The sequence below is a fragment of the Primulina eburnea genome, chromosome 16 (assembly GCF_022965805.1).
Source record: "Primulina eburnea isolate SZY01 chromosome 16, ASM2296580v1, whole genome shotgun sequence".
NCBI classification, from domain to species: domain Eukaryota; kingdom Viridiplantae; phylum Streptophyta; class Magnoliopsida; order Lamiales; family Gesneriaceae; genus Primulina; species Primulina eburnea.
In genome coordinates, this window is record NC_133116.1 from 9257697 (window position 1) to 9328761 (window position 71065).

General features: G+C 35.0%; 8 protein-coding genes and 1 long non-coding RNA gene across 12 annotated transcripts; 4 read left to right on the plus strand and 5 right to left on the minus strand.

Moving 5' to 3' along the window:
• Positions 1–2252: 2252 nt before the first annotated feature.
• On the minus strand, positions 2253–4541 carry LOC140817314 (uncharacterized). Its single transcript, XR_012114747.1, has 2 exons — positions 4444–4541; positions 2253–2717 (listed from the first exon to the last, which is right to left on the minus strand). It is a non-coding gene; the product is annotated as an uncharacterized lncRNA (long non-coding RNA).
• Positions 4542–5198: 657 nt separating this feature from the next.
• Positions 5199–5777, minus strand: LOC140815996 (uncharacterized). Its single transcript, XM_073175062.1, has one exon. It carries the CDS (start codon positions 5775–5777, stop codon positions 5199–5201), a length of 579 nt encoding a protein of 192 aa, XP_073031163.1.
• Positions 5778–7862: 2085 nt separating this feature from the next.
• LOC140816823 (2-succinylbenzoate--CoA ligase, chloroplastic/peroxisomal-like) lies at positions 7863–12109 on the plus strand. 2 transcript variants are annotated; one of them, XM_073176296.1, is made up of 10 exons: positions 7863–8152; positions 8648–8720; positions 8792–8960; positions 9068–9163; positions 9827–9924; positions 10136–10329; positions 10554–10681; positions 11103–11482; positions 11602–11816; positions 11916–12109. In XM_073176296.1, the coding sequence occupies exons 1-10, from the start codon at positions 7953–7955 to the stop codon at positions 12043–12045; spliced, it is 1683 nt and encodes a 560-aa protein (XP_073032397.1). In that variant the 5' UTR covers positions 7863–7952; the 3' UTR covers positions 12046–12109. The 2 variants fall into 2 exon arrangements, with proteins under 2 accessions (XP_073032397.1, XP_073032398.1); XM_073176297.1 differs by lacking the exon at positions 7863–8152 and having other exon boundaries at positions 8792–8842.
• A 2593-nt stretch (positions 12110–14702) lies between these two features.
• Positions 14703–16731, plus strand: LOC140815962 (sugar transport protein 10-like). The gene is made up of 2 exons (XM_073175021.1): positions 14703–15061; positions 15181–16731. The coding sequence occupies exons 1-2, from the start codon at positions 14932–14934 to the stop codon at positions 16596–16598; spliced, it is 1548 nt and encodes a 515-aa protein (XP_073031122.1). The 5' UTR covers positions 14703–14931; the 3' UTR covers positions 16599–16731.
• LOC140815963 (thioredoxin X, chloroplastic) lies at positions 16224–19212 on the minus strand. The gene is made up of 2 exons (XM_073175023.1): positions 18819–19212; positions 16224–17797 (listed from the first exon to the last, which is right to left on the minus strand). Exons 1-2 carry the CDS (start codon positions 19152–19154, stop codon positions 17591–17593), a joined length of 543 nt encoding a protein of 180 aa, XP_073031124.1. The 5' UTR covers positions 19155–19212; the 3' UTR covers positions 16224–17590.
• Positions 19213–21722: 2510 nt separating this feature from the next.
• Positions 21723–23174, plus strand: LOC140815920 (protein C2-DOMAIN ABA-RELATED 7-like). Its single transcript, XM_073174961.1, has 3 exons — positions 21723–21926; positions 22441–22536; positions 22702–23174. The coding sequence occupies exons 1-3, from the start codon at positions 21819–21821 to the stop codon at positions 23014–23016; spliced, it is 519 nt and encodes a 172-aa protein (XP_073031062.1). The 5' UTR covers positions 21723–21818; the 3' UTR covers positions 23017–23174.
• Positions 22975–30247, minus strand: LOC140815919 (protein CHROMATIN REMODELING 19). 2 transcript variants are annotated; one of them, XM_073174960.1, is made up of 12 exons: positions 29573–30247; positions 29288–29405; positions 28875–28901; positions 28514–28694; positions 28247–28427; positions 27116–27301; positions 26852–27025; positions 26598–26756; positions 25526–25603; positions 25262–25398; positions 23668–23886; positions 22975–23529 (listed from the first exon to the last, which is right to left on the minus strand). In XM_073174960.1, exons 1-12 carry the CDS (start codon positions 30104–30106, stop codon positions 23370–23372), a joined length of 2154 nt encoding a protein of 717 aa, XP_073031061.1. In that variant the 5' UTR covers positions 30107–30247; the 3' UTR covers positions 22975–23369. The 2 variants fall into 2 exon arrangements, with proteins under 2 accessions (XP_073031061.1, XP_073031060.1); XM_073174959.1 differs by having other exon boundaries at positions 28514–28764; positions 28861–28901.
• A 15011-nt stretch (positions 30248–45258) lies between these two features.
• LOC140816830 (NADH dehydrogenase [ubiquinone] 1 beta subcomplex subunit 7) lies at positions 45259–52269 on the plus strand. Its single transcript, XM_073176305.1, has 2 exons — positions 45259–45640; positions 52085–52269. Exon 1 carries the CDS (start codon positions 45328–45330, stop codon positions 45619–45621), a length of 294 nt encoding a protein of 97 aa, XP_073032406.1. The 5' UTR covers positions 45259–45327; the 3' UTR covers positions 45622–45640; positions 52085–52269.
• Positions 52270–52857: 588 nt separating this feature from the next.
• On the minus strand, positions 52858–57201 carry LOC140816681 (uncharacterized protein At2g02148). Of its 2 annotated transcripts, XM_073176077.1 has the most exons (8): positions 56828–57201; positions 56323–56446; positions 55882–56226; positions 55283–55445; positions 54804–54927; positions 54679–54729; positions 53581–53832; positions 52858–53086 (listed from the first exon to the last, which is right to left on the minus strand). In XM_073176077.1, the coding sequence occupies exons 1-8, from the start codon at positions 56963–56965 to the stop codon at positions 52985–52987; spliced, it is 1299 nt and encodes a 432-aa protein (XP_073032178.1). In that variant the 5' UTR covers positions 56966–57201; the 3' UTR covers positions 52858–52984. The 2 variants fall into 2 exon arrangements, with proteins under 2 accessions (XP_073032178.1, XP_073032179.1); XM_073176078.1 differs by lacking the exon at positions 54679–54729 and having other exon boundaries at positions 56828–57200.
• Positions 57202–71065: the final 13864 nt, after the last annotated feature.

A 71065-nucleotide genomic window follows, 5' to 3' on the forward strand; every position in this document is an offset into this window, starting at 1 on the left:
ATCTGAATTCAACAAACACGAAAATGGATATGAATATGAATATGAATACGAAAATGGATATGAATATGAATATGTTTATATGATTATGTTTATGAAAATGTTTAGGTTTAAAGTTTATGTATTATTACGAAAATGATATTTTATGTACAAATATTTTTCACGGTTGTATGTGAAATGTATTACGTATTACTTGTTATCAAGGATATGATGTGTTGAGTCTTTAGACTCACTAGGTGTGTTTGATGCAAGTGAGTTTGACAGAGGTCTTGATGGTTGACCTGACTGGATTGAAGGTGCACACAACCCGAGGACCAGCGCTTCTATTTTCCACATTTAAGTTTAGATTATGCAAAAAAAACTTTTACGACTTTTTATTTAGACTTTTGAGTAGTTTTTGAGAGGATGATACTTTTCAAATTTATTGCGTTTATGTTGGTTAAACATTTGAGATTTTATGCTAAACTATTTTCTTTGATTTTTAAATCTTAGTTAATTGTTTTTTTTTAAATGGTGCAAGGTATTTTCAAAGTATTTATATATATGTAAGAGAAAAAAAATTTTCTAGCACCTTTTAAAGAAAACGATTAAGCAGACATTTCAGATTACGTAGAGAATTAGGAGGTAGATTATCAGAAGAAATAATTGTCTCTACTGTGTAAAATAATCAAAAAATAGTTTTTGTCCTGTTGTACGATTTGAAATATTTGATTTACACAATTACTATCACTTATAATTTTTTATAAAACAATAAGGTAACGTTTGGTAGGCCTGATAAAGTAGGTTTGTTTACTTTTTTTCCATCCTAATCCAATGTTTGGTTCTTTTTTAACTAAACCTACCCAATCCCCTATCCAATGGACTCTATTGTATTAGGTTGGTTTAAATAAACCCATACCCCAACCCATTATTATTAGTCATTCTTTTTATCAGACGTATGTTTACCTATTTTACCCTTTTATTCAACCCAAAAGCTGAACAAGACTGTCTTCGCCCAACTCAGAAGCAACGTACGAAGGAAGCAAGGAGTTTCGCATACGTATTTCGTGTATGCGTTGAAAGCTTCGGAAATCAGGTGATTTTAGTTTTTAAATTCTTTGTTTCAAAGATTAATTTGCAGAAACTGTTATCGAATTTAAGTTGTGTAATGTTAAATTCTCGGATTTGCTTTGCCCTAGTTCGCATAACTCTGAGGAGGCTGTCACTCTCTCGTTAACTAACCTGTCTTCACTGTTTATGTTTTCTTGCTAAAATCTGTTCTTTCCTACTTTGTTGACAAAGTTTAACGCAAGCTTCTTTTGTTTTGTGCTTGTGTTATATGTGTTTGACTTTAGCGTTGTATATTTCCTTTGTGATATTAATTTTCTGCCGACCTTCTTATGCGATTTCATCAATAATATTTAATCACACTGGAAAACCAAAATCGTATAATAATTTGTCATCTGATTACTTTAGACGTGGTTGTAGATGTGCGTGTATTATCCATATTTAAACAGCGAGGATTTGGTTAATACTAAAGAAAGATTTGCGTTTCATATTTACTGTAAATTTTACTTTGTGTTATATTAGTATTTATTATGAAATATAAGCATATAGAAGAATCCTTTTTTGTCCAACTTCCGGTACTGTGTATATGAAATTGTATTGGGTATTTGTAATTGCTTGTTTAAACAAATTTAAAAATGTAATATCTTTTCAAGTATCTGCAATAGATGACCATTATGCGTAGACGCATTCTGCTTTGTGTGATGCTTCACCAAATCAGGTGTCGATCCTTCTTGATTATGTTACTCTTGAGACGACAACTACTGAAGTTACGTTTGAAACGACGGTGCCACTCGCGTACAACAACAGTCACCTACAGCATTACACAAAGAATAAATTTCCAATTGAACCACTTGCACCGTATTATTGAAATAAGAGATTTGCAATGTGTGGTGAACTTGCGAATGACATATGTTTCAAACCGGCAGGACATATGAAGTAATATTGCCCCGGCCGGGTCGAGTATTGACCAGCTTCACGTAAAAGCATATACCCATTCTTGCACTCGCATTGTGGTGTTGTCTTTACATCCATCAAAACTATTGAAAAGATGAATTGGAAGATTTTCGAATTAGTTACGTAGCTCCAGTCATGCCATTGAAAAAATGTTTTTGAAACTCCAACTTATTTCGTATAAGAAAGAGCAAGTACTATATTTTTGAAAATCGACAGAGAAAATGGAAAATATTTCCTAAACGAAAGCAAAGCTATATTTAATCAACTTTCTTGTACATAACGGAACCAAAATGATAACATATTTCTGAAAAACATAAACACTAATATTCACCCATAAATACTCACATAAACGGCCGCTGAAAAGGTTGGAGATCGAATTTCCTTACCCACAATAATATTTCGGTCAACGATTTGCTTTCATTCTTCACGGAATACGAACGTGCAGAAGCATAATTTTAACCCACGGATGTTTGATTCAATTGGAACGCATCACGATCCACAAATTTTGGGGAAGATTTCGTAGATCTATGGGGAGCTGTTTACGGTGATGTATGCTAGGGTTGTCTTGGAAGATATTTTGTGAAGGAATGTGTTCGAAGGAAATGTGAGGTAATGGGACAAACGTGGGTCTGATTTTAGTAATTTGAAAACTATGTGAAAGGGTATTTTTGGTACTGGAAAGTTAATTGATTAGTTTATCCCACCTTTCAAAATCACACCTGTAATAGCCAAGCTTGGTGAACGGTACGATTTAAGATTTCGTATGTTTGTTGAATATTTGGTTAAGTTTAAGTATAGTTTTGATGTTAAGAGTTGTGATTTATGGTGTATAGTATTGTTGGTTATATTTGTTATGTGGTTTTATTGTAGCATTGTTGCGATTTAATTCATAGTGATTAGCATGTTGAGCCAATTGGTATGATGCCAATTGGGGTGGTTAGATAAGATATAGAGGTGCAACTTTCTTGTTGAGGGTGTTGTTAGATTGTGAAGAGAAGTGACGTTGTGATTCGATTTTATTTGAAAAGTTGATTGTTGGCTACAGAGGTGACCGCACCCGCGGTGTTTGGGCAGAGACCAGACCACACCCGCGGTCAGATAGGTACCGCACCCGCGGTCGATGCTTCCAGATTTGTGATGTTTTCCAGTAAGCTCACCGCACCCGCGGTAAGAACGCAGCGCACCCGCGGTCGTCGCCTTCGGATTTTTGGAAGTGTTGCAGAATGCCTAGCGCACCCGCGGTATTAATGTTAGCACACCTGCGGTCGTGAACAGTGAAAGCGTGTTTTCGAGATTTAAGTGATATATTACATGAGTTGGCTTCATTTTCCTCATTTCTTTCCCATTCTTCTCGGTTTGCAGCTCTTGGGAGACTAGGGTTTCTACATTTCTTTCTTTCCTTTCTTTGATTCTAGCTTGTGGTTGGATTGTTGGAGTGTGAGCAAGGTTATTGTGGGTTCAAGAAGCTAAGGTAAGCTTGTGGCTTTGTTTATTCTTGGATTCTGATGTTGGGAAATCATGGGTTTGTTGGTTATGTTGGTTTTATGGATTTAATGTTATGGGTTTGTGATTATAGAGTTGTTGATGGTGCAATATATGATTTGTTGTTGTAGGAAGTGTACCAAGATAATAGAATCAAGCTTCTTGTTGGTTGTAAGTGGAATTCATTTTCTTGTGCTCACATGATAATATATGTATTGTGTTTCAATGGTTTTAACATGTTATTCACCTTCCATTTGATTCATGCTATGTATTAATACACTTTTTTATATATTAGAGGCATTTTATGTCTCAATTATGTCAAATGGAATACAAAAGAAAAGAGTATGCAAAGTGTTTGATTTAATGTCCAAAAAAGAGTTCAAATGATTTACTGGATTGATAGATACATAGTCAGAGATTGCATGCAATTAGTTGATCAACGACCATAGGCTTATATCCCAATAGAGTATCGATTTATATCGATGGGATATAGGTACAGAGACAGAGATACTATCTAGATATCAATCCATCAGAGAAAACAGTAATAACATCGTTATTGTTATTCATGCTATGATATTTATGTTTCAGAGTTGATGGTATTCAATGTTTTCAAAGTTATGTTTTTCAGAGTACGCTATGTATCCATTGCTATGTAAGAGTTCCACTTGCTGAGTTTTATACTCATTTAAGTTATTTCATGTGATGCAGATAAGAGCGACGAGCCGGAATGTTGATTGGGGCCGGAGTCATATGCATAAGAGAAGGAAGGAAGATGATATTTTGATAGCATTTTGGACATGATCACAAAAATGATATTTTGTATTTTGTTGCATCATTTTATTGATCGTGTGTATACTTTTGATTATATATATTGAAATGCATTTTGAATCCTTCTTCCCTTCAAGTAAAATTTTTAAATTTCGCTGCTATTTTATTTAAACCGGTCAGAGGGTGTTACAAAACCAAACAAGACAATGTTTTGAGCACACCATACAAACCTATAAATAATCATTTTTCTTATCATTTACGTGTTAATCATTCAATAATCCTATCACTTGAACCAAACACAGCCTAAGTGATATGTCATATACAAAAGTTTTGGCATGAAATCTATTCTTGAAAGGAAATGGATTTAGAAATTTCTAAGTGTTGGAATAGTGTTTTCTCGCACCCAAGGCGTGATGAAAGTTTAATTTTTGGCAAAAAATTGTGTGAGATGGTCTCACGTGTCGTATTTTGTGAGTCAGATCTCTTATTTGGGTCTTTAATGAAAAAATATTACTTTTTATGCTAAGAATATTACTTTTTATTGTGAACATCGGTATTTAGATCATCAATGAAAAAATATAACTTTTTATGCTAAGAGTATTACTTCTTATTGTGAATATTGGTAGAGCTGATCCGTCTCACAGATAAAGATTCACGAGACCGTCTCACAGATAAAGATTCACGAGACCGTCTCACAAGAGACCTACTCTAAAATTAGTAGTTGAGATCAACTTGCCAGAATTTCAGAACTCTAGGTGGCGACGGCGGCGGCTATGCGCGGTGGTGGAAGGGTGGCTCGACCGTGAGCATTGTTTATCAAGTTGGTCGAAATATTTGAGGATAGAAGAGAGACGGATGGAGAAATCTGAGTGAATATTTTTTTTTCGTGGTGTGTTAACAACTTTTGATAATATATATTTAATATCTCTCAATGACACAATCTAATCATACTAAAAAAACCCCCCTCTTTTTTTTTGTTCCTTAACAAAAGGTGAAGGAGAAGAAAAAGAAAAACGAGCAAGATTATGAGCAACTTTATTCGCCGAGCTACGAACATGTATGATCTCTGATATCACAGGGGTCTTCAATCGCTCTCTAATATCTGCTGCACAAATTCCATTATATCCAAGATCATCCTGATTAGTAGTGACTGCCAGCACTGCCAATTGGGAATCGGTAGCTACTTGAACATCCGAAAATCCTCTGTCATATAAGAGAATAATGCTTTCCCGGATCGCCAGAAGTTCACCATGTACTACTGATATGGGCTGATTAATCTGTTTACCAAACGCTAGCAACAAACGGCCTTGGTTATCTCGAACTGCTCCACCAATGCCAAATTGATGTCTATCCTCGTTCATAGCCGCATCCACATTAAGTTTTAAAGTACATGATACCGGTGGTTTCCATACCTTTTCCGATTTATTCCTCGGTGTAGCTTCCACTATCTTCTCCTTGGCCCGAGCTTTTTGGAAGTTAGGAAGTATCACTGAACTCCAGGAGACATTCTCTGCTAACGGTTTCTTCATATCGCTATGAAGGTAATTCTGCTTTTCTCTCCAAACTGCCCACGTGTGTATTGCAAATCCCTCAAATTCTGTCGTAGATAGTTGTGTTTTCAGCCATAAACAAAACTCCAATGTGCACGATTGTGATTCTCCCCGTAGAACGAAAGAGAACGGTGTATTCTTCCATAAATGTTTTATTGCCGCACAAGAGAATAATGCATGGCAAGTTGAATCCATGGGGAAGTTGCACAGGCTGCAAGATTCAGTAACCGGAACATGATGCCAAAATAGGTTCTGGTTAGTCGGAATACAATCATGGGTAATATGCCACCAGAATAGGCGTATCTTTGGGGGAACAGAAAGACTCCAAATAAAGAACCACCATTCTTCATTAGGATGGTGGTCCTAGTTGTATTTTTAACTACTAAAAACACATGGTATAGTTAAGTATTTTTAACTACTCAATGACACAATCTTAATCATACTAAAACTCTTCTAAAATCATCATTCATCTAGGACTAGTTGAATTCTCTTTATCAAAACCCCTACATTGTATTTTTAACTACTAAAAACACATGGTATAATTAAGTAATTATTATTCAACTAGCATACTCTAAATCTTAATTTTCTCACGAATTATTTCTAACTTTTGAAAATACTTAATATAATTAAATAACAATTATTTAGATAATTAATTTTTTTAGATTCCTGTAGAATATTCAATTTGTGTTTTGACTTGTTGAATTGGTTTGAACATTTAAGTGGGTGGACTAAAATGCTCCAGCTCCCGATTTTACTAATTAAAATTTTAAGAAAAAAAAATAGAAGAAGGATAAAAAAATTTGTTCAATTTCCACTACCCCATTTTCTCACACTTCCCCCCACTTTTCTTTTTTTTTTTTTTAATTTCATCTCATTCTTTTATTATTTACTAAAAATAATTCATTTTTTATTTTAATATTATTTTAAGAATAAAACAATAAATAAAATTGAAACGATAAAAACATGATACAAATCCTAAATCAATTTACCCCAATTTTCATACTTCTATTTCTCTATTTCTCAAATATCTTCCCTTCTGCCCGCGATAATATCTTTAATTTATTTCTTCCAAATTTTTAGGTGCTAATGTTTCAAAAAACTTTTTAAAAAAAGCAAAAACTTATGTGAGACGATTTCACGGGTCGTATTTGTGAGACAGATCTCTTATTTGGGTCACCCATTAAAAAGTATTACTTTTTATGCTAAAATAATTACTTTTTATTGTGAATATGGTTAAGGTTGGCCCGTCTCACAGATTATGATCCGTGAGACGGTCTCGCATGAGACTCGCTCCTAAAAAAAGCAATAACTCGCCTCTCCTTTTTTTAGATTAATAACATAGAAAGTATTTAATTACTAATATATATTGAGAAAGAGATTGATTAACTTTCATATTGACTTTAAAAAAATCTCTCAAAACTTAAAAACGTTGATATTATAAATAAGTTAAAAAAACTATACCAATATATTTAAATATTTATATAAAAGTTTTATACACTAATTAAAAAGTTAACTTTACATATATATTACTATTTAATTAAAAATTTACACCATTTTACTAATTTTATAATAGGTCTCTTGTGAGATGATCTCACGAATCTTTATCTATGAAACGGGTCAACCCTACCGATATTTACAATAAAATTAATATTATTAGCATAAAAAGTAATATTTTTTTTCATGAATGACTCTAATAAGAGATATGTCTCATAAATTACGACTTATGAGACCGTCTCACCCAAGTTTTTGTCAATTTTGTAATCAATTTCGTAAAATATTAATTAATTTTACAAAAATACCCTCAAATCATGTTTTTCTTGCAACTTCCACAAATTTATCTTCAGTAATATCTCATAATTTATTTATCGTGGTTTATAAGCCATTAAATCTTTGATAATTTATCTGAATTCTTGATTTTTGAATATTTTATTTTAATCAAAATTGTTGTAATTATTATTATTTTAATTCAATCGAAATTTTATAGAATAAAAAATTATTACATTATATATAATATTATTATAAATAAATAAAAGGTGATATGATAAAAGCGTGGATTGCACAATCCGATTCTGTGCCTCAGCGTCTTCCTCCCTATCCAACGTGTCTATCTCTGAGCCTACATCACACGCTCACGAAGCTCACTACTCCACACCCATGGCTAACTACAAGGAGGCTCACATTTGCCAGTGCTTGAGCCGCCTGGCCACCGCGCGCTGCGACGCCATTGTCACCATCTACGGCCACCGCCGCAAGACGGGGATGCAGTTCGTCGAAGGAGTTTTGAGCATCGCACGAGGTCTGCTTCTGCTCGGTATCAATCCTGGTGACGTCGTCTCCATTTCTGCTCTCAACAGGTGATTCTGAATTCTGAACAACATTTAACTTTTCGTCGTCTTTTTTTTAACCCATGGAAAAAGAAGTAGCGGTTGCAATGTTGCGAAACAAATCAATGGCCTTTTTAAGCCGTGGTTCTATTAATATGAGACATTTCAGTGCTTTGAATCCATGGTTTTATTGTGAACGGAGAGATTTGAAGTTGTGCGTCGATGGAGATTGTTAAATTCTACCATTTACGATGTCTCTAGCTGTAAATGAAGTCTTGAATGACTAGGAAAATGGTTGTTAACTTGAATTTTACTCTTTTTTTCGAGTAATTCCAAGCAATATCTCCCTTTCCATCGTTCTTTTGCCATTTGTAAGGTTCATCTGCTGGTGGACCCACGAATTTATAATTTACATTTAAGAAAATCAACAATTCATGTTCATTGCGATTATTTACTAAAGTATTGGCTGATCTCATGGGTCTGAGATCGTAAAACCAGCTTTGATTTGATCTGATTTGATTCCAGTGATTTGTTCATGGAATGGATGCTTGCAATTACTTATGTTGGCGGCATTGCTGCTCCCCTCAACTACAGATGGGTCAGTCCCGATCACAGGAAATTCTTTACTACCAACTTGTTGCAACTATGCTAATGTTCATAATGCTGTAGAGCCTGGAAGAGGCATTGTTGGCAATGGAAGTAGCACAGCCGGTATTATTGGTAACTGACTCAAGCCAAGGATACTGGCATTCCAAGTTTGGCATTGATTCTGTGCCATCTTTGTTGTGGCACGTATTGATAGATAACATGATTGTTGATGCAAACGACACTGCAACCAGTATGATGTTGATATAACCTTTAAATTAATAATAGATGCTAGATTTATGTAGCAAGTATCTTATGAAGATGTGTAATTTTAATGCAATGTTTGCTTTTGAAATGCAGTTTTTGCCGCTGAATTACTAAAGGAGCCTACCCGATCGGTCAAATTAGACTATGTTTGGGCGCCTGAAAGAGCTGCCATCATATGTTTTACTTCAGGTAATATTTAATTTTTTTCTTTTTTTCCTTCCACGTATGCTTCGATCCAAAGAATTTAAAGAAAGTTTGATGACTTTGAAGGCTTGATTCTGCCTCTATTCATGTCATAAGTAACGCATGAAAGCAATTTAGAGTGCCACCAACGTACTTGCACAGAAGAGTGGCCATTAATGTCAATTTTTTTTTTTAACTTTCTAAAGAAAAACCCATGCTACAAAAGAGACATAATAATTTAACAATATTATCACCACATGAATCTATGTTTTGGCTATATAAAACCATTGTTCATGATTAAAGATATTGAATACTTTGGTGTCCAAATTCTCTACTCTGCAAACTTAATGCATCTTTCATTTACCAGGGTCTAGACAAGGCAAAGTCATAATTTAACTTCAGATAAAAACAGGTTTCAACTTTCCTGATTGTTCTTGATAATCAAAGAAGATCTAGCTGTCAATGTAAATAGTATTTCTGTTTTTGATAAAATTGTGGATCTTCTTGAAGCATTAGATAACAAAGGCTAATCTTACTAAATTTTACTGGCAGGAGTAAAGTGTCAGCAGCAAGATTTCCCTCTATCCAAAAACTTTCTTGACAAGTCTTATGGCTATATTTGAATTTATATTAACACATATCCATTTTGGTTTTTCTTAACAACCATAGGTACGACTGGAAGGCCCAAGGGAGCTACCATAAACCATTCAGCTATAGTTGTGCAATCCCTTGCAAAGATTGCCATTGTTCGCTATAATGAAGATGATGTATACTTTTCCTTGTGATGTTGTCATTTTATTTCCCACACAAATCCATTTTAATATCTCTTACCAAAGTCATAAAAAGAATTGTTAAAAGCAAGGAAAAGCGTTCAGGGGTGTTTCCATATATCTATTCACAGAAAAGTCAGAAAGAAATATTTTTCCTTGTTAGATGCTTAGTACCACAGCTAACTTCTCAATGACACGACTCTGACAGGTCTATCTGCACAATGCTCCATTATGCCACATTGGTGGAATATCGTCGGCCATGGCAGTGTTAATGGCAGGGGGTAGTCATGTTATAATACCCAAGTTCGAGGCTAATAAAGCCAGTGAAGCCATCAGAGAACACCTTGTTACTTCTTTTATAACTGTACCCACAATGATGGCTGATTTAATCTCCTTTATTAGGTAAATAACATTTCCTTTGTCCAGTTTGGATGAGGCAGTTTTTGTGTTGCAATCTAGATTTAATCCTTTCATGCAAACGGTTCTTGTGACATGCTTTGAATATAATGCTTTGTTGTTCTGTATTACTGATTACAAGTTATCATATGACGTGCTTGTGTTTTTTTCTACATGTGCTGCTTGCTTTTTGCAAATGATCATAAATTGTTTGTAGAAACTTTTCACAGGATGAAGCAAACATCTGAAAAATTCGAAACTGTGAAGAAGATTCTTAACGGAAGCGGGACTCTGTCAGTTGAGCTCATTGAAAATGCCACCAAACTTTTTCCAAGAGCCATGCTTCTCACAGCTTATGGTATATTTTATCCCGATTTATTTTATTCCAATATGATCACAAGAAAATGTAAGTTTTTGAAGCTGAAGAAACGATAGTGAAAATAACAGGAGGTCTCATTGTTGTACATATCACACATGCACTGAAAATTTTGAATGTGATTGGACCCCAACTTTCCCTGGTGAAATACTATGTATTCCTTCACATTCCTGTTTTCTAAGTTCTAACAGACTTAACTGTTGTATGCAAATTTTATTTCCTGGGGATTGTACAACTTTTATGTTGGAATTTTGGATTGAGTTTAGTTATATTAACTCGATGTCCTAATAAGTAAGAAAAATTCCAATATGTTTCTTTTTTCTATCTCCTTTCACAAAAATAAAATAAAATATTCACCTTTATCCTTCACTGATTCTATCTTCCATGCTTTTATTTCATCAAGGAATGACAGAGACATGTTCTTCATTAACCTTCATGATGCTTCACGATCCTACAAAAGAAAACCATTTCCAGCAACTATGTGATTTTCAGAAATCCCACTCAAGTTGTCAAGAGGGTATTTGCATAGGGATGCCTGCACCACATGTTGAACTAAGAATAAGTCTCGAAGACTCTTCCAGTGGGGGGAAAATCTTGACAAGGGGACCCCATGTAATGCTCCGGTATTGGGGTCAAACTCCATCCAAGCATTTGGGTCCTGTGAATGAAGCTTGGCTTGATACAGGAGATATAGGACGTATAGATGATCACGGTAATCTGTGGCTTATGGGGCGTGCAAAGGATAGGATCAAGAGTGGAGGGGAGAATATCTTTCCTGAAGAGGTTAGAATGCAAAATGGACTTTTATGTCTTACATACTTGATCATGACTCTTATGCTTGCAACCATCACTTCTGAAATTGCTTTTATGAAGCATATGGTTTCACTTTTCTTGTGACACAGGTAGAGGCTGTCCTATCCCAACATCCGGGAATATCCAAGATTGTTGTCGTAGGTGTTCCAGACTCTCGGTGGACTGAGATGGTAGTCGCTTGTATCAAACTTAAAGACAATTGGGACTGGGTCGATATTGACTTTAACCACTCGTCCAAAGACGAAGTTCAATCTGTATCCAGTGAGATACTCAAACAGTTTTGTAGAGAAAAAAATTTGACTGGGTATGCTCTTTTATATGACATATATATATAACTAAATAATGTTCTCTCTTTCTACCTCATATGCAGAGACCTGGTGTGTAAAAATTTTTATCCTTGCAGATATAAAATTCCAAAAAAAATAATCTTATGGGGGAATTCATTTCCAGTTACGACGACGGGGAAATTAAGGAGAGATTGTATCAGAGCTGAAGTTATTTCTCACGCGGGCCGTTTGTCCAGCAAACTATGACAACACTGCACCAAATAATTTATTTCAGCTGCACTCTAAGTACATAGAATATGTGCATGTCTCGCATTCTAGAACCAGAACATTTCCATTCTCAGTATTTTGTTTTAGGCCATTTGTGATTTATTTGATACTGTGATGACACAGCCATTATCGTATTTTGTATCGTAGAAAATCAGTGTCATCTTTCTGCAATTCTTAGCCTCTGTAGTTGGGAAGTGTGTAACTCGAACAGAATGTTCCAGAATTCATTCATTCTATTGTTATTTAATATATTTTTTTAAATGTTTAATAACTTCTTTTATTTTGGTTGTGGTCATCATTATCAATTATTACATATGGTATCATAATTTTCTTCTTCTCCATCTCTTTTTTCTTTGGTTATTTCGATCTGGCTTTTGCACTGTAAAATCTTACAATTCGTGCCCAATTAGATGGATTCCCATGAATGACAATGTGGTGTTTAATCCTTTGTTTTCAGTATGTTTTTTAAAAAAAGTTAGCTCCCTCAAAAATCAAATACTCGATAAACTGGAAGAATCAAAAGTAATCATTGTTTTAAGAACGATATCTACCTGCATGAATGATATCGTTGATAAACAACCACAAGAAGTTGAGAATATGATTGGTTAATGAGATGTTAAGATTGCATCAAAGATCCTTACTTGTAACGATGACATTGAGACGAGTTCGAAACGAGTTTGGTCAAATTCAAGACTCGTCCTATTAAGAATATATCCGGATCTGAACATGTCCTAAAACATGTTCAATCTGGATTGGATCCGCAAACTAGTCAATCATTAATTTAATTAATTCTAGTAAATATAAAATGAAAAACTCTAGATATCAATACATTAATCAAAATTGCACCAAAATCATAATATCTTTTAATAATAAATTAACAATAAGGGACGACAATATTAAATTAAGTTTAATTGGATTAAGACATTTATTATTTAATATAATATAAATATAGTAACGGATTTATTAAAACATGTTACCCGTTTTGAATCAGCCGATCGGGTTTAGATTTATTTATTCTGATATGAAAAAAAAAAAAAAAAACAAAAACAAAAGTCACATCAGTCAAAAACTGGTCGGTATGTATTATTATTCGTTGAGCAAAAAACTTTTGATATATTTATACAAAATAAATAAATAAAAAAAATTCAAGTAACCTCAAAGGTGACTATTTATTAAACAAAAATGATAGTTGACAAGTGATATACTTAAAATTGAGTTTAACAAAATATTTCTTTCAATGTTAATTATATTATATCATGTGATTTTTAAAATTTTGAAATTATGCAAATAAATATTCAATTTATCCCCCCCACCACCCAAGGGGGTGTGTTTAAAAATTGTTTAATTTAGGAAGTGTGTTATAATATAGTGGGCAAAATGAAGGGCTTTTTTTAAAAATAATATAAAAAAAATAAAAAAATATAAAATATTGCAAATTCAAAAGTTTTACAAAACGAATGTTTATTAAATTATATATATATATTTATATTTTATTACTAAATAAAAAAAATATAAAATCCGTGACAGTCTGGGACGAATCTTATTTTTGATTATTCTCGGTTCTGTGCATACGTTTGCAAATATACATACCTCTGTTATATATAATTTTCGGATTGTTATAGTTTTGTAAAACTTTTGAATTTGCAATATTTTTATAATTTTTTATTTTGTATATATTATTTTTAAAAAAAGCCCCAAAATGAAATCCATCATAAAAATAATTTGATTAAATATTGCAACTTTATATTTTTTTTGTAAAAATTTCATTTATTACGTCGAAGAATTGAAACTAAATGCCAAGTTTTGGAAGGTTTATATAGTTAATTACGCAATTAAAATTTCGTCAAAATTGGGTGTACTTATTGAATTAATAAAATGCATCAAATACATCATTTAATGAAACGAATTCGAGCTTAATAAAAAAAATACTTTAGTAACATAATTACAATTATTTAATAGATAATATTTGACATGAACTTAAAATATCGATGTCTATATAACCCTGAGTTAATTGTTTTATAAGTCGTCTATTTCTTAATCTAATAAATAAAATATAAAGTCAAGCTTTTGTTTTACATGAATATTTTGGTAATGTTAAATACACAAATCACAGGAGAGATTGTGTCAATCCGACTCGATATTTCAGCAAGAAAATATAGAAAAATTAACAGCTGGTTTGCTATTTTTTTATACCTTTATATGAATATCTTTTTAAAATATAAATAAATTTTTATTCTTATAGCTAGTTCTCCTATCTTTACTCACTTTTATTTCCGAAAAAGAAAAAAAAAATCCATATATTTCGATCTTATCGGTTATGAAATCAGTGGCATTGGTGAATTCTTAGCCAGAAATTGCAACCTCGTGGTTTAGAATTAGTAAAAAATAATAATAATCCATATTTGATCAATTAGGACAAAAGTGGATTGGTCAAAACTAATTACCTGATTTGTTGCAATAATATACGAGATAGCATTAATAATCGGGACAAAATAAGGAACGAGCCAGTCGGTATTAATATAAATAAATAAATATTGGTTTCCCAAAAGAATAGCTGAGAAAAAAAAGCTCCTTCGATCCTTAATTCATGCCCAAAAACATTAGTATAAATAGCCATTGGCTCAACTCAGAAAAATTCAAGCTGTAGCTGAGAATAAGTAATATATAAAAAAACAGAAAAAGAAGAATAAAAAGATTCAGAGGTCTCTCAAACAAAGTATATAGCAAGAAATGCAATAAAACTGTAATTATTTTTTCCGTTTTGAGAGCTCCTCTTTATCTGTATAAAGTTCTCTTTTTTAAAAGATTTATCTATTATTAGTTTTCCAGCTAAGTATATTGGTGATTTGTGAATAAGTTGTAAAGATGGCAGTTGGAGCTATTGACGTGGGAACTGGCGCGAACTATGAAGCCCGGGTCACGCCCTTCGTCGTCGTGGCCTGCATGGTCGCCGCGACGGGTGGTCTTATTTTCGGTTACGACATTGGTATCTCAGGTTCGTATCTCTTGTTCAGCCTTTGTAGAAAATGATTGTATAAAAGAAATGAAAATCCCTGATCCAATATTTTCTCATCCAGATGTTCATTAACCAATTTTGTGACTGGTGTTTTACAGGAGGGGTTACATCGATGGACGAATTCTTGCAGAAATTCTTCCCCTCTGTGTATGCAAAGGAGAAGGCTCCTGGTGACTACAACCAGTACTGTAAATTCGAGAACCACGTGTTGACCCTATTCACATCCTCCCTTTACCTGGCGGCACTCATTGCTTCCTTCTTCGCTTCGATCACAACCCGCGCGTTCGGCCGGAAAATCTCCATGACCACGGGAGGTCTGATCTTCCTCATCGGTGCTGTGCTCAACGGAGCAGCTGTCAACGTTGAGATGTTGATCGTTGGTCGTATTTTGCTTGGTGTGGGTATCGGTTACGCCAACCAGTCTGTCCCAGTTTACCTCTCCGAAATGGCACCACCAAAGCTGAGAGGAGCACTCAACATTGGCTTCCAAATGGCCACCACCATTGGTATTTTTGCAGCAAATCTTGTCAACTATGGAACATCAAAGATGCAGGAGAATGGATGGAGGGTCTCACTTGCCTTGGCGGCTGCCCCAGCTGTTATCATGACCGTTGGTGCTATTTGCTTGCCAGATACACCCAACTCCCTGATCGAGAGAGGACAGAAAGAGAAAGCACGTGAAATGTTGCAAAAGATCCGTGGTACGCCATCTGTGGACACTGAATTCTCAGATTTGGTGGAGGCAAGCGAGGCATCCAAGCTGGTGGAGCACCCATGGAAGCAGATTCTAGAAAGAAAATACAGGCCACAGTTGGTGATCACATGCTTGATTCCATTCTTCCAGCAACTGACTGGCATTAATGTCATCATGTTCTACGCTCCTGTTCTGTTCAAGACCTTGGGATTCGGGGACGACGCCTCGCTCATGTCTGCAGTCGTGACTGGCCTTGTCAACGTGTTAGCCACTATAGTCTCCATCTTAGTGGTCGATAAATTTGGGAGAAGGGTGTTGTTCCTAGAGGGAGGCATTCAAATGATCATCTGCCAGATTGGTGTTGGATGTCTCATTGCATCTGTTTTCGGAGTTTCAGGCGATGGGGCATTCAGCAAAGGAATGGGCAACCTTGCACTGGCACTCATCTGCATATATGTAGCTGCTTTTGCTTGGTCATGGGGTCCTTTGGGATGGCTGGTTCCCAGTGAAATCTTCCCATTGGAAATCAGATCTGCAGGACAATCCATCAATGTTTCCGTCAACATGTTCTTCACATTCGTGATCGGGCAACTGTTCTTGTCAATGCTCTGCCACTTGAAGTTCGGCTTGTTCTTCTTCTTCGCTGGATTTGTGATATTGATGACTGTGTTCGTGTTCTTGTTCGTGCCGGAGACAAAGAACATGCCAATTGAAGAGATGAACAGAGTGTGGAAGGCTCACTGGTTCTGGGGTAAATACATTCCAGATGATGCAGTGGGTCTTGAACACCACACAAATAAGAATAACAATCAAACTGCCTAAACAATTAGCATTGCTACTGAATAAACAACCTGATGCTTAACAGATTAGGTTTTATGAATTATTTGAGTGTATGTTCCATTCATTTTAAGATTTATAATGTTATAAAGTAATAAAATATATTTTATTTAGTTTTTGCCTTGGTGTATATTTTCCCACATTATGTTACCAGTCAAATCATGCATTCAGACTCGTTCCATACTAGAAAAGTAATCAAGAAAACATTCCCAAATCTTTCAATCACATTTTCTTGGTCAAGCAAAATCAGCCATCCCTTCAAATGCTTTTAACTAGGCTGAAAATAACGATATTAGAAAAAACAATGGAAGATTGATTAGCAACAATATATTACCATCAACATACTTATACAAATATTGTAAATCATAATCACACTTTCCTTTACCCCATCTTATCCACAATTTTGTTGAGAAAGTACCCAGAAAAAAAAGAGATAATTTCAGTCAACTTTTTCTTTGAATAAATTAACCTCAAATTCATAAGACACTTAAAATTCAGTTAGTTAAGTAATTATCAAAGATACATCCCTAAATATTTTTGTAAAATTATTTCTTTGGTGCGTTTCTTCTTGATCAATGTAAAGCATGTTTCCTTTGTTTTTGTCCAGCGAAAGTCAAGATCCAAATGTACAAATAACAGAACTCATCATTCGCAATATTAACACTAAAATTGGCTTGGTATACTGAAACTGATTCTAGCACAGAGCTATATGCCTCCTCTCAAAGTAGATCAATATAAAGGTACAAGGTAATGACTACTATTATTTGAATATTACAATTATACATATAATATATATATATATATATATATATATATATATATATATATATATATATTTACCTAGGAATGGCTCTAATGTACAGTAACATGACTTGTAAATGTATAGGACATATAAAACATCTGTCACCTCCACATAAAAATGTAATAATTTCTATGAAGGAGATGCAGGTATGGATTGCTTAACCATTTAGAGAGGGTTAAAAGATGGACACCGAGTCCAGATGTTTGTCTACATACTCTTTAAGTTTAGCTTTGGTTATTGCACCCTCCTTCCTGCTTCCTGGAACTTCCTGGCCATCTTGGAAGACTATCAATGCTGGCAATCCATAAACCTTGTATTTCTCAATCAGTTGTGGGTTTGAATCATGATCAACTTTAACAACCATCAGTTTTTCTTGATACTCCTGAGAATTTCGTTAAAGGAAAAATTACAGAGGAATATTATGCACAAAGGTCTCAAGGTCTCATGTAGATATGTTCATTACCATATTCAGTTTCTCAAAAGGGGCATTTGTTAATTGATGTCACATTATTTTAACACATTAAATGTAATATAATGCAGAATTGGCAACACAACCTGAATACAATCTGTATATCACCCTTTCATGTGTGCAAAACATTCGATTCTTCAAAAAGAATCATTACAAGAAGAAAAATAGAAGAGGCTATTAAGTAAAAAGTAATATTCACGGTTACATTAATATACACATTTCCAGGAATACCAGACCACCAACCTTTCTCAATTTTAAAGAAAAGGTATCAACAGCAAATGACAATCAATTTCTCAGTTGTGCTAAACTATGATTCCCTTGTTCCTGAAAACCATTCCGATAAGAAATTCTTCTCTATTTGATGCATGGAAGCCGTGTCCTTTATCATACCGTTTTTCCATGCAAATATTTTGAAAATTACTAGAGTGCCTAAATTACATGTCAGTGTTAAACATCATTTCAACTTCTTCTTATTAATAAAAAAACATTTCACAAAACTAACCCATAGGTAACAGTAGTTTGCAACGTTCTCTGAAATGGTGTGCTTCTAACCAGATATGAAAAGACTACTCCTCCATTTAAAAACTAGTATTTTTTTTAGATGGACTCTCTAATCCCTTCTAGTCCTAAAATTAATGCGCTAATGGGGATGGATACATTGGAAGGGGACCCCAAGAACGTGATGCCACAAGGATAGTGTTATATCATCAATGTATTAATGTCTGTGATCGAGTACCAGTAAATAATGAAAACACTACTTGATGTCGGCTTTTGAAATGCACGCCGCAATCTCACCTTGACTTTCACCAAAAAATTAAGTCAATCATGAGAATTTTTTTAAAAAATCAAGCACCCACATGTAAAATCTATTACCATCGAACCAGTGGAAATCATGCCATACGATTAAGAAACAATAACTGAATAGCCACCGTACCTGCGCTAGGGTTTCAAGCGCGGGAGCGATCAAACGGCAGGGACCGCACCAAGTAGCCACGAACTCAACAAGGACCGGACGTTCTGACTTTAAGACGACATCGTAGAACTCACTCTCGTCTATCTCCCGCACCGCGGCACCACACTTGATCGAGGTTTTCTTCGAAGACCTCGCCAAGGGGGTAATCATCCAATTTCGCAGCGAGCTCCAGCAAACTCTACTGAAAGCCGAAGAAGAGTGAGAAGAAATCCCGTAGCCACTTCCGGCAGCCGTTACACGAACCGCAGGCAGCTTCGAACAGCACGGAATAATCGGTACCGAGGATACAATCGGCATCGTCGTCTTCTCCACTGAAACTGGTCTGCTGAATCTCTCTGAGTGGCACTCAATTTTCCGCCAGTATAAATTACAGATTATTATCGGACACTTTTGGTGGGCCGAAGTTAAAATTTACCAGGCCCAAAAATGATTAAAGTCCATTAAATTCTCGGAGCCCGGTAATACCTGAGGCCCGTTAAATAGGCTAGCCCATTATATAAAGATGGGAGTCATGGAACCAGTAATATAATTTGATATTCGTAAATTCCATTTTTTTTATGAAATATTAAACTAAAAATATTAAAAAGATCTGAAAAGTGGTAATTTTTTTAGTGTGTGTGTCTATATATATATATATATATATATATATATATATATATATATATATATATATATATATATATATATATATATACACACACACTAAAAAAATTACCACTTTTCAGATCTTTTTAATATTTTTAGTTTAATATATATATATATATATATATATATATCACATTTTAGGCCAATTTGATGTATTCGTCATTCCACATCGCTTATTTGGTTTTTAAGTGGAAACTGCAATTTTCGAATTTTATATCTGTCATTTTGCAATTTTGATCATCCATTATATCAAAATTGGATTGTAGTTTCATATCATTCAATTTTGATCATTTTAATACTCTTTTGACTTTTATTAGGAGTTTTGATATGATAATTCACAAATGAGCGTCACTTCATAAATAAAAAAAGAACAAAATTGTAAAAAAAAAATTGTAACGGATAAATACTTGAAATTTGACTACATAAATATTAGGTTAAACATGCATGATTAAGAAAAATATTGATATGAGTAATCTTTTTGGAAACCTCTCGTAGGGTCAAACTGTTGATGTTACGTTGTATGATCTTGTTGGGTGAGTGAGTCCTAAAAAAAGGTCACCAAATCGTAATGGGTGAGAATGGTTTGCTGGGACAGCGTTGTCTAAAAGAAAATGATAAAACTGATATCCAGTGTGATATGAGACAACAACAACAATAAAACATGTCCATCTCCTAAATAGCTCATTCCATTGACACTCAAGTAGGTGTAACCTCTCATTTACACCAGTCTTAATACGAGACTCTTAGCTGCAATAAATATAAGAAATAAAGTTACGTATCTGTTATCAACTATAACTTTTGATCAATGAATAAAAGCTTGATCCAAATAATAGAATACCAACATTGTAGATGGACAAATATATATGATCATATTTGATATTTTCCCTTTTTTTAAACCCACGATTCGGTTATTTCGATTTTGAAGAACATCAATTCGGCTAGTTCGATTTTAGGTATAGAGTTTGGTCGGGTTGAAAGTAAGTTTTGATTTCAACCCGACCAATTGGAACAAAGAGGCTGTTTTATGTCATGTTTGGATAGAAATACTTTTGGACTTTTGCTTTAAAATCTCCTTAGAATTTCACTTAATTTTATGAGCGCATTCAAACACCGAAATCTTTTCGATTTAAAAAGGCTCGATATATTCGAATGTGTCCACGTGAAGCATGATTAGAAGTTAGCAAGTACCACACGTGAAACATGATGATGCAATGTAGGGACATGCGACAAATTTGGGTTTCAAGTATTTTTAAGATTTATTATATTTATATACATATATAAAAAAAATAAAAATAAAAACTTGTCTGAGACGATCTCACATGTCGTATTTTGTGAGACAGATATCTTTTTGGGTTATTCATTAAAAAAATTACTTTTTATGCTAAGAGTAATACTTTTTATTGTGAATATCGATAGGGTTTTACCTATCTAAAAGATAAATATTCGTGAGACTGTCTCACAAGAAACATGCTCATAAAAAAATTGATTTATCGAGTTCCTATTTCACCTTCTAGCTGAAACTCTTCTATGATCGTGCATGCGTATATTATAATAACACATAATCATAATAAAGAAAGAAATTAACTAAAAAAAGTTGAAGAGAAAGACCAAACAAATAGGAGTGTTTAATGTGATCCGACAAAATAGTTCCAACAAACATAAATAACAAAAAAAATACACTTTTGTTGTCCTAAATAATATTTTGAACATAAAAAATTATGCTTTCATAGATCTGGTCAGAGATCGATTCACGTTACAATTTTAATTTGTTAGACAATATAATGGTAGTTTTCTTTTTTTTTGAATAAATATGTATCAAAACTATATCACCATGGAATATACCAGAATAAAAATCACATAAATATTAATTTAGAAGCAATAGGATTAAAGAAGAGGAAAAAAATCAAAAAGAACCAATTTTTTCCTCGAAAAATAAAAGTGAAACCCAATCTAAGTTTGAAAGAGTAAGTCTCTTGTGAGACGATTTGACGAATATTTATCTGTGAGACAGATCAACCGTATCGATATTCACAATAAAAATTAATATTGTTAGCATAAAAATAATATTTTTCATAAATGACTCATATAAAATATCTGTGTCACAAAATAGACTCGCATGAAGTTTTTGTCATTTTGAAAATCAGCTAGAAAAATAACTAATTTATCCAAGAATACGTCATAAATCACCAGGTTTTATTTGATTGTTCTCGTCCACCTGTAATAATTGGAATCCTGGAATTAAAGTAGGCAGCACAAGTTCTTTTCATCGTCATCTACATACTTCTTCTCTCTCACTCGCAAAAGAATTGTTCATCAATGGATGCTTTGGGACTGCTGAGGATTCGGGTCAAACGAGGTATCAATCTTTCTGTGCGAGACACGGCCACCAGTGATCCTTACGTTGTCGTCACATGCGGCGAGCAGGTCTGTCTCTATTTAGTTATTCTTGGATTATATGTATATATATGTATGTAGAGTTCTTTTCATCTATAGGGTTTGAGATTTTTTTGGTCGAATTGTGGGTATTTTTTTTTCACCTGTTTCTTTAACTTGGAACTCGATTTACAGCATATATACTTGAGGTGGTTTTCTGATTAAATTTTGACTCACATAAATTATGTTTTCTGTCAATCAAGGAAATTTATAGTCGATCCACATTTTCAGGAGGAATTAGTTTATGGGAACTCGATAATGATATGTTGTTGTTCATCGTTTTGGTGTAGTTCCAAGTTGTTTAATGCATGAATGTGAATTTGTGGCTTTACTATCTTGTCTGACTAGGAAAGCCAAATCTTCCCACGGGCCTTGTATTAATACTTTAGGTCATCGCGCCTTTTTTAAAATCTTGGTTTTGAATCGATTTCGGCCAGTTTATGACAGAATTCGAGTTTGATGCAGATTCTGGTATCATATTGTCTAAAGCATATTTACTTTGCAGCGGGTGAAGACTAAAGCCGTCAAGGACAGCTGCAACCCCGAATGGGACGACGAGTTGACGATTTACATCAAGTCTCTAGATGTTCCTATTATTCTCGTAAGTGTCATAATCAAATCTTGATTTACGTCCAACTTCTAGAGCAATCGTCTATCAAATTTTCGTTCATCTCGACCTCCGGTTCCGGATACCTGAGGCCAACCCAGGCCCCTCTGGTGAACCAACAATTATATATATATATGTACTCACATCTTTACTTTTCAGTGTGTGTATGACAAAGACACCTTCACCGGAGACGACAGCATGGGAGACGCCCAAATCGACATTAAACCTTACGTAGAATGTCTGAAAATGGGATCGCAAGATCTCCCAGATAACACTAAAGTAGATAGGGTCCTGCCAAGCCAAGAGAACTGCCTAGCTCATGAAAGCTGTGTTGTCTGGAACAAAGGTAAGATGACCCAAGAGATGACTCTCAGGTTGAGGAACGCAGAATGCGGTGAAGTCGAGATTGAGATTGAATGGATCGACGCTCAAGGTTGCAAAGGTCTCCATCGACCCACCAGTCTTTCTATGTGAAATAGTATCGATATTACTCGATGACATCGACTGAACTCGTATCTAAATAATCGATCCATTGTAGTGTGTCGTTGACATGGGTTGTGAAGTACTCGATCATCATGTTTCTATGTATGAACTCTTTAATAAATGCTATGAAGATCAGTTTGAGAGAGAAAGGAACCTTACTCTGATTTTTGTAGAAGGGATTAAAGCCTGAGAATACTTCTGATTTAATAAATAAAATCTAGGACGAAAATGGTAACTAACAAAATCTAGAAAATAATATCTTAAGCAAAATTTTGAGATATAAATGTAAATTTATAAAATTTCAAGTTACATAATAATCATATGATTATGGTGCATAGCCCTCTTCACCGCAACATCGATGATAATATCTCAGCCATAGTCTTATCAGGCACATCACCTTGATTATCAAGTTGAATTCCAGACTCCAGCACTGCTGCATCCAATGTTAGCTTCCTTTTAGCAATCTCGTAAACGTTCTCATCAACTGTATTCTTTGTCACGAGCCTTGAAAAATGAAGTGAACAACAAATGATTGTTAAATATTTAACTAGAAAAGAATATAATGGAGCGAGCATGCAACACGACACAGAAATCAGATCACAATCTTTGATTTCAAGAAAATGGAGGAAGAGGGAACAATGCCTGTAAACTGTGACTGGCTTGGTTTGCCCAATACGATGGCAGCGATCTTCAGCCTGCCGATCAATCTGAGGATTAAAATCCATGTCATGAATTATAACTGTATCAGCTCCAGTCAAGTTCAAACCCTGCCCTCCAGCCCTTGTGGACAGCAAGCATGCAAAGATTGAGGTGTCCTTGTTGAAGGTATCAACGATTGTCTGTCTTTCTGTCACCTGTGTGCTGACAATACGAAACACATATCAAGCTCCACAAATAGATTATGTGATTTCTGTTTTAAGAAGAATAAAATGGTATGAATTTTGAACAAAGTAAGCAACGTTATGCATGCCATTCATTCAGCTATAACCCTAGCAACAACGAAGCCTCGAAGATCAAGTTTTGGGATCAAACATTTGATCACCAACGATGGCAGCAATACGACTTGCTATTATGTTTAAATGTTTGCCGAAATGCACTAATTTGAATTATAATCTTGTTGCATTGATGAGCTAATTTTACACTAATATTACGGCCATTTGGACTGCCCTTCCATTTGTCAATTTATAGACATCGAGACCAATTGGACGCTTGAGATTAGATTTTCCGTTTTCTGTCAGATTTTTCTTTCAGTGAAGTGGATATTTGTGTTATTAGGATCTACAGCACAATTAGGCGTAGCTTTTTTAATATCAAAATGCAGCGATTAACGATGAAAACACATAACCTCTCAAAAAATAATATTCTGTAATGCTAGCCCATGGTAGTCAAATTTATCACATTTTTTATGATTATCTATCTGAATTCATGGAATAATTTTCTTTAGGCTAAGACCACAATAGGACCAAACAATACTTTATTTGATATTTGTTTTATTTTCATTATATTATTTTTCTTGATTTTAATTATTGATTGATGTTAGTTTAATATTTCTTGTTAATAGCCTGATCAACTATTTACATGTATGTTGATTAATCACGACTCGGAAGATGATTGATTAAATATAGCAACAAAGACGTCATCAACACATGGTTAAACTGACTAGAAATAGTATTCGGTTTCAGTGTGCGGTTTTAGGTGAAAACTGAAATTCCACGAAGATTTAATGCATTTAAATCTAATTAAATTCAATTAGAAATAATTGGACTGTTAGACTTAAATAGGTTTATTAACTCGAGGAATCGTTTAATAAATAAAATTGGGGATTTCACCGTGATTGTCAAGAATTAAATAATTAATTGGATTTTAACACGTGTCAATATAGTAGAGTTTGGTACCGTTGTGTGTCTTAGTTATTTATTTGAATTTGAATCCCTCCTTGATATTTGAATCCCTCGTTTTTAATTGCAATTATTTTATTTAAAGTTTAGATTAATAATCCACATATCATCTTTTTATTTATTTTGTCTAGCTTAAGTTAAGTGATAAAAATTCTAGTAATTAAATATTAGTCTCTGTGGGATCGATACTTTGACTCATCGTCCATTTACTATAACTTGACCTAGTCCGCTTGCTAGATTTGTTCCCAACCGAAATACTCGGTCAATATCTATCAGAAAAAGTATTAGCATGCAATACTATACCAATCAGGTGCATTTTTAACAATGGAAACCATTACCTTCCATCAAGGCGCCTGTAAGTGACACCAATCACATCCAAAGCCCACTCCAATATGTCAAGCATTGACGTCCATTGGCTAAATATAAGAACACGATGTCCATATTGGTTTAGTACGGGGAGTAGTTCGGCCAATGCCTAAGCCAAAAAAATATCCATTATTCCATTTATAGTTGATATGCAAGCTAAAGAAACTGAACATCCCCGATGTATGCTAAGGTTTCTGTTTATTTTAATACTTTCAAAAGAAAGCCACTTCACATACCCGGCACTTGCCCGAAACCATAACATGCTCTTCAGAAAGAATTCCCTTCACATTGGAATCCCCGTAATATAGTAAAAGCTTTGAAAGACAGTAAACTGAATATCAGTGTAAGTCACATACATCATTACAAGCAAAATATTTCAAGTAATAATTAAACGCTGACATGAAATATGGAAATGCACACAAAAACATTTAACAAATCCACAAGTTATAACAGGTACTAAGAATAAAATGTAATCACTAACCTAAAGTAGGAGTTCAAGGAAGTAGGAGAAAAATGTTTTGAGGTTGTTTAGCTTGTAATGAACAATTTCTTGAAGGATAACAAAATTATATTGTTGAATGTTAATAGAGTTTATGATACTAAATCCTGGAGCATAAAATTTTGTATTAAATAACATAAGAAAGATTATTTAGAGTATGCATAGATTTGTAAGACTTTAAATAACCAAGAGGACTATAAAGAACTGAAGTCAGCATCTTTTAAACACTCATTGTCTAAGCCTGAATAGCAATCCTACAAAACTGATTATAGAAACAAAATAGCCATGAGGTTGAATATCAACTTTGTTAGCCAATTCTTGTTTAGGCTGACATACCATAGACCCCAACATACATATTGAACCCTCGACATTTTTGCAGAAGTTTAATTCACCATCAATATTTGTCCATCAATTTAGAACTTTTACAGGATGTGAATGATGCTCAACCATTGTATTTCCTCATCAATTTTAAAGTACAAATGAAAGTCCTGTATTGTATCTCACTGGCGAACACAAAAAAAACTCAAGGGCAAGCAAAAGTATGCGTACTCCTCCTATTGAAGTATTAGATGTTCAATGACAGAACAAGAGTAGTTTTCAGAGTAACATTAGAAGAACCATATTTTCGTACAACAGCACCGGCCCATACAAATAATCAATGCAATTTCCCAGGAAAGAACAATTTAAAGTATCACTAAATGCATGATGATGGGTTCCAACAACCTTCACACAAGCGACGGTGTTATAATTAGTATACGTTAAACTATTTTAAAACAATATGAGGCCAAAATCTTCCAAAATGGTATTACCCTGTGGATTGAGAAGTCGTTATAAGTTCTGAGCTCCTCAATGACCCGTTCCAAGGTGCATTCAAAGCCAAACACACCTTTTGGATGCAACATTTTAGCAAAACGAACAATATCATCATCTGTGTAAATGCGTCGCACCAATAAAGGATGATTTGCGATCTGAAAACATGGAAAACACAAGCACATATATTAAACGTATGCAACTATGCATTAAACAAATATAACAAACTACAAAATAAATAAACATTCATAACCTTACGAAACTCAAAAAAATAATTAGAAATTTGTCGCCGAGGTAAAATACTAGCAATGTTGCGTAGGGAGGTTTCTGAAGACCTCGTCACACGAGATTGAGATGCAGTACGATAATTCTCAATTGCTTCTTGATAAGCATCTTCTTGTTGTTTTCCCATGAGAACATACTCAATCTAAACTGACATCAAGGTCCCATTAGATTTTGCAAATAAACAAAGAACCGGTAGAATATTTTTAGTGGGTTAAGCTGATAAACAACGTACCTTCTGTGTTTTTGGAACTAGCTGCTGCATAACATCTGATTTTAACCGTCTTAAGATGAATGGGCCCAAAATGGACTTCATCCTAGAAATTAAATCTCTATCTTCAGCATTTAACAACTTTTTTAAGTCAACATCTCCCGTTTCAAAAAGATCAGGCATCATAAACTCCAACATAGACCACAGCTCCTGCAAATTCAGAGAGAGAGAAAAAGGTTGGAGCAGATATCTATGATCTCATGTATCAGATTCTAAAATAATAGAAAATCAATCAGCCTCTGGGTATGTAGCCATAAAGAATTAATGATCTATCAATGTAACAAAACAGTAGCCTTTTGAAAGGTAAACTAAAAGATAAAACATCACCATGACACAGTTAAGTTATAAGCACAGATCCAAAGTTTAAAAAGTCTATAGTTCAGGTCAATGTTTGGACATGAATTATATTTTCCAGAAATATGGGTACCATAAAAAAGAACATTCAACTTGTGACTCATAATTCATCGGCATACAGGTTGAAGAAACATAAAGGAACCAGTATAGATGTCCCTATTACAATTAAGTATAAAGAGCCAATCAGATCAAGAAAAGTTCAAAACGTAACATACATGGGAAATTACACGTAAAGTAAGACATGAGCCAGAATCCATTGACAAGATATGCTGATCATGCCGAGGAACTTCCAAATTATGATATAATTTACAATTTGGAAAATGAATTATCCCATTTCTCAAACTTAAAAGGAATAATATATTTTTAAAACTACAGTAATGTATACTCCAACAACTTCAAAACCAATATAGGCATAAAAATATATCAATTTCCAAACCTATCATCTGGTCATTTATAAAACCAAAGAGGGAACGCAGGAAAAATATCTCTGTATTCATCCTTTTGACTGCCCACGACCAACAGATGCTACGTTCCCCAATCCGTGCAATATTTTTTATTGCTGACAAAGTGGAAAAACATTTTTTCCTCTAATCCCATGATATTAAGAAATATAGAAAAACAAATTAGTAGAAAATGACAACACATAATCATGCTAAAAAAAGCAAGATATATTATTTATAAGTTTTGTAAATGATGTAACGCTGGAACCAAATAAAATAGAACAAGTTGCAACTAAAATACATGTAAATCATTTTGTAATGGTGTCCCAGTAAGCATCAGCCGCTGTCTAGCATTCCGTGCCACCGACATTAAATTTTTCCATCTGTAGCTGTTCTTATCCTTCAAAGCATGAGCTTCATCCATTAAAACACATCCCCATTTCCAGTGTCTAAGTATTTTTCGGTCATCTTTCTGCTGCACACTGAACAATAGCTTTCAGGAATAAGAACAAGATAAACTCAAATGACAAGGAATAAACCAAAAAACTGTTTTTGTAGCAGACAAAACCTGTGGCGTTCAAAAAGTGAATAGCACACAAGAATAACATCAAAAGGCGGTGGCAAACCAGCCTTGCCAAGAGAATTCAACTCTTTTGAATGAGCAGATCTTGCAGAACCGTGGTATTGAAGCACAGTGAAAGATGGGCACCATTTATTAAGCTCCCTTTCCCAGTTCTCCAACACAGAGGCTGGACAAACAATTAAATGTGGACCAGGGTCATCTTCCAAATGCCTCAACAGGGTCAGATATGTAATAGCCTGAGATGCAAAATTTAATTTACAGTTGTTGCAATTGAAAGATAAAAAACACTCGGAAGTAATGATTAGATGAAAAATAAACGAAAACCAACCAACCTGGATAGTCTTACCAAGACCCATCTCATCAGCCAATATAGCTGCATGTCAAAAGCACTAGTTTAGCACGAAAATAGAAGTCATTTTACACAAAGATATAACCCCAGACCCTCCGCCAGCAGCCCCACTCTAGCAAGCATAGGATAATCTCACCACATAAGAAGGCCCCATCCTATACAGAATTAAAGGTAGAATCCGATGTGACACAGTGGCTTGTAATTCATTCTCTCTCCCGAAACTGAATTGTCTTAATAAGAATTCAATGTCTTGTTTAGTGTAATAACAAATGAATTAGCTTGGAAAAACTGAATTTCTACTGTCTAAACTTCCTACTGCTACAACTTCAATGCTTGAAATTCATAAAGCAATCAAAATCAACTCCAAATCCCAAACATGCAGATTGCATGTTACAATAAATGAAGAATACCTCCCCCGATTTTCTTTCTGTACAATAATAGTAGAAAATTGACTCCAACAAGCTGGTATGGCTTCAGTATTGGCTTAAAATCCGAATCTCCACTTCCACACACTTCATTGACATCATTCTACATCCGAAATTGTACAAAGTTTGAAAAAAGGTTCGATATATATATACATATATATAAAGTTAAAGAAACACAAAAAATGCATACTCTTTTCCAGACACAAATGCCTGTGATCAATCATTGCAACACACCAACATGTCCAAGCGGGCACATTTTCGTATAATTACCTGAGTGACAATTCTTACTGAAGAAGAAGCACCCAACTCCACCTCTGAGTAGCGGTCACAAACTTCCGAGGTTGTACCATACAGCTCCCGCTTCAGCTCAGCAGAAATCTTTTCACACTTCCGCAGGGCCTTCTTAACAACATCTTCCTCCTCCTCCACCTCCTCCCCCACATCATCATCCTCGTCCGAAAAAGAAAATGAGAACTCAACTGGGTCATCCTCATCATCCGAAATCACAACCCTATTCCCGCGATTGCTCGTTGCCGCACTCTTACCAATCTCCATGTCGGCATCCTCATCCTCCAGTCCTTCGAATTCGTTACCATTTCTAATACCCACGTTTCCGTTCTCCTCGGAAGATGAAGAACTGTCGATTACATGAATGGGTTTCGGATTGTAAGCAAATGATTCAATGGGTGGAGGGAGGTTTCCAGAACTGGGCGTGGGTTTGAAGACTCGAGAGGGTTTGAAGGAATCGGAGTGAAGGGACCACTCATCGTCCGACACTTCGATCAATTCTCGGTCTCGTTTCATCCCAACTTCAAAAACCCAGTTACGGGAAAGAGACGGAAGCAGGCCGAATACTCCAAAGACACTGGAAGGCAATATACCGCCATTTCTCTACCAAGCCATAAAGCTCTTTTTTTGGCTGCGACAAAACAAGGCCGTGTTTGGTAGGCAAATATTAATAACCCCTTGAATTGTTTAATCAAATATATAAGCAAGTCCCATTTTTTTTTATCCATCATTCAACTTTTTTAAAAAATAAATTATTTAATTGATATTTAAGATGAGTTGGTTTTCTAGATTGATTGACTTATTCACATCATAATTCTATAATCACTTATTTATAAAATCATAACTTTTTTATAAAATATTTGTCGGGTGCAACAATTAATCCTATAGCAGAAGTGGTCAGGTCAACATGTGTGTTCGAACTTATATTATTGATTAAAATATTTGAATTGTATCATTATAACTATCTAAATTCAGGCAAGAGCTCGTTTATATCAATAGCATTGGGGTCAAGGTGATGTACATGTATACTTATGTGCTTGATCTTCATTGACTACAAAAAATGTGATTATCATTAGGATTAGTAGGGTGTGATAATTGTCATTGTTATGAGACATGTTGATACACGACATTTGAATTGTTTTATGTTTTTAAATATTAAAGTTACATAATTATCATTAACTATAATTTATGGTAAAAACACATGAATTTTATTATAAAAACATGAATTTTAAGAATGACAAAATATTCAATATGAAAAAATCTTGGAAGATTCACATTTAAAGTTTAAAATCGTGATATAATTATTAAATCTTTTATAAATATATTAATTAATATCAAATATATATTACTTTGAAAAACTAATTTATATTCATGGTGAGTACGATTACTATTTATTTAAAAAATTAAGAGTGTATTTTTGTATAGATTTGCTGAATTTTTTTAAATAACATATTTTTGTGGAGTTGATAGATTTCCAATGAATTTTGTAAAAGATAACAAATTTATAAATATTTTTACAAAATCTTGTAGATTATTTTGCAAAACTTTTATTAACATTTATAAATTTTTCATAGAACTCTATGAATTTTGTAATTTATGATTATGATTTTTAAAAAATTTATTTGAATTAACAGTTAACGTAAATAATTGTTATTTATTTAAAATGTTTTTTATCTATAAATATGAATATTTTTTACTTATTATTTAAACATGTTTATCTAATTAGTAATATACACAACAATAATTTTCAATATTAATAAATTATTAAATTTAAATAATTTTAAGTAAATTTTTGTAAGAAAAAATATTTCAATTTTATTTTTGAGAATATATCTATCAAATAAAATAAACAAGACAATTATTAATACTTAAAAATAGATCACAAAACTTGAATAAAAAAATTTTTATCCAATATATTGCTCATCATTTTTGTGTGAATCAAAAAGACGATTTTAAAACAAATTAACCACAGAATTTTTCTCCCCTCGAGATTTAAATTCAATTTTCTCCCTAAAAATTAGAATTAACTATCCCCCTATATTTTTTATAATTGTTTAGGCATCCACTTAATGCTAATTTTTTTCCAAATGCTCCTTCTTTTTGTGTGTATTTTTGCAACTCAACATTTATCACATGATTTTGCATTTAAACATCAGGAAAGAACTTTTCAACAGTAGTGATCATATTATTTGTTATCAAATGATCATCTTCGATGCTTTGATTCTTGAAGAAATTATATGGATTCAGAAGATAAGTTGTCGTATGAATTGGATTATCAAGACGATCCTTACTTTTTGCATCAATAATGTTTAAAATTGGCCCATAATCACTTTCTTTCTTCAACATTTTTTTAATTTCATCCTTTGCATTCAATAACTATCCATACACAAAACCCGTAGAAGGTTTATCTTCTCCCTCAGAAAGTCTAAGAACTTTTACCAATGGAGTGAATACTCGCAAGCACAAATCTATCGATTTCCAAAAATCATGGGGACAATAGCATCAAATGACTCTTTTCGTTTTTTGCTCCTAGACCATTTAGTGTTATCCCATTCATTGCTAGTCATTATATTTCTCAACTCTTGTTTCTCATCAAGCAAACTTTGCAATGTTCAGAAAGAGGTCGTAAATCTAGTTGCACCCGCCTAACTATCTCTCTTTTTGTAAACTTTCTCATCAATGCCAAGGTCTTGTGATGAGCATAAATGAAAATACGAAAAGATTTTGCCTTCTTGATCACTCCATTGAACATTTGAAGTTTAGAAATTCCTTCAAGCATAAGATTTATGGTGTGAGCTGAGCATGATGTCCAAAATATGCTGGATCTTTCTAATGCTAACAGATTCACGGCAACCATGTTGTTTGAGGCATTGTCGGTCACAATTTGCATCACATTTTTAGCCCAAACCCTATCAATACATGCAGTAACATATTCAAATATGCATTTTGCTGTGTGAGCTTCATTTGAAGCTTCTCTTGATGAAATAAAAGCAGTCCCCAACTTACCATTCACAGCGAAAATTAATGATACTTATTCGTATCCTATCACTCCAACCATCAATCATAATAGAGCAACCATTATTTTCCCCTATTCTTCCTGCTTCTTCAGAGTTTCTTTTGTTTTCTCCACCTCTCCTTTTAAAAGTGGTTCTCTAAGTTGGTATTGTGAAGGAGGAACATAGCCAGGACCATATTGTCCTAAAGCCTCAACAAATTTTTTGAAACTATCATTGTCAATTGCATGAAAAAGAATTTCGGCTTCATACACCCATCTTGCCAAATATTGATGAACTTCGAGCAATCTTTTTTTAACAATTGCATTAGTAGTATTTTGTGGTCTCATTTTCTTATTTGCACTCATAGAAGCATCATCAACATTAACTTGCTTTGCAAATTGATCAATAGGTTCCATATCAGTTGATCTTTTTTTACTCCCTCTCTCAATGATTGCAATTTCATCATCTTCATCTTCACATCTATTCAAAGACATAACCACATCATTCCTTACCTTAGATTCATTCAATAATTTTTCCCGCTTCCTAGACTTATTATCCTCAAGTGCTAAACGACACTTTTCTTTTTGCTCTCCAGTTGCCCTCGTACATGCTTTTACACTTTTTTCCTAGAATACCCGAAATGTGGATTTTGTGCCTATAAATTACTCCAGTTGTAACTTTACCACACAAGGTACACTTGACAGATTTGTGATTTTGAGGATCTATTAACATAGCGGTATCCCATCTAGGGATGACAATTTCCTCCGAACCCGTTGGAGGATTCGATACCAGACCCGAGTAGAAGAGGGTATGGAGGGATTTTTAGACCCGATTAAATAATTGGGTAATCGGGTATGGGGATTTTCGGGTTTGGGTATGGAGGCGGGTTTGATATAATCCGACCCACGCCCTACCCGAATACCCGTTTAAATTAATATATAAATATATATATGTATGTATATATGTACATATATAGTAATTATATTTATTTATATTAAAGGTTTATTTTCTCAAATCCAAATAAATCAATATTTTTTCTTTTCTCTTTATATATATATATATATATATATATATATATATATATATATGTATGTATGTATTTATATATGTATATATATAGTAATTATATATATTTATATTAAAGATTCATTTCTCAAATCCAAGTAAATCGATACTTTTTCTTTTCTCTTCTCTTTCACTTTCACTTTTACGTTTCAAGGTTTTACCGTTCTTTTATTTTTCATTCAATTTCTCATCTTCTTCGTTGGTAAGTTTATTCCATGTTTGACTTTAAAAATTGAAAAAAAATTTATTTTTGTTAAATTACGTACTTTTGTTCAACTAATATAAATTATTTTTAATATTTTGTTATTTTTTTATAAAGTTTACTTTGCAAATTTTTATCAATAATAATTTTTCTTATTGTTCATTTAAATAATTTTTTAAATATTCATCACTTCATTGAAACAATTTAAATTGAAAAAATTCAATTGTATATGATAATAGGGTATTTGGGTAGGGTATGGGTATACGATAATCCGATGGGTATGGGGATGAGGATGAAATTCAATACCCGATGGGTATGGAGATGGGTATGTGGATGAATTTAATAAATGTGTATGGGGATGGATGTATCAAATCCGACCCATACCCTACCCATTGCCATCCCTAATCCCATCCACTATCCCCCAGAGTCCCTTTTCAATTCACTGTCTGTAAAATGAGAATTTGATGACATTGAAAAATCATTTCGTTCCATCGATCCCTACAAAATTCGAGCTAATAATACACGATGCAAGCTAATAAAAGAACTACATTTTTTAAATACAATCCATTGTTCATTCTGTTTTAAAAAAATCGTGGTAATATATAACCCATTCATGCTCAAACAAAATTTCACAATAATAAAATTATACATTAAAAAACTAGGCATAAATGGGTGAACAAAAAGAGAGAATTACAAAGGAGAGTAGTCAGTTTCCATTTTTGTAGTTCAGCTTTTGCCCATTGATGGTGCTATAGTTTAGGTGTTTATTATCGGTGAGATTTCACAGAAAAATCAGAAGAGAAGAATGAAAATAAGAAACTTGTGTGAAGCCGTGAAGTTGGTAGGTGGAAGGTCAATATCTAAATTTTAAATCAATTTATTTATTATTTTAAAATAACAAATAAAAATACACGCTTAATTATGCTTTATTAAGCTTAATTAAGTCAAATTATAGTTGATCGACTTTGTTCCGCTTTTCTCCAAAGCGGAGCTTTTTCGATGCGCTTCGCGCTTAAGTGTGCTTTTTAGAACACTGGTTTAGGTAACCTTTTTATGCTTGTTTTTATTCTAGCTTCTTTTTTTTTCTATTATATAAGTTTTAAGACCGAGTGCTTACCGTTTTACCAAAAGATATAGGTAGTGGTAATGGTGCAACTCAAATCTTTTAAATTGCACAACAGCTCAAGCACCACGATTCGATCACTTTACCAAGTAAGGACGATTATTATAACCAACAATCTCCCTCCCAATAATTGCACTCCTTGCAATCAATGAGAATCGAACACGTGACATTGGCTCTGATACCAATTGTAGGACCAGGTGATTACCGCTTTACCAAAAACTAAAGTTAGTTGTAATGATGCAACTCAAATATTTTAAACTGCACAACAGCTCAAGCACCACAGTTTGATCGCTCTACCAAGCAAAGACAATTATTACACCCAACATAAGTTGCTCATGTTTTGAATATCCATCAAAGCTTGTTTTTTGATCTTCAAGTATTATATTTGTGGTTACCAAGAATGATATGAATATTAGATATAAGAATATTACCGTTTGAAAAAGTTATGTGTTGTTTCTGAAAGAAACAGTCATATTTGAATTTATTTCCACTTTTTGATATCGGGCTGGCGGCTAGACTTTCGAAGCGGTCCAGCCGGAATTGCGCGGCTGAAATTTTGGAGCGGTTCGGTTGGATTTGAGAGGCTGGAATTTCAGAGTTGTCCTATCGGGTTTGCGCGGCTTGAACTTGAGCAGTTGAATTTTGAGTCAAGTCTAGTGGGTCTCTTATCTTGATTATAACTCTTGATTTGTAGATTTCTGGACATAATGATAAACATAAAAGTTGTAGCTCTTTATCTTACTTTTCATAGAATTAAGAATCACACAATTTAGATTTAATATGAGAGAGATATACTTGAAATATAAGAACTGCTCAAAAAAGAATATAATAAATGGCTGGAAGTTTTGTGGTCTGATCTTGTGATTATAGCTCTTGGTTATTTGATTTTTGGTAAATGTGGAAAACATGAAAATTGTAGAATTTTCCCTAGCTTTTCAAAGAATCAAGAATCACCCAATTTCTAGTTCATATGAGAACGGTCTGCTCGAAATACCTGCACTGCTCATATCTAAACGTTTGTTGTATACACGGCTTCCACCTAGACATTTTGGCGTCCGATTATAATATGCACACTAACCCGAACAGCCTGAAATATGACTTCTAGATAATGGAGTAGGATTTTCAACCGTTTTGGCCTTTGGTATTTGAATAAGTGGTATGGTGTAAGGCCCGAGAATTGAGTTTGATACTTTGTATTGATATATATAAAAAGTATGAATAAGGAAGGCACCAACAGAAGTGGAGAAACGATGTTGCAAAACTTGAATATTTTGAGAAAACAGCACCGCACCCGCGGTGCCAGATATCACCGCACCCCCGGTGCATGGACAGTAAGTTGGCAAGAAATTCCGTAGCATCACCGCACCCGCGGTCTAAACCCAAGCGCACCCGCGGTCCTCGAATCCAGAAAAATAAAGACAATGCCGAAGCATGAGCGCACCCGCGGTGCATGATACAACCGCACCCGCGGTCATGCGTGTTGCATGGAAAATGATGCCACGTTTCAGAATGTGCATGCAGTATATATATGTTCGAATGACGCGTCTTTCCTTTTAGATTGGCGATTGTGGAAGATCCGTCCATCAGAATTCGAAATTTGAACGTAGTACCGTACTCCTCTTGACTCGAGCTACACAAGGACGTAAGTTTTGTTACGTTTTGAGATGTTTTGAAAATATGATGTTCCTAGAATTGCATGTGATTCAGATATGGCGTTTCTGCTACCGTAGACATTGTAGAATTGAAGTCAAATTAAAGAACAGACTGGTTCTGTAATTGTTATGATTTTTGAAAGATATTGACTGAGATTCTATATCAGAATTGTGTTAGTATTCAGATTATGAATTGTATTGACACAGATTATGAGTTCTGGTATTATATATGTGATGTTCAGATTGACGGGGTTATTCAGATTGTATTGTTATGCCGTCGAAACATCAGTATTGATTTAGATTGATCAGATATGATATTGATTGAGATTCATTGTTATATTGTTGACTTTGATCAGATTGTATACCGAGTTGAGTATTGATCAGAACAGATTCTGAACTGAGATATATACTGATATTGTATTTATGTGATTTGTCATTATCAGATTGATATGGACAGATTCGACTTCGAGACTTCGCCTTCGTCAGACCGGCACGACAAAGGTATAATTCATGTGATATTTGGGAAGACATAACTCAAATCAGATCTCATTTGAGTTTCCCAACTAAATCACATACTAGACTTAGTGTTTATCTTTTGATATGATTATGATTTGTTTATAGAATTGTATTCGAATCTTTTGAGATAATTATGCATTGTTTACAGATGGTTATGCATTGCATTTGAGATAGGAAAGTTTGACAGAAACAGTCAGACTTCTAGACGTTCGGTGTATCGTTAGATACGAGCAGACACCGTCCTATTGTAGATTATTCGATACAGATATGACCGAAGTCTAGGAATAAGACGTACGTCACCCCGATTGGGAGGGTAGGTGACAGACAATGACGTCTTATTCACCCCGGGATCCCTAGAGTTATAATTGAGTCGAATCTAGACATGATTTGACTAGAACTGCATGCGTTTATGGATGTGGTTTCATAGACTATGAAACCCGTTTTTATTGCTTTCAGTCATGATAGCATGTTTGTATGATTTGATTTGAGTTGCATGTTTATCAGATTCGAGTTGCATGCTTATTTGATTTGATTTCATAGATTATGAAACCTATTGCTTTTTAGTTGATAGAATAATTCATGATTTACTTTGTATATATGCATGTTTACCATATTTTATACTGGGATTTATTCTCACCGGAGTTATCCGGCTGTTGTCTTGTTTTGTATGTGTGCATGACAACATGCGGGGCTGGATCGGGGTCAAGAAGATGATGAGAGAAGACGAGTTAGCGTGTTGATTCCGGACTTATTGTAGACTTGGTTTTATTACTTGAATTTAGTAACTGAACCTTAGATCTAGTTGTACAGTATTGTACTTTTACACTGAAATGTATTTTATACTGAAATGTATATTATTTAGATTCCATTACCTTCCGCACTTGTATTTTAAAAGAAAAATTTTTAGACCCTGTTTTATCTTAATTGATAATTAAATCCCAAAAGAAGATTAAGAATAAGATCAGCGTCCGGGTCCCCACAACAGGTGGTATCAGAGCGATAGATCCTTTAGACTGAGTTAGATTGAGATAGAAGAGAATGAGCGGGGTAGATTGAATTTTCTTTCCTTGCATGTGATTGCTAGCATGAGAATTATTTCAATATTGACTCACATTGTGTGTTCTAGCATGATTTATTGCTTTCCCTATTACATGTTGTTTGTTATTTGAGTTGATTGCAGCATGTAATTAATAAGCCTGAATCAGAACCGAGTCTGGATCAGAGGTATATGATCAGAGGAAGGCTGAGACAGATTGTATAGATTGTGTACTAATGTGTTTGCTATTCAGATATACCGCCTCGGAAAATTCCAGAAAGGGGTAGTACTTCGTCTGAACAGATAGATGCATCAGAAACTCACCTTGAAGTAAAGATGAAAGAATTTCAGTTATTGCAGCCGCCGACTCTGAATGGTATCGAGACGTCCGAAGATTGTCAGAACTGGTTTGATGAAATAGAAATACTGTTCGATTTACTTGATTGTACAGATGAACAGAGTTAAAATGGTACCTTATCAGTTACGAGAAGCCGCCAGGAGTTGGTGGATTACCAGTAGAAGAATGTGGGAACAGAGAGGTACAGTGATTTCGTGGGAAATATTCAGAACTGAATTTTATCGACGATTTTTCTCAGTCTCGTACCGAGAGGACAAGAAAGCAGAGTTTGAGAATTTGAGCCAAGGTCAGTTTGTAGTGTATGTAATAAATTTTTATTAATTATTTAATTAATATAATTTAAAATTTCGCTAGGTTTTTGTTACCAGAAATCGGAAAATGAAATGAATGATGTTAATAATTTTGAATTTAAAATATTATTATTAATAAAAAATATGTTTTTAAAAATTTCAACTAAAAGAAAAAAACATAAGGAGGATAAAATAATGAATTAACTAGTATTTGTATTGATATTATTTTTAATCGAAATGAAAATGAGTATGTGAGTTTGAGATATTTCTTAATTAAATGTCAATTCAAATTTTTAGGTTGAATCAAATACATTTTTTTGATATTTTATAATTATATGGTGAAGTTAAGTTTTCTTTTCATGATTCATATACCTAAGAGATAAGGTATGACAAGATACTCTAAACAAGAGATCACCTATATAAGTGAGAAGTAGTGGCTGCTTCAATAAGAACACTTATTAATCTAAGATATGGTCCAATGCCAGAATGAACACAACATGATAACATAATATGTTAGAATTATTGTTGTGTAAGTGCTATTGACTTGGTTTACATAAACAGTTGGCTAGTTCAAGACATCAATTCACTACACAACTAGTAAATACGATAGTATATTACTAGGGAATGTTCAAAGTCAAAAATTGCCTATCCTGATGCAATAGTAATTCACAAAAGCTTTCAAGTGAATCTGCATACATGCATTAATTTCATTCATGTGGGATTGTTGGATAAATGGTGTTGGATAAATGGTAAGTAGTGAATGAAAGCAAGTGGAAATTGTCCCACATTGAAAAACGTGCCAAGAATAAAATTTCTTATTAGCTCCAAGTTTGAGCTAAAGGTTTGAGCCCCAAGGGCACCACAATTTTTTGGAAGTGGGAAGGCGCTGATAGGCTGGTTCTCGGTGAAACACGCACGCACGGTCGGCTCAATTCGGTGTTGTTGGCGGGGTAGGGTGAGGTGACCGTATTAATATTTTTGGACAAAACTTATTTGTAAAATAATTTTTTTATTTTCGAAATAAAAATTACTCTAATTCGGAAACAGTGTGTCCTATCACAGACCAAACAATGCATGCGTCCGTCGAAAAGGCTACATCTGATCTAGTGTGATAGGATCGGTTAATGTAGTTGGAGTGTTTAGAAGGGATGTTGAATAAACACGACTTTTTGAAATTTTGAATATGAATCAGTTCTTTGATTGAACTGGTCATTAAATCTTGTTTGTCAATATAAATCAGTCAAGTAATGATATTGCGAAGTTAGACTGAAATATAGATTGAATGCTTAGGTTGAGGTGCTGTAAAAACTGAATATATGATAGAATAGAACACACGAGTTTTTATGGATATTAGAAAACTTCAAATGCTCATACGTCATCCTTTCTCTCTCAAAGATATGTTTTCACTAAAAGAATTTGATGTATTACTACATATTGTAATAATCCACTTTAGCTAGACTTAAACACTGTCAAGCTGAAACTCTTAGTTTTCCAACACTTTACAATAGATAACTGAAAAGCTCTAAAGAGTAACCTGAATGATACGAATAAATACAATGAAATAAGAGCTACAATGTACGATTTATAAACTGAGAAAAATGATTGAGAATGTTTCGCAACTGATTTATTATTGTAGATAGTTCGTTCAGTGTTTTTCACCAACCTTCTTCAACTGAATCAATCAGCTATATATAGTATTCGATTCCAACGGTCACATTGAATGCATTTAATGACTAATATCCATTGAATCGTTGTTTAGTCCATGTAAATGACTTTATCTGACAGTGGTACGAAGTATCAGACTATTCTGTTTCGTTTCATATGTTATGCTTTGGTATAGTCTGTCAGTTTTTCGGCTGATACAACTGATGACGTAGCTAACTAATCAGAAGTCAAACTGGTCGATAGATAAGTTCAGCCGGACAACACCTGTTCTAACTGATGTCTTCTCGGTTTTGAAGATTTCAGTTGATATAGGTATTTTTAGTTCAGTTAAGCGAAATCTTCACGGTAATTTCCTCTTTGTTTACCAAGATTCGTGTAATTGGTTTTAAGAGTTATTTATACTTATAAGAACTTCAGTTATTAATCCATTTAAATCCGATAAGTCTTTTTTCAGTTACGATCTCTTGGTTACATCAAATCAGTTTGGTTCTTCAGTTCTCTTACAGATTTTTTTGTCAAGCTCTAAAACTCATAAAATCCAACACAGTGTGTCCCTTGGCCTTTCACAGAAAGTTGAGTTTGTATCCAGAAGGGTTTGCTCCTTCTATGCAACTGGTGGACTACTACAAATAATCTCATCCATTTACATTGCTCACACTTTTTGCTCTCCCATCTTTGCAGCATTCATTTCTCGTACACTTTGTGCTTGAAAGGACCGCATATTTCGTTTGCTATTATCAAGAGTTGTTGTGCTTCAATATCTTGATTCGAAGGCGTTGTATCTTATATACGATTGTCGTCAACGTAGAGCACTATAATACAAGAAATTTCGTCTTATAGATAAAGGACATATCCTTGCCTCGACTTACTACCTCTTGTTGCTGCACATTATTCCAGATTAATCACATTCTCATCTTCAACTACTTCAAGAGCATGAATTTGAGTTGAATCAAGGTCTCACATATCTTTATTTGTGAGATTGGTCAATCATACTCATATTTACAATAAAAAATAGTATTTTTTTCCATTAAAAGTAATATTTATTTACTGATGACCTATATATAATATTCGTCTAACAAAATTGACTCGTCAGAATATCTCAAAAATGTCTTTTTAGTTATTACATTTATAATTTCAACATCCTAAACCCTAGTGTTTTTATCAACTAATAAATGGTTTTTAGTCAAAATCTAAAATTGGTATATCAAAATCGAAAGGACAAGAAAAATTGAATGAAAGGAATTTTAAGATCTGTAAATTTCACTAAAAATAATAAAGTTATATGATTAGTGTTTACCGTCAATGACGACGATGACATAGGCGTGAGTGACTGTGTGAAATTGGAGCAGTGGCTTAAACAAAAATCGAGTGGTGAGATGTAAAAATGTGGTGGCCTTATTTTTCTGATCTGAAAATTAAAATACAAGAACAAAGAATATGATTATTAATTTACCTTCAGTAGTGATGATCGATGTTATGGCTGCAACAGCGGCGGTGGTTGGATGGCGGTAGTGGAGGCCACATAAGGTGGTGAAAATGGAAGGTTAGAAGTTGAAATTGCGGGCATACTAAACACTCAAAATGGTGGATTCTTTGCTCCATTCGCACTAGGTCGGTGCAAGCATCAAATTATATATTTATTTTAATTTTTATATTTTTTAATTAGAAGTTATTTGTTGTAATGGTTAATTATAATGTGTGTTGATTTTAAATTTTACTAATCTCATAAAATTATTTCAATAAACTTGTAATTTTTTGTAAAAAAAAATTCTATAAAGAATTACATACTTGTGTTTCATTTCTATTACATAAGTATCATTTTAATATTTGTTGTATGTTTGCAATTTATTTTCATATTATTTTATATGTGATTGTAATTTTTTTAGCAGTTAATTAATTACATTCAATAAGTTATAAGTTTAAGTATTTAAAATAATAAAATTTAATATTTAAAATTTCTAAAGTAATTCCTAGAATAGATTTAACTAATATCAATATAGAAACTATTTTAGATATTATAGATATTTTAATAATTATGTTTAAACTTTTTTTATGGAATAAATTAATTATTGTGAATAAAATAATAAAAAAATGTTATGAGAATATTTGTTAATATATTTGAAGGATCGATTTTGACACATTTGAATAGCTTCAAAAACAAAATTCTTCATAAATTTAATAGCCTGTGTTCTAAAAATGAATACACTGATGAATTAAATCGAGTTTGGTTTTCAAACCAAGTGGAAGATAATCGAAATAATCATTCATTAAGAAGACTGAACATTTTAAAGTTTTTAGCTTATGTTTAAACTGAATAACTGAAATAAATGAGGTCAGTTCGGACTTAAATCAGTTCAGTTATGGGAAGAACTGAGCTGATATCAGTTGAACTGATCAAATCAGTTTTAAAACAATAGTTAAATAGTTACACAAGATATGTTTATGGATGTTCGGAGACTTCAACTACTTCTACTTCACCTTTCTACCACCTCGGGTAGGATTTAGTAGAAGACTTCGATTTATACAACACCTTGTATAAACCCACTCCAGAAGGGCAACACCCGACTAGAACTTCTAGCACTCAAGAATGCAAGCAGCACCTTGCAATCTGCATAATGTTTAATGTTTTTATGACAAGACTACAAATATAATCTTTAATGTCTTTGTGTGAAGACTCACTCAGCTAAACAATAAGCTCAACTCTCTGCACATGTGAGTGACTGTGTGTGAATGTGTGAGAACTGATCTAATCAGTATAACAAAAAGGTGTTCTCACACGACTGGACTAATTGCTTCTAGTAAGCTGATATGAAATGAATGTACCCACTCTTTTTCTTCACACACTGGTATTTAGTTGTATTTTCGCTACTTCTTCAATGGTCTTTGATTTGGTATTTATAGGATCTTAGCTGACCGTATATGAAGTAATGTCCGCATTTGCATGTGCTTCCTAAGGACATGTATTGTCATTCTGACAACTATTCTGGAAGCTTTTCTCTTTTAGCTTTGCTGCAATGTCAATTATTGTACCTTCATCTATGAAGTAGCTTGTATATTCGCTCTTAGCTGGATTCCATTAAATAGTCTTGTCGTGACATGCGAACAGATCATTTACAACCGATGTTCTGAACTGGTCTAGTGAAATCTGTCAAAACTGATTTAACTGTATCAGTTCTTTTGTCCAGCTGGGTTCTTCATCAGTTGAGTTTTTCATCAGCTGGTCGGGCTTCTGAAGATTTATTATTGAACCATCTATTAGCTGGACAATCCGTTGAACTGTTCTTAAATATATAATTTGATCTGGTTCAATTTTGGCAATCAGTTGGCACTTTCAGTTTGCGTCTCGACAGCTTCAGTTTTGGCTTGAGGAACTGATCAGTTTGGGATCTGATCAGTTTCAGTTTTTGCGCACTAGATAAATTTATGAGAAACAAAATAACAAGTTTCAGGAAACAACCACAATCTATCTTGTATAACAAGAACACTTCAACCGCTTGGATCTCAACTGCTTGCAACAGCTTGAAAAGTTTCAACCGTTAGAATTTTTCCAACCGACTATTCAAAGGCTTCAACTGCTTCATTTAAAGGAGCTATTTATTGAACACTTAATGAAGAAATTTCTCTGACCGGCTCAAGACATTCAATGGTTTTGTACCACTACAAGTCAACCATATCTTACTCCCGTCCCGATAAAGATCTTCATTTATGTCACTATCCCAAAATGTAAAAATCATTCAAATATTCTACAAGTTCTGATGAAGCTAATAGTTACTAAAAAAAAGAATATATAACATCAACACTTGAGAGCAACGAGATTCAAAGCTGCACAAGTAAAAAAAACATTAAATATTTTAGCAGATGATAGAGACATATCATTTCAACGCTATAGGTTTACGTTACACATCATTTGTCGATCGTTGGACTGATGACCTATATAAATGAAGAGTTAAAGAATGCAAAGATATAGAATAATCGCTAACTTTTGCACTCTATGACTTTCAAGCTTTTCAATTTCTACATTGCCACATCATTAAGCTTGTATACTTGAAGATTTTGGGTGCACTAAAAGTTCCATACTTCATCGCTCATCAAGTACGCACTCATCAGAAATATATATGATCATTTAAGGATCAATCTCGTGACTCAAAGCTTACTGTTTCTTTATACCAGTAACTTTTGGTTATTTGATTTACTAAGTGGTCTGGTGAACCGATGGTTATTAAATATCCAGAAGTATAAACTGATCACTAAGAATTTCAATACATGCAGTGTGATAAGTCTTGATTGTAGTGAACTGTTGCAACAGTTTCTAAAGCCAAAGTTTTTTAGTGGAATTCTTCATGAAGAGGAAGAATAGGTGACATAAGAGTTTTAACTCCGAATATCCATAAAATCCCGTGTCTTTACTTTATGCAAACACTTATATTTCGAATCGTTTCTTGTTAACAGACTAACCACCCGATTGTAGCTGTAATTAGAAATTTTGAACTGTCTTCCGCATTTTTTAAGTGATTCACATTTTTAACCGTTTGAAAAAATTTCAAGCGCCTAAAACCGATTGAAACAAATTTTAAAGACGTCAATTTCATAAAGAGTTTATTCACCACTTTCTAAACTTTTTTCAGATCCCAACAATATTATTTTAAATTTAGAATTGATGTATTAAAGTATAATTTTATATTTTGATTTAGAAATCATGCTATTTTGTTGGCCTGGTACTCAAGGTTGTAAAAAAAAAAATAAAATGAATGAAATAGAATATTTTCGATTGGGACGAAATACATGGTCAACAGTCGAAACCTAGAAAATACAAATCGAGGGATTAATTCATCTGATGGAGGTTCCCGGCTCATCGAAGAAGATGATAGCAACGCAGGAAGAGATGGCGGAGGCGAAGGTCCCAATTCCGTACAGAGACCAGTGTGCCCATTTGCTGATCCCGCTCAACAAATGCCGGCATGCCGAGTTTTTCCTTCCCTGGAAGTGCGAGACGGAGCGCCACTCTTATGAGAAGTGTGAGTACGAGCTCGTTATGGAGAGGATGCTGCAGATGCAGAAGATCCGAGAGCGAGAGGCCCAGTCGGCAAACCATTCAATCCCGCTTGCCCCCAAAACTGCTGGTGCTTGAGATTCCGTGTTTTTTGAAGGTGAATTTTCCATCTGGGCACTTGTAGGAATTCTCCGTGAAGATGTGTTCTCCTTTCTTTCCTGAGTTTATTTTCGTTATTTTCGGCACTTCTGCTTTTTACTTTCTATCGGTAGGACAACAAGTGTTAGTTCTCTTGGGACTTTCTTCTACTAGGGAAAGGATGGAGAAAGATTAGAAGTTTCACATGGATAAGATGCATCACTAAATTACTACACTGTCATAACCTCAAAGTATTTTGATTCTAATGCACTGGAGAGCGTAGATCGTCTCAGGTTCTTAGACTACATTTCAGCGAAGTAGAAAATCAAATATGTACCTTTTCAGCCCCTGGTGTACAATATGTTTAGAGGTGCGTTGTGCTAGTTGGAATCAATATTTGGTTGAGCTTCCTTGAAATGCACTCTAGTTTCAGCATTTTAAATACAAACCTATTATGTATGTCAAATAGATAAACTTATGCTATACACCGTGTTAGGTGAGATTTATTTAATGTGGTGGGGCCCACATTAAATAAAATAATAAAAATCACATATCCTACATCGAATGATTTATAAAAAAGAACGACGTTAATGTTGTTACTGAGGAGGTACATGATGTTCTATTACTATCCATGGAAAGCCTGGTTGATTCTTGGGTTATGGATTCGGGAGCTTCATTTCATACCACTGGTAATGGTGATGTATTCGATAATTATATTGCTGGAGATTACGGAAAAGTTTTCCTGGCTGATGGAAAATCTTTGGAAATAATTGGTATCAGAGACTTGTTGTGAAAATTCTTAAGAATTCTAACTTCTAAGTATGCTCTGTGGTTGCAGCTTTGTCTGATCTTCCACATCAGAAAAGATTTTTGACAGTAGCAAGCTGTACAATGAAATACTTGTTGTAAAAAAAGTGAAAATGAAGTCATTGGTTACACTAATATTTTCTCTCTGGTGGTAAAGTTAACTACTATAAGGACTGTACTTGGATTGACGGTAAAAGAAGATTTACATCTGGAACATTTAGACGTAAAGACGACGTTTTACCATCAATCCAAGTACAGTCCTGATAGTAGTTAATTTTACCACCAGAAAGAAAACTGGAACACTTTATATGAGCTAATGCAATGATGGTGTGAAGACATGATTGAAATCAAGTATTCAAGTGTGAGAATTGTTAGGTGAGATTTTATTTAATGTGGTGGGGCCCACATTAAATAAAATCTCACTTAACAATTCTCCCACTTGAAGACTTGATTTCAATCATGTCTTCACACCATCGTTGCAGCACCTCATATAAAGTGTTCCCGTTTTCTTTCCTCGAGCAACAATCATGGCTCCCTTTTTCACTTTCCAAGGACCATCACCAAAGGTCACTTTATGATCTTCTTCGTCAAGCTGTCCCACTTAAATCAGATAGTGTGTCAACTTTGGTACATACCTTACTTTATATGACTTCCAGTTTGAGAAATAAATTATCCGAATGAAGATGACAAATGGATCTGTCTGGAAAATCAACAAAGTAAGGTATGTACCAAAGTTGACACACAATCCGATTTTAGTGGGACAGCTTGACGACGAAGGTCATAAGGTGACCTTTGGTGATGGTTCTTGCATAGTTGTGAAAAGCGCTCGCCTCGCTCGCTTAAGTGCGAAGCGAGGCGAGGCGACCTGTCTACGCTTCGGATTGTCCAGAAGCGCAGCAGGTGGACCAAGCGCACGCTTCAGTGCGCTTGGCCTGAGAAATTTTAAGCGATGCTATTGCGCTTCAGCCCAATTATGTTTTTTAAATTTTTTCCAAGTCAAAATTTAGCCCAAGTCCAGCTCCAAAGGTAAGCCCAGCCCATTTATATGAAAATCCCTATCCTTCCTTACGTTGTCTGCCTCTGCTGAAGTCCCCTGTTGCATTTGTGCGTGAGTCTTCTCTTCTCATTTGCTACAGTTGGTAAACCACTAAAGGTCTAAACCCTAATTTTAGGAATTTTAGTTTAAAATTACAAAATTGTGTTATTTATTTTTAATAATATAATAGATGGTTTGTTTTTATATTTCAATATTTAAACATTTTCAAAGACTCTTTATTTTATTTTGATTTTTTTGATAATATTTTGTTTATTGCGCTTTTTTCCGTAAAGCGTGCGCTTCGCTTGCGCTTTGCGCTTTGCGCTTGAAGCCCCAAGACACTTTTTTTTTGCGCCTCGCGCTTTTGACAACTATGGGTTCTTGGAAAGTTAAAAAGAGAGCCACGATTGTTGTTCGAGGAAAGAAAACTGGAACACTTTATATGAGCTGCTGCAATGATGGTGAGAAGACATGATTGAAATCAAGTCTTCAAGTTGAAGAATTGTTAGGTGAGATTTATTTATTGGGGAGGGGCCCACATTAAATAAAATAATAAAAATCACATATCCCACATCGAAGGATTTATAAAAAAGAACGACCTAATGTTGTCACTGAGGAGGTACACGATGCTCTATTACTATCTATGGAAAGCGTGGTTGATTCTTGGGTTATGGACTCGGGAGCTTCATTTCATACCACTGGTAATCGTGATGCATTCGATAATTACATTGCGGTAGATTACGGAAAAGTTTTTCTGGCTGATGGAAAATCTTGGGAAATAATTGATATCAGAGCCTTGTTGTGAAAATTCTTAAAAATTCTGAGTATGCTCTGTAGTTGCAGCTTTGTCCTGATCTTCCACATCAGAAAAGATTTTTTAAATTTTTTGCTAAGGCTAGAGAAGTGATGGATCGGGATCAGGAATCAACAAGTTCGACGGAACATATTTTTCGTTCTGGCGGTTACAATTAAGAGATTATCTGTACAATAAGAAGCTGCATCAACCTCTATCAGGAAAGAAATCGAAAAAGATGGAGGATGATGATTGGGAGCTCCTTGACCGACATGTGTTAGGTGTGATATGATTGATCCTAACAATGAATGTGACACATAACGTGGCGGCAGTGTTCTAAATGGCGGTCGAGGCGGCCGCCTAGGCGGTAGGTGTCCCTCGACCGCACCGCCTATGCATGAGGCGGGTTGAGGCGGCGAACAGGCGGCGAGCAGGCGGGCGAGGCAGTAGTCAACAATTTTAAAAACCTAGTCAACAATTTTTAAAACTTAGTCAACAATTTTAAAAACCAAGTCAAAGTCAACTAATTTTAAATATTAGGACTATAAGACTATTTAAAGGTCTTACTTGGAGAATGGTAGTGGAGGCCTCGGGAGCGGATGAAGTGCTACATCCAATGAGAAGTGCAAGGAACATTCTCATTAGAGAACTTAATGAATATTTAGAAACATCGGAGGAGGAGAATGAAGAAAATGTTGATTGAGTCCGATGATGAGAGGATAATGGATGTAGTAGATGGTGCATATGTAGATAATTTGGAAGATTAGTTATGTTTAATGTACTACTTGTTCTAATGATGGATAATTGATTGAAACTTTGAAAATTTAAACTTAGTTTTTGGTAAAAAAAAGATATGTTACTTCGTTAGCATAATAACATTAATATAATGATTAATCTTTATTAATTGCACATTATCTAGATGATATTATATTTTGTGCTTAAACATTATTTAATTGCACATTTTACATAAAAATGATAATATTGCATGATTATCTATAAAAAAATACTTTAAAAAATCCATCCGCCTAGGCACCGCCTGGGCACGGCCGAGGCGGCCGAGGCGGTAGGCGGTCACCGACCGCCCCGCCACCGCCTCCCGCCATTTATAACCTTGCGTGGCGGAGACACAAACCACAGAAGAGACGATGTCCATTTTATCGGACATGTACGAGAAGCCATCAGCAAACAACAAAGTGCATCTTATGAAAAAGTTATTCAACTTGCAAATGGGAGAAGGTGCTTTGGTGGCTAAACACATCAATGAGTTTAAAACGATTGTTTCTCAGCTAACATCGGTTGAAATTAATTTTGATGATGATATTTGTGCACTTATTCTTTTGGCGTCTTTACCAAATGTTTGGGAATCAATGCGAGCAGCGGTTAGTAACTCTGTTGGAAAAAGAAAGCTCAATTCAATGATGTCAGAGATCAAATTCTTGCTGAAAAAGTTCGCAGGATGGATTCGGGTGAAGGAACATCATCGAGATCTGCTCTAAATCTCGAGAACAGAGGAAGGGGCAGGAGTGGCGAAAAGAGTTCTAATCGATGGCACTGTAGGTCCAAGTCAAGAAATGGAAAAGACAAAAGCAACTTTGAAAATAATTTGTAGTGCTGGAGCTGTGGTGAAACTGGTCAGTTGAAAGGACATGCCACCAAGTACCATACAAGGTTATTTGTTACCAGATCTTACCAAGAGACATGGATGTGTGCATGTATGTGGAAGATTTTGTGTGTATCCATGTCAATTTATCAATTCCCGGAGGTTACGCTTGGATGAGTAGATTTGATTTGGGGAGCATCATAATTATCATTGCATCATACGGAATGGATTTGGAATCACTCAACATAAATTTATCAAAGCAATCAAAAATGATCTAATATCCATTGCTTTAAATCCGACCATCCAACCATCTAAGCGCAATCTCGAGGAACATGAGTAGTTTTTCTTTGTAAATATATTATGAAAAGGTTTGGATATTTAACAGTCACACCAGATATGCTTGTCATGTTGCTGTTCCTTGCCTGTGAACTTGGGTAGACATCCTGATTAGCGAGCCAGTTTGCTATGGCATTTTTCCCCTGTAGATATGAGAAACTTTTATTGTTGATATCTCCACAAGATATTGTGGCGCGCTGGGTAAGATTGGGATGATTTTCATTTTTCCACCTAGGACAGTCTTTTTCTGTTTCAGCATAATTTCAAGCTCGTGCACCAAACATTGTCGCTCTTATTAAGAATCGACGGAGAGGAACTGGCGATTTTCGAAAAGGACTACCATTGGTCACTCTTGAACTTGAGTGTCGATAAATGTGATTTGCATTCACATTGTAGGTTGGGCCTTCGATTAACGTGCATACGGTGGATACTGGATATTGATAGCTCTCATTGGGCGGGCAACCTTATGCCCCATGTCCTGCACCAGTAATTGTTAAATAGCTGACTTGGGCATATCTGTTTCACAGAGAAGGTTAGTTTTTTGGTTTCGGGTCCTACTTCGGTACATGGGCTAACAAAAAATGTGATATAAATATTGGCCAAGAATATTAATCTTCTCATGGAACACCAAAATATGATCAAACATTGTTTTGCATTTACAGTGTCCACATAGAATGGCACTTCTTGTCACCATATTAAAGCCCCTTGAGATGTGGTTGAAGTTTAATTTGGTTACAGGTCCGTGTCCTAAATATTATATGTGCAAAGTTACACGCCCATGACTATCTTGGTCCGAAATTTCTCACCCCTTGTTCCCTATTGGTTGTGCCAGTCCCCATAATTAATGTCTTTGAATTAACATGTAATCTCTAGATCGAAGCTGCTTTTTGGAAAAAGAGCTAAGATCTACCCGACACGAGTAGACATGTTGAAGCCGGACAAACTGTAGTCCTTTCAAACAAACTCATTGGATGGCCTTCCAAATATCGTGTTTTCCTCATCCAAAATCTTGATAAGCTCTTCGTTTATAATTTGTAAGATGAGTGAGCTGTTTCACTTGGTCCATTAGTTCCTATGGTAATACTCCACCTGGCTCAGTGCTTATTCACTGGAATCCAATACAGGAGCTGCAGTTTGTGAGAAAACTTGCTCATAGGGCATGCATACGAGGGCTTGATCCTCATCGACTGTGAGGACATGGTCATGTGCTCCACAAAACCATGCTTCTTGATAGGAAAAGAGTGAATTCCTTGAGCCACAATGGATAGGAAGAACTGCTTTCCTTATTAGGATGTTAAGCTTAGTATTGTATGGTTGCGTGAAGCTGCTATCCAAGGCTTTAAAGATCATGGGGATTGATGGGGTCTGGCAATGATGGAGGGCGGTGGCCATGGTTTGTGACCACCATGGAAGTCTCCAAACTTCTTATTTTATTACCTTCACATGCTCTATGGATCGCCTTTACCATAAGTCGAATGACCTGGAAGTTAAAGCTCTTAAAAAAATTCAATGGGTCCATAACTCGAGATTATTATTCTAGAACATTTTGGGTATTCCAACTGTGCTAAACATTTTTCTTGAACCGCTTTTGTGTTTACCATTATCCCAGAATTTGTCATTCCTTGTTGATTGCCATGTGAGATTCTAGACTCGACCCTTTTTTGAGCTTTTTACCTGTTGGCTATCATCGACTTGTCATTGCAAAAACTGCACATTGTTTTCCTATCTCATCTAGCTCTTGCTTTTCATTTGGTTCACTTTTCCGGTAGATTTTGTTTGATAGATTGTCGATTCTTTTAAATTAGGTCGATCCTTTCCGTGATCATCTTAATTTTTTTCTATGTTTTAGACAAAGTTAGTTCTTTGCGACTTACTCTTGTTTTATTTCCAGGGGAGAAGGTTGAAAGGTGTTACCGGTGGCAGCCATTGATTTGAAAGTCGTTCTTTTTTCTTTTCAAATTAAATTGTACAATGGCATGAGATTTAACCAGAAATAATTCAACGCATAATAATTATGTTCTGCTTGACATCCTTTTTCCAGTATCCATCGGAAGACGATCAATGTTTTGTCTGATTTCTCTCTTTCCCTCTCTCATTGAGTGTACCATAAAATAATGTTTCTGCACTATTTCAAAAAAGAGAAAAGGAAATGAACGATGACGTCATGCTTGCAAGATCACACGATTGTTTTACGGAACTGCATAAAATAAAAGACCTTGCTCATTCTCCCTTCGAATTCTTTAATCAAATTCGATTGTTGTGAGTGATACGGGCAGCGTACTACAATTATTTAGGCAAAACCATTGTTATTTCCAGAAAAAATTTAACGTTGACGTCATGCTTGCAAGATCGGGGGCACTTTGCTCACACTAAAAATAAGTTCATGTGGATGTCACAAAACCTCTCGTTTTCGGGTAGTCGCAATCCGGGTAGTCGCAATCCAAGATCACGTTGGATCGCCATAAAATCTTAGTAAACTACAGATCCAATCGTATTACTTTGATCTTGTTTCGTCACCAAACAAAGTTATATAAGACGGGTCAAAAGTAACCATTAACTTTTTGGGAAAATAAATATTTACCATTGGATTTTTGTCTCGTTTCCTTCATCCGGAGGACTTAAAATTAAAATGAACTAAAAAAGAGGGGGAAAAAGTCTACAAGAGAGCGGAAAGATACTGTATCATATAATTTCACGGGCAAATGGACGGGGAGAGACCTATTTTTTGGTTCACATATTTTACACAGCAGAGATTTTTACATATATCACAGGGATGTCATCATAAACTCTGTCAGGTTCCATACCTCTTTGTGCCACATTCGGAGCAGAACTTGGAGGTTTCCCTAAGATAAGGAACTCCACATTCATCACAAAACTTTGCAGGGCTGGTTGGCTGAAAGGCAGTCAAAGAAAATAATGCTCAATATAGGGATCAATCTCCCCCCTGAAATAACACTACTTATATGCCCACAATATAAATCATCTTCAGATCACAACATAACAAGGTAAAAACAGAAACAAGAGTTGGCGACTCTGTGGTGCTATTTACAAAAGCCCAGAAATCTAAGTCGATGCTTGGATTAATGGATTTCAAGTCTAGCATTTCAAGTTCCCTGACTTGTTTGGATGGACAAAATTCAACTGTGTTTCAACCTCACTCTATATCAAGTTAAGCAATTTAATAATAATTATGGTGCAATTCAAATATTTGAATTCATTTCTCAAATTCTTCCCAAGTAAATCTTTTTCTCCAAATCAAATCCATCAATCCAAGCACAACTTAGGGTTTTGTGAACTGCAAACAACTAACTATGATATATCTTGCTGATTATAAACTTCAATGCCACGCACACAGGGGAAGGGGGACAGAAAATATAGATAACCCACCATTACATGCAAACGTCCTGCAATATGACCAAGCGACTGTAGGCTGGAAATATGTTGTGAGATTGATGATTGCTGTTGGTTATGAGCAATTTCCTGCAGCTGTGATGGAGGGACACATTGTGGGTTGTGCAAGAAGTGAGTAGCATGTGGATTTTGGTCGATATGTTGGTGTTGAACCTGTTGTAGGGGGTGATACTGAGCCTGATGTGGGATAGGTTGAATGTGTTGTTTTGCCGGAGTTTGCTCAGCGTCCTGTGACTCAACATACAGAATATATAACAATAAAACACTACCAAAAAACGAAAAAATCCAAATGAGTGGCAAACATCAAGAAATAAGTAATATGCACACATATTTTTATATTGTTAATTTAGTTGCATTCAAAAACATCCAGACACATGATCCAAAATATGTAGCCAAGTGCACATACCAAACTTTGAATATTTTCATTCAAAGTGACGATAAGAGAGCAAACAACCACAAGGACACAGGAAAATATACTCATGTTTATCAATTGTCGTTCACGGAGTCCAGCAAACTCTTTCCGCACTTGGAAAATATTTTAGTTTCAACAGAAATTATGGCCCTCGGTGAATATCAAATTATGGATTTCTTTTTGCACAAACTCAAATAAATTTTAGAACAACTTTAGGTTCATATTTTGCATTAGGTGCATGCTAGAACCCCAATCTGTCCAGCTAATTATCTTAGATATATTATGTGATTCTGGACAAAAGACATGTCCTTTCCTTCTTTTACAATGATTTCATTTATTCGTTGATATTAATGTATTATAATTACGGAAGTCATGTCCAGCACCGCCAGGAGACATTCTTGTCCATTAAATATTTGAAGAAAACAAAAAGCAATCGAGAGGTTCTGAAGGATTTTAAGAACATAAACTGTTGCATTAGGTATCAGGAATCTATGCTTAAAAGAAAGATAACGGAATCTTAAACATACTCCAGCTATAAACAGTTATAATAGAACCTTCCAGGACAACCAAATGAATAAATCAAATAACATTCACATTGCTTCCAAAAAAATAGCATTCACATCCAAAATATTATGTTTTCATTGTTGAATAAAATATCTCACTTCATTGGACGGACAATAGCCTTGAGAAGAATTTTCAGGACTTGGAAATGTCTGAAAAATTTTATCAAGATTTTAATCAGCTAGACTTTTCAAACGTGGGTGGAGAGAACAACATAAGAACTTACCGGCAAACCGGTGATGTTGGAAATGGAGTTTGACATAGCACGCCTATACTTGTGTCTTGGTGCATAAAACTTGTAGTCTGTAGCAGATACAGCTAATTCACTGCGTCCAGTCAATCTTTTTAACCTATGGAATGTAGTGTAATAGGTGATGTAAAAATGAGTTTCACTCTTTTAATTTCTGACAGAAAATCAGTTTTAACCCCTACTGTTCAGATATTAGAATCTGCTAAGTGCTATGGTTTTTACAAGTCATGAGCAATTCAAACATTTACTTAAATGATTTCTGAGTGTGTTTTTGAACAAACCGGCATCAGTATAAACTCGTATAACACCACTGTTTAAATAAGAATGTTCTCCTGTTTTTCTAAGATAAAGACAACAACTCAGACTATACAATATTTTAGAGATACCAATTGAACCAATACATCAAAAAATATTTTCAAGTAAAGATTAAACGATCTCAACAAGCTCAAACATACCACTCAGCATTTTCAATTCCAATTTTTGTTGGTTTTTCAACAATAGCTAAGCCGTTTACCACCACAAACCGAACACGCTTCTCCTCCTGTATGACTAACTCAGGAAATCTTGATCTTGTTTCAAACGAAGTTGCCAGTTCCCTTCTTTTAAAAATACAAGAACCTACAGGTAAAAAATCAATGTAGGATGTTGCATGAAGACCAAGTGCACATGATATTGTCTGCAAGATAACCTCATAGTCATAATTACAGTTTGAAAATCTTGAAAATGAATTATTCAGTAGCTTGTTCTCAAACTAAATTCCAGATCACTTAACAGCAGTCCATCTTCCCCCTGTTTAAACTATTTATCTTTGTTCTATTCAAACAGAAAAAATAATGAATTCCAAAGGGAATGAAGTTGTGGAAATCTTTCAACTCATTTTACACAGGAAATATATATTTAAAAAAGAGATCCAGGTTCAAGAGAAAATAGTTGAGATGGATAAAGTTAAAGGGAGAGAATTGGTGGTACCTTTAATGAAAGTCTTAGATGTGTCTTGCATGCAACTTTAAAGCTGTAATATATCTCTAAAGCAAGAAAAATAAGATAGTGGTACCTTTCCTAGGAAATTTCTTAGCCAGCTTTCTGTACAGTCCACCGGCTGCTTCAAGAGCCACACCGATTGTTTTTTCGCGCATGCCATTCATTGATGATAATCTCATATTAGCTTCATTTACTAGTGTTTCATAAAGGTTTGCAACATACATCAAGGGCAAAGCATAGCGAGCATCGCCTTCGTATCGAATCTCTCTGGATTTCCTCTTGCCAGCTTTGTCTTGTGAACACTGCTGCACCAAGTAATCGGCCTCATAATCCGACATTTCAACCACATGTGGTTCGATAAAATGATCAACAATGGTGTCCAAAAATCTTGCTCTAGCAGTTTCAATAGGAGAAACATCTGGTTGAGGCATAAAATTCGAATTCCATCAGATAATTGGAAAATACTGATGACTATACATAATTTACTAGCAATGCAGGTGAAAAAAATTGTCACCGTCAATAGTCAATAGAGTGTATGGACCACTTGAAGACCCATTATTTTCAAGGCTACTCCGATCATCCTCTACACCGATGCTGTGAAGTGGCAAATCACTTCGGTAAGTCCCATCCATGCAGTCCTGTGAACCATCATAAATCGAAATAGACAAATTCTTCGTAAGAGAACCTCAAGATGCTTTCTTGACAGTCTGAATGGTATATAGGGCGGTAAATAATTGCTTTCCAAAGTTATACAGTTGTGATTACAATTACAAGAATTATATCTCTAGGTGTCAGCAATCAATATTTGCATGTTAAATAGGAAAGGAATCAAAAATCAGAATTTGGTTGAACTAAGAAAATCTAATTACAAAACCCCTCTTTCACAAATTGAGCATCCAATTCAAAATCTTAACGCAAAACAAACTGAGCTACAACAGACGACGGCAAGCCATTATCACAAGTGATTTATAATAAAAGCACCGCAGTAGGTTAAGAGATAATTAGTAAAAAGAACAAACAGTGACAACAGCCGAGGACCGATCGTCGTTATCATCGGTGACGTCGTCGCCAGAATTGAGGTCGTGCAATGTAGTTCCGATGAACGAATGGGCGGCTGATCTCAAATCGTAGTGCTCCACCGGAACCCTGCTCCCCATTCAGTACGGATAAAAACCCTAATCTACCTACGAGAAATGAAAGAGGGGAAGAGAGGGGAATTTGAAGATGGAAGATATTTAACGGCTATACAGACTTGACACTGTGTGTATCTGTGGGTTTGGATACCGAAGCGGAGTCTGAACCTGCCATCGCTGATGTCCTCACCAGTCTCCAAGCCGGTAGGTCAAATTGATGTGGCTAAAGCTATAAACAAACAAATCAGTTGAAATATTCATGACCCACCAGAAAATGAAATCGTTTGATGTTGTCGTGATATAAAGAATAATGTAATATTTGTTCTTTATGAGTTGCATTTGAAAATTTTAATTCTTCCTTGTGTTGGTCAAGTTGTCCCATCTGCATATATTATAGTATATTTCTTCGTAACATAACCAACAAAAAATTATACTTTTGCGATGAAATATAATATACAGAAGTATTAATTACTCTTCATTGGTAGACTCAGATATTTATTTCACAAAAAGTTGACAAAAACTTGTATTAGACGGTCTCACGGTCATATTTTGTGAGAAAAATCTTTTATTTGGGCCATCCATAATAAGTAGTACTTTTTATTGTGAATATCAGTAGGTCTAACTCGTCTCACAGATAAAAATTCGTGAGACCTTCTCACAAGAGACCTGCTTCAAAAAATTTATTCGTGAGACGGTCTCACGAGATCTTTTATGTTACGAAAATAGCTACAAAAAGTTTGCTATAAGAGTATGTTGGCCATAAAATTAAATTTTTGTTTGTCCAATATAAATAAATGAGTAAAAGCTGCCCACAGGAAAAGTTGAACGTGCGATTTTAGCCCATATTTGATAATTGACCACAATCGAAGTGGGGATCAGTTACTATAAAGAATTCGAACAAAAATGAGGAGTGAACGACACAATTGACAATCAACTCCAATCATCAGACAAATTACAACTAATTTCTCTGCAATATTTCTCTCAAATTTCAGAAAGATGTATGCTTTGCTTTCATATTTTAATGTCCAACAGCTTTTTCTATAAAGTTATAGGGTTTTAGAAACAATCCTTGCTTTTTGTTTGTTCATTTATAGTATATAAAGATGTTCATAATCGTTTGAAACAACATAGTGAAATATCGTATTGTTTGTGAATCGATTTCCTATTATGCCGTTCGTTAAACTTGTGTTTCTTTTGCATCTAAATTTTGGTGAGGCTAGATGTCTCACTGGTGCCATGAGATTGCACAGACAATGAACGGCTCCTGACAGGACTTCTAGGTGAAGGGAACATGAATGAATCGATTTTACACAGAAAGGAGAGGCACTACAAGAAAATTGATTTATAATAAGGAGATGTGTTGTCATTAAAATAACATTTAATGAGAGGCAAATGGTAGTATAATGACGAAATATTTCGTCATTTATATTAATTTTAATGACGGTATTATCTCATCGCTAAATATGGTATACCAATAGTGACGGGATCTCATTACCGTCATTAATTACTTTTACCTAGGAGGGCAGTAATGAAGGTATATGATGGGAAATTTCCCGTCATTAAAATTAATTTATGACGGGTTTTGGACATTTAATGACGACATTTCCCGTCACTATAGATCAATTTTCTTGTAGTGAGGATTCCAAAACTGTTCGGGTATAAGACTGTGCAGTTGAGGAGAGTTTAAAAGATTTGATAGGTACTACTCATATCATGAATGTGCATATTCGTTTCGATAGTCAATCACATAAGAACTGCAATGTTAAGCGTGCTTGACTTGAGAAAATTCTGGGATGAATGGCCCGAGAAGTGTTCTAGTTTGCGTGTGAGTGAGGATGTGACGTCTACTAATTTAAAATGCTGCTAAAATTTTTTTTTACAAGCTCATTTTTCAAAAATAAACATTTAAATATTTTGCATGCATACAACCCTACTGAAAATATGTCATTTAAAAATAACCGTACACAATCGACAAATAAAATACTGTAGTTTAAAAGATGTGTCAACTCGACCCTTAACTATGCATGAACGAAATTAAAATATGTGCGGAAAAGTGTGGTCCTCGGGTCGTGTGCGCACATTCAGCCCTGCCTACTCAGAGTTCGGCATCTCCAGTCTCATCATCCAAATGCTCACCTGCATCACACATGCCTAGTGAGTCTAAAGACTCAATACACATGTATCGTTAATAACAAATATATACATAGCACATAGCAGTGAAAATTACTGTAATCGACATACATTTCATGAAATTAAAGGCATAAATGTAAACGTGTGTCGTATAAAATCATAACGTCTCAAAACATGTCTCCGCATATCATCATATAAGTATACATTTTCTTTTAATTGATTTCAGTTCATTAATTGTGACTTTCGTGTCAGCTCTATTCGCTGGGTCCATCTAATATAACTACGGTACCCGGCGACGGGGACATCAGCGAAAACATTACCTATCCACTGAGCCTTGGCCTCAGCTCATAATATCTTGTATAATCGTGTTAGTCACAACCAACTCTCATCCTTCAAAACATGTCATCATGTTCATCACTTATTAAAAACATGCATATACGTAAATTTTTCTTAAAATCAAGCATGCAACGTAATTTTCATAATTACATAAAAATCATATACATGATGCATAAACATTTAAAAACATGATAAATTTGTGCTCGGGGCGCTGCTAAGAATAAAAACTCACCCCCCGGAAACCCAAAATGACCGTTTTACCCCTGGACCTCTAAATTTCGACCCAAAACCTACCAAACTCCTTTCATCCCAAAACATATTTAAAAGTATTTTTTAGACGTAAACTCGAGCCCGTTTCAAAACTTAAAAATGATTCGTTTTAAAACCTGCACCGGGGTCCCGATTTGAACCCGAATCAACCGAAACTTAACCAAATTTTTCCAAACTTTAACAATACCTAAAACACACTCTAACAACCCCTAAATCTCACATTACAGCCCACTGTGACTCATGAAAATAGGGCCACAAGCTGTTGAAAAAATCTGCATACCACCACTAGAAACCCTATATGCAACAACTTTCCATGATTCCGTCCGTAGCTCGAAACCAAGTGGACCAACCTCAAACCAGACCACTTAGGACCAAGACCAGACCCTTCTGGACATACTGAACCTACGGCCACAGCTCCATATCAACTGCATCACTCCAACAGCCGTAAATCATTCCAAACCCTCACTCGCAGCACTCTTCGGTTTTGTTACTCCAAAAAAATCTTAAACCAAAACCAACAACATGCGACCACCCTAGGCCATGACTCAGACCCACCAGGGTCAGGTCCCCGGCTTGGAATAGTTCTTCACTCCACCAGCTACACGCACACACCCGAACTACCCAAACCGATCATACAACCACCATAAATCGCACGGCCCCCAACTTATCTCCACTATGTCTCGACACCAGCAACATGACACAAGCTTAATGCCTTGAGCAGCCCTTATTATGCACCAAATACAGCAGTCCCTTGCAACCATACAAGAAAACGTGATATTGAGTCAAAACGATGCAAGGTTTTCATGTCAAACTCTTTCCAAAACGTAGCATGATGTAGATCATAAAATTTTCATACAAATAAATCAACTTCAGCATGATTACGACGTGTATAAGGAAAAAACGAAAATACAAGCATGCCTTGATGATTTATGATCGAAAACGCAAAAAAATTCACGTGGGGAGGCACCGGAGGAGCGGGAAAAGACCTTGCTTGAAAGGTAAAGGGAGGAACAAAATTTGCAGCAATGAAGCTACTGGTTTTCACGTGAAAAGCTGCTTGTGAAGGGGGAGGGGCGGCAAAGGAGAGGGAATAAGGTTAGGGTTATATTTTATTTATTTTAAATAAAATATATGTTAAAATAAATTAAATAAACATATATTTTAAATAAAGGCCTAGATTATATGCATTCATGTTACATAAATTTAAATTTCCTGGACTTTACAGAGGACATAACCACGATGGAAAGACCCGTCTTAGTATAGTGAAGACAGGCGTCAAATTTGGGGCATTACACTAGAACTAAATCCAAGAGTTAACATAATTCAGATTAGAAGTCAGATTTTTATTTTTATTGTTTAAAAGTTGGTGTCATTTGGCACCTAGAATGCTCTCGCATTCTACAAAAGTTCATGTCAAACAAGTTTTGACACCAGGTGAGATCCTAAATATGCCACTGAAAACAAATAATTTTAAAAGAAGCGAATGAGGTCCTTCGTAGATAGAATGAAGACGTGCAGAACAAGAGGATCGTGAAGTGAACATTGGAGGATTGGTTCAAAATGGGGCAATGTAGGAGAGGGAGGATCGCATAAATATTGAGTTCTTGTCAAGTCTCTAGCCAACATTGTTGGATATACTGTTGAATAAGAACTTTGAGGATTTTAGAAAGATTATGAGGCAAATATGAAAGAAATGGTCAAAGATTGTTTATAAAATCATCCTACTGCCCATAATAAAAAGTCAAATGTTTTTTATGTTGCAAGGACAATCTTTCGAGAATGACCAATTTGGCGACGTCGCTTGGTAATCACATCTTTGTATAGCATCCAGTGACAGAGGGGACTAGGCACTGTTAGGCACATTCCACGATATCAACATAATAAATCAAATATTATAATTCCATCACAATAACATTAAATTTAAAAGGATTTCAAAATTACATAACTAATAGAATATTACAAATTTATTCCACTTCTTCTCCATAATTTTCAACAATTTGTTCGTCATCAAATATAAATTCAATATCATCCTCTTGAAGTTCTCACTCTAGATTGCAGATAAAGATTAAGTTTAATGTGTTAGGATATACCGACAAATAGCATTTGTTGTTGGATTTTATTTTAGGGCCTATAAAAATTACACTTAATTTTTTTAATCGGGCCCAAAAAACTTTTTTTTTGTTAAAACACAAAAAAAAACATAAGGTCCACAACGCCTAGGACGCACATGTCAATTAGTTGATGCCTAAGGCTGCCCAGACGTCCTATCTGCCTAAGTTTACCAACTAGAACTTTTTCAGCGTGACCTACTAGGCAGAAATTTAGAATACTGATTGAAGATTTTTCTAGGGTTACTCAAAAGCTCATGGAAAGTGTTTGATAAATATATTGAGAGGTTCAAGGGATGAGAAACATTTCAAAAGTATATTTATCAGAATGTGAGTTTGTGAGAATTACACAAAGAGGATTGGATTTCAAATTGAGGAAAAAAGGAATGGAGTTTAGAGATTTTTATGAACTCACTACTAAATTGGCCGAGCATGAAGAGTTGTTTAAAGAAATCACACCAAAAAGAGAGTTTCAGTAGGAACTCGTTACCAAAAAGTTGAAGAAAACGCAACGGCAAAAGTGCTTAATGCTGGATCATATACTTGTCCTGTGTTGAAGCATAAATGGATTATCCAAATTAAAAGAATGTTTTTGCATATGCTCAGTATACATTCGAAATAATGAAGACAGAGGAAATTATTTGATTTCTTAGTGGAAAAAAATTCAAAACATTTCCACGTGAATATCATATGTATAATAAAGATGAACTGAAAGGCAAAAATTATTGCAAAAATTATCATTCTTTAAATCATGCTACTGCTATTGTGCTTCGAAGAATATTTCGCAAGAGAGAATAAATAAGCGGATGCTCAAATTTCCAGAAAGAAAAGAAATGATGGCTATTGATAATGATCTTTTTTTTTGGAGGAGGCATCAATTAATGTAAATACTCCTGATTACGGTCTTTGATTACTGAAAAAAAGATAATGATGATAGATGAATTACATTTGAAGCCCAACAGTCATTTGAAAATATTGGGTGCCCAAGGATCGGGTTTATGGAGCAAGAGGTCAGTATCTGAGAGAAACAAATGCTAGGAAATGAGAGGATTGTGTAAGAAATATGGATCATAATAAGAGAATTAATGGATATCGTGTTGGATCTATCGTTGCACATCCAATGAGTAATCCATATTCATCTAGGCAATGGTTTGCACAGCCGAAGGATTATCAAATTTAGAGAGGATTAACAAGATCAACAATTTAGTTTAGAGAACCAGTGAAACATGAATATGGGGATCGTCTTAGATTTTAGAGAAATTGGTAAAGATTGTCGATCCTTCCAAAATTAAGATGCATGTACAGTGACATATCCTCCAAAACAAGGCAACACGGGGGAATGGAAATGGGTTGAAACACAAGAAATTTCTGGCACACTCACTAGAACTCAGGAAAAAGAGGTTTTTGAGAGAGAAGGCCGCACAAAGAAAAAGTATGATGACTGAAGCTTCAAAAAGAAAAAACAAAATTTGGTAGAAAAACTACTAAAGATGAGAGTGAAGATGATGACGATTATGATTTTCAGAGAAAAATAGAGGTATTTGAAGCAAAAAATGAGTTTTAAAGTACGACAAATTGTTATCTCAATAGATTGTTTTATAAGATCTTTTTTGTTTCTCGATGAACACATGGCCATATATAAAAATGAAAATGAGAAATTGAAGAGATCAGATCATTTGAAGAATATAGATGGTCATGTTAATAAGGACCAACCAATAAGTGACAAAAAAGAATTTGGAGATGAGTTAGAATAAAATTCCTGAGCATGAAGAATACATATGGTCATGTTAATAAGGACCAACCAATAAGTGACAAAAAAGAATTTGGAGATGAGTTAGAATAAGAATTCCTGAGGATTACTCAAACAAAGCAAAAAATTTCATCGTTGGAAAGCCGTCGGAAGATATGGCAAAACACACCAAGTCATTGTATGTTAAAGCACACTTGAATGGAAAAACCTTTTCTCAAATGTTGGTTGAAAATGTTTCGCATTGAATGTTTGCCTTTGAGGATGTGTTAGACTTAATTTAATTTTGGTGATGAGAGTCAAAACCAGTAGGATGTGATAGTAATATCGGAAGACGGTATCAAAGTAGAAGCACTCGTATCGATAAACAGTAGCAGTACTTATCGAATACTGAACGGCTTGTAAAAGCAGAAGCAGAACTTAGCTTAAGTAGAAGAACTTAACGTCTTTCGTTCGAACAATACAAGTCTTAAATATTACCGTTACTTTAATTAGTACTAGTATTAATTACACCATTTAATGTTGTACAAAGTCATTTAACACACCTTACTAGTTTGGTATAAAACAAAGACTGATTATTCATAAGCTTTCTGCAGGACCCTTTTTCAGTGATAAAGCTGATTTACTCAGAGTCAACGAAGCCGTTTTGTTTATAGAAGTTGGATTCAAGGTTTCTATATATAAAATGATCATTCTTATATAGACAACAACAATTATTATTATCATTAAACAAATTCTCTATCCAACGTTGTTTTGAGCAATCAAGAACTACTATTATCCTCAAGCTCAATTTACAGAAAACCAGCACATTCTTTATAGCAAATATCTGATCTTCTGAGATCACTTTGTGATGTTGTTTCTTCATCTCTTCACAAGCTATTTACTTTACTATATCTTATTGAGAAGATTTTTGTAATCTGGAAAAGATCATTTTCCAGAACTTTGTTGTGTTCATTATTTTGTTTTGTGAAACTGAGAATTTCAGTAGGCGAAGGGTAAGTCCTACTGAAGTGGATGTGTACAAGAGTTGTACTGTAATAACCAAAGTCTTTTAGTGATACTTTCTGGAAACAAAATAAAGGGAGACGTAGAAGATTTCATCTTCGAACTTCCAGAAAAAACTACTGTCCACTGCCTCCTGTTTTATTGTTTTCACCCTCATACCATCAGATCGTTTCCGTACTTATTATTGTGATCTGCTGGATATATAGTTGAACAAGATAAGCTATAATCTCTAACAGGATTCTTGCATCTTTGCAAAAACGTTCACCAAAAGAACGAGTTTATTCACCTCCGCTCTAAACTCTGTATTGATCCCCAAAAAGTGGTATCAGAGCAGGTTATTCTTGTTATGAAAATATACAACAAAAATAACAAAAATGGCACATTTTAGTAAAGTGCCTATGTTCTCAAAAGAGGATTTCGATGATCGGAAGATCAGGATGCAAGCCCATCTTGCAGCCCAAGACAATGATATGTGGTTTGTCATAACAAATGGTCCCTTGAAAATTCTAAAGCCTAATACAGCTATTGATGTTACTAAAGGGCACCACAAACGGTGGAAAAACATAGAAGTGAATGGACAAGCGAGGAAAAGAAGAAATCAAATCTAGACAATGTTGCGAATGATATTCTCTACAAAACACTTGACAAAAATACCTTCAACAAAATCAATATGCGTCCTACAACAAAAGAGATTTGGGAGAAAGTCATTCAAATCTGTGAAAGAAATGAACATACAAAGGAAAACGATCTGCCTGTGACAATGAAAAAGTTTAAAAATCTCAAGATGAAAGCTGGAGAAACTCTAAATGAGTTTGATCAGTAGCTTAGTGAATGAACTAACAGCTTTGGGAAAGGAACTTTGCAATAGAGAATTGACACTCAAGGTGATGAAGCCTTACCCAGGGAATGAGATGTCAAGACAATGGCTATGAGAGTTTCAAAAGATCTGAACAAGTTGGAGCTACACGACTTGTTTGCATACTTAAAAGCCTATGAGTTTGAGTTGGAAGTAAGAAGTGGAGAAGAGCCCTTGTTGAATCTACCTACCAAGGCTCTTGCAGCTACTGCTACTGCTACTGCTACAGTTGTTCCAGGTATATCACCTGCTGCTATTGAAAGCATATATCACAAGACTGGTGAACAAATCTGATAGGATCGGTTAACTCAAGGTGAAAGTGTTTAGAAGGGGGGGGGGGGGTTGAATAAACACTTGCTAGATTAAAACTTCTTCGAAAGGTTGGGTTCAGTTTTGTTACAAACTAACTCAAGTATCTCGTCGGTCGATATCAATCAGTTAAACTGAATAAAACAGTTGCGGAAAACTAACTGACTGAAAGATAGAATGAATAACTGAAAGTAAATAACACAGGAAATGTTTCTGGATGTTCGGAGACTTGAATAACTCCTACGTCACCCCTTCTATCACAAAGATAGGATATACACTAAAAGACTTTGATCAAATACAGTAACGTGTACTGACCCACTTCAGTTTGGACTTATCTATTGCCAAAACTGAAACTCTTAGTTAACAACTCTTTTACAGATCACAACTGATCTTAGCACAACTTCTACAATTTATCAAAGATTACAAAGTGCTTTTTCTAGCTCAAAACGTAGCCTGAATGCTACTGATAAAACTGATAAGCTTGAGCTTTGATTTGAAGTTGAGAGAATATTTTCGCAAAGTAACAGCAAGTAAAATGAGTAGTTCAGAAAATCGGTAGTTCTTCAGCTGCTCTCTTCGACTATTTATAGGCTTCTGTTTCAACGGTAACATTTATTTGAATAACAGCCGTTGTTTGCCACGTCGATATTCTCTGACAGATCGTACACTGCAACTTTCTGATATGCGGCGTTCCACTACTACTGTTGCAGTTAGACTGTACTATATGTCGGTTGTTGCAATCAATTGATGACGTGTTCAGTTAGGAACACACTTTACTGATCGATGGTTGAGGCGCTTAAATAGTAGCTGAATGATCAGTTACGTAACCAGTTAGTAACTTCGATGTGTAAATCAGTTGCTTGATTCAGTTACTTGGTTCAGTTGGTTAATTTGTCAAACTCCGGAATAAGATTTCCAACAATTTCCCCCTTTATGGTGTTTGACAAAACTTAGTAACATAGGAAATAGTAACTGACTCCATTGTAGATAACATAAACTGAATAGATTCTCATTTCAGATAAAATATTCACTAGTCAACTGAATCATACAATAAACAAGAGATTTAGGCTTCTCTCTGTTTCTTCAGTAGTTCTTTCAGTTCATCCCTGATTAGCTCTTTCAGTTCTTCCCCCTTTTTGTCAAACAGGGCTACTTGAACTGATAATTTCTGCACGTGATTTGATAGAACGGAGATGGAGGTAGAAAAATTTTCGATTGAAGTCTGGATGAGCAGCTGTAGCGCATCCATTTTCCTGGACATAAGTGTCTGAACTTCATCAACTTTACTGTGAGAAGACTTCTGAGAAGTAGTAATACAAGCAGCTATTCCTTTGAATTTTTGAACTTCGAGGACTGCTGCAGTTAATAAACGAATGTCCGCCTGTATTACAGTCAATTGCTCTTTAGTGAATTCATGAGACTGATCTTGTTTCAAGGTGTGGGACAGCTGAGTGTTTTGCATATTCGTCATTGCTGTCACCATTGTGTTCATGTTATTCTGCATATTTTGGATTTCTTTAAGAACTAGATCCATGTCTGAGACTTCTGGAGGATGAGAGAAATCTGATCCTTTTGTAGTTTGATCAAAAATGATCAACGATTTATCAGTCTTGTCCATCTCATGAGAAATGTTGACATCAGTTGTAACAATCTCTGCCTGTACTGAATGAGGTGAAGAGAGAATGTGAAGAGTAGGCGATCCAGTGGTCTCTACAACTGGTACCTCTTTAGATTGATCAGTTTCGGTCACTGGCACTTCAGTTGGAGACAACTTCTCAGCAGATACATCTAGCTGAGCTAATGTAGAATCTTGTGGAATAGAGTGATCAACGGAGTGATCAACTGAATCAGTTCTAAGAGCATCCTTCGGAGATTCTTGCAATACTGTCTGGATTATTTCATCGATGGTGGCAAAAGAGAGATCAGCCTCAGAGTATAGTTGTTTTTCAGCAGTTGGTGAAGTCTGAACTGGCAGTTCAGTTGAAGGAAAAACCTGTTCAGTGTTTATAGTTTGCTGCTGTGGTTCCGCAGTCACCATCTCTGTATTGCTTTCATTATCAGCAGACGTGCCTTTGTGAAATACCAATTCCTGATATAATTCCCAAAATTTGATTTGTGATTGAATTCCGATTAGATCAGTATCCAGCTGAGTGATCACGGCTCTATCGGAATAAGCAGTTGGATCAGTGGGAGTGTAGTTCGTTTTCAGAGATTCCAAAATCTGAGCCAACTTCTTGGCCCTTACTTGATCAAAGAAATAATTTCTGCGATGCAGAGCCTGGACAATTGTAGCTGCCTTGACAGTTTTGAGAACGATGTTTTCCAACTTAATAAATTTGTCCAGTTGGGACTTTTTCTTCAGTTGTTTAGCAAAAACTTCTGTCCTGAAGGCTGTCCAGCTATCATATGCCACAAGTTGTGTAGCAGCAAAATCATTGACTTGTTCCCATACAAGATCAATGTGAGTTTGAATGGAGTTGGTGGGTCTGGGTTCTTCAATCAGCTTCTCTTTTCCCTTGTCTGAACTTAATATATGAGGAATATCAAGTCCAGTATTCGTTGTTTCAACTCTTTCAATAATTGAAATACCCTTTGGCCTAGCCTGGGCTAATACAGCAGGGGTCTTGACCTTAGTCAGAGGAGCTTTGATCAAGACTGATTTTTCAGTTTGGCCCGGAATAACCACTTTTAAGGGCACTGCTTCAATGGGCTTTTGAGTACTGGAAGAGGGAGCCTTTTCAGCAAGAATATTGACCTGAAATTTTGCTGGTTTGGACTTACGAGTCCTTGGTTTCTTTGATATTGTAGGTGAAGGAGTTTCCTCGGACTCAAATTCAGTTATTATCAGTTTTCTCTTAACTGATTTCGATTGAGCCAAAGACTTGGCCTTCTTAACTGATTTTGGAGCAGTCTGTTGATCTCCTATCTCCTTCTTTACTGCAATAAAGTTAACAGGGGAGATATCCAATTTGATTTTGATGGGCTGGGTGTTTTTGGCATTAAAGACCTTGAACTTTGCCGTTGTCTCAGAATCATTACCCACCAAACTTTTGACTTTCATCAAATAACTGATCTGCACAGCAAATCCTTTAGACTGTTTCGGTGAGACAAACATATTCTTCAAAATTGTAAACAGAAAATGTTTCCAGTTAAACTTCCGTTCCGTCATGATGATCGCCATGGCTTGAAATTTCTCGAGGGTCAAAGCAGCGAAAGAACCTGCTTTAGCGAGAAGACCCTTTGCAACAACATCTGCTAACAACTGTACCTCTTGCTTGAGTTCCTTCTTTGGGTCTGAGACTTTAATCTTCTGCCCATCAGTTGACAGTTTAGTTTGCATTTCCTCTATGTCTGATGCTTTTACCTCTGATAGAAGTGTCATGCCATCAGATGGCAGTAGAAAGGCTTCTCCGAATGAATCCTCGGATATGATCAGTTGTTGGTTGTTGATTATTGAAACAATTTCTCCAGCATCATTGATTTGCCCAGAAGAATAGAATTCTTGAATCTCCTTTACGTATATTTCCTGAGAATATTGTCCCAAGAATTTCTTCAATCCAGCTGTATCTAGTTTCTGAAATACTTTCTTTACTTCAGTGTCCCCAAAGGATAGAATGGATCCAAAATTTATCGCCATTGCATTCATTATGTATGCTGGTGTTTGATTCGCCATTTCTGAATATGCGTAGATTCCTGAAACGAAGAGAGAATAAGTTTTGGTGATAAACTCTGAGAACTTAGAATAGCTGAAAGCGTAAGGACGATGAACTGAATTGAAGCGGGTAAAGTAATGAAATGTGTGACTGTTTGAATTATCGGACACGTGTCAGTCCATGAAAAATTTAAAAAAAAACGTGTGTATGTGTGTACTAAGCAAGTGGATAATTCAAATGATTGGGAAAGTGTCACGCTGCAACCTCTGAGTGGTTGTCAGAGAGCATTTAATGCTGGTAAATCAGTCACGCTGGTATATCTGAATAAAATATGATTAAATGAATAACGTATGTGAGAAGATTAGAAAAAAATTCTCAACTGAACTGTCAGTTAATAAAAATTGAGCGAGTTCAGTCGAGACTTTGCTAACAACTGACTTCTCAGTTATCATTTTAAATCAGATTATTCCCCCTTAAAACATGCTGGAACTGAAGGTTGAAGCATTAAAACAGAAGAAAATCTTATTGCTTAGGAGATTAATCGTCGGCTGATGTCATCAATTTATCTTGCGTCATCCTGTGCTATAAATACAAGTAAATCAGTTAGATTTAAACATATATCATTTAAGCAACAAACACAAATGGCAAGAGCTGGAAGTTCAAGAGTTCCTGACGATGCTACGACTTTTATGGAAGCAGCTGAGGCCAAAATGAGATCTGCTATAGAAGAGCAGATATATGATGAGGTGCTAGGCCTTTGGGAAAGACTGCAGGAACTTCAGGTGCTGTACTATAGTGGAGAGGTGAATACTCCACGACTGATGGCCAAAATAAGCAAGTACCGGGAACGTTTGCACGTTTCTGAAACTTTTGATTTCTTTGATGACCCGCATATCTATCAGTTGATGGTGTACAAAGAAAGAGGAGCTTTGAGGAAGCTCATCCGCTCACACAGCTATGGCAAGAGTTCTACTCCAGCAATAAGAGGATGGGTGTCCATATGGATGATCTATATGGAACAAAAATATCTTGATGTAATCAGAGAGAATTTCTTCAGATCCTGTTAATGAATGAATCTTGTTTCTTATTTATCAACTGCTGTCTTGTCAGTTAATTTCGTAACCCTTAATGTTCCCCCTGAATACAAGCATTAATAAGAAAGATAACACTAAAGACCAGATTAAATAAATCCTGAAATATAGAAGATTGATCGACGTTGAAAAAGTAGCGTCCTTTCGTCTTCCTCATCATGTTCTATAAATAAGATTGAAGCGGTTAGTAACAAATATCTTTAAGAAACAAGGTTAGAATAAAATGGCAGACGCTGGTACTTCTAAAACTTTGATGAAGGCAGAAGAGATAATGAAGACAGCTTTGGAGCGCATGAAGATGCAAGTAGAAGACGAAGTTTTCCAGTATATCCTTCAATATCAAGAAAATCTTCAGGGGCTCCATGTCCTCTGGGAGAATGAAATGGCTACCACTCCTAAACAACAGAGAAAGCTCGAGAAGTATCGAGCCCGACTGCATGAGTTCAACGTGGAAGACGTTTTCAGACCTGACAATCTTTACGAGTTAATGCTCCGTAAAGAGAAGAAACTCCTGGAGAGTGTAGCTGCATCACCCAGCTTTGTTTCCATTCAGGTTGAAGACTTGGGAGCATGGTTAAAGAACTGGAAGGAGTCTGTTGATCAAGAACTGAAGGATGTA

Coding starts and splice junctions, on each gene's coding strand:
- LOC140815996 (XM_073175062.1), bottom strand. CDS start 5,777: ATGAAGAAACCGTTAGCAGAGAATGTCTCCTGGAGTTCAGTGATACTT.
- LOC140816823 (XM_073176296.1), top strand. CDS start 7,953: ATGGCTAACTACAAGGAGGCTCACATTTGCCAGTGCTTGAGCCGCCTG. Junction 8,721..8,791: donor CTCCCCTCAACTACAGATGG/GTCAGTCCCGAT, acceptor ATAATGCTGTAG/AGCCTGGAAGAGGCATTGTT. Junction 10,330..10,553: donor GATTTAATCTCCTTTATTAG/GTAAATAACATT, acceptor AACTTTTCACAG/GATGAAGCAAACATCTGAAA.
- LOC140815962 (XM_073175021.1), top strand. CDS start 14,932: ATGGCAGTTGGAGCTATTGACGTGGGAACTGGCGCGAACTATGAAGCC. Junction 15,062..15,180: donor TTACGACATTGGTATCTCAG/GTTCGTATCTCT, acceptor GGTGTTTTACAG/GAGGGGTTACATCGATGGAC.
- LOC140815963 (XM_073175023.1), bottom strand. CDS start 19,154: ATGCCGATTGTATCCTCGGTACCGATTATTCCGTGCTGTTCGAAGCTG. Junction 17,798..18,818: donor CGCTTGAAACCCTAGCGCAG/GTACGGTGGCTA, acceptor CGAAATTCTCAG/GAGTATCAAGAAAAACTGAT.
- LOC140815920 (XM_073174961.1), top strand. CDS start 21,819: ATGGATGCTTTGGGACTGCTGAGGATTCGGGTCAAACGAGGTATCAAT. Junction 21,927..22,440: donor TCGTCACATGCGGCGAGCAG/GTCTGTCTCTAT, acceptor TTTACTTTGCAG/CGGGTGAAGACTAAAGCCGT. Junction 22,537..22,701: donor TAGATGTTCCTATTATTCTC/GTAAGTGTCATA, acceptor TTTACTTTTCAG/TGTGTGTATGACAAAGACAC.
- LOC140815919 (XM_073174959.1), bottom strand. CDS start 30,106: ATGAAACGAGACCGAGAATTGATCGAAGTGTCGGACGATGAGTGGTCC. Junction 28,428..28,513: donor TCACTTTTTGAACGCCACAG/GTTTTGTCTGCT, acceptor GCTATTGTTCAG/TGTGCAGCAGAAAGATGACC. Junction 23,530..23,667: donor AAGCCAGTCACAGTTTACAG/GCATTGTTCCCT, acceptor TCATTTTTCAAG/GCTCGTGACAAAGAATACAG.
- LOC140816830 (XM_073176305.1), top strand. CDS start 45,328: ATGGAGGTTCCCGGCTCATCGAAGAAGATGATAGCAACGCAGGAAGAG.
- LOC140816681 (XM_073176077.1), bottom strand. CDS start 56,965: ATGGGGAGCAGGGTTCCGGTGGAGCACTACGATTTGAGATCAGCCGCC. Junction 54,730..54,803: donor CCAACATCACCGGTTTGCCG/GTAAGTTCTTAT, acceptor AAAATTTTTCAG/ACATTTCCAAGTCCTGAAAA. Junction 53,833..54,678: donor GCTATTGTCCGTCCAATGAA/GTGAGATATTTT, acceptor GTTGAGTCACAG/GACGCTGAGCAAACTCCGGC.